Below are 72,089 nucleotides of genomic sequence, written 5' to 3'. Positions count from 1 at the left end.
TATAATATTATTCATAAAACTCTGTACTATGCTGTATTATGCCCAGGGAACATCATTACACATAAACATCAGAAATAAAGTTCCATAGTGTAATGGCTTTACTGAAAACTGGGTTAGGGACGATACTTTGTATAGTCTGTGAAGCCGGAAAGAATGTTGTAACCCTTCAGTCTTGTCCGGGACCTCAAAGGGAGTAAAACGGGCAAATGGATGGCAATCTACTGTTACATGTCAAAGCTGATTTAGGAAGGAACATGGAAAACTAGGCTCACTTTTTCCGCCTGAATACATTCAAGGATTTCCATTTTATATCTGACTGAAGTGTAAGGAATTTGACCTTTTCTTTAAGCTTTTGATAACAAATCATATCAATGTTTATATTCTACAGGAAGGTGATGATGCATGACTCTTAAAAGATTGACAAGTTGAACGCAATCCAAACAACACAAAAAAGAAAGATCCCCTCTAGATGTCCATAGCATGTGTTTCAAGAAAGGAATCTTCTCCATAGAAAGTCAAGTTCACCTCAGAGAAGCCAGGAAGTCTGTTAGAGGTATGTTTGGAAGCAGAAGACAGTCATTCCTGAGAGGAACATGCTGTTCACACTGAGAACAAGAAGTAGCTGTTCACAGTGCTGGCTTCAACTTTCAGTAAGTCCCATAGATGGGACAATTTACAGAACTGTCATGCACATAAGGAGAGATAAGAAAGGAGGGCAACCCCTCTCCGTCTAGGTCAAACAACTTGTGTCTTTTATCAAAGGCAATGGCATCTGCTTGTAATGTTTTTTGCGTTTTTCTAATACAACCCTCAGTAACCCTCTTAAGCCACCTAACTAAAGTTCTTCCATGGCCCATAAAAAGGTCTTACAGAGATGAGGCTTTCTTCCATGCACCTCTCACATGGTATATTGTCTTCCTTCTTTCCAGTCAACCTTCCCTCACATCCCTGGGTCTGTTTCAGTTTAGGAACATGGTTAAAAATAACACCTGTACATGCAGGTCATATTGTTTTCACAAAAAACCCTCTAACAAACCCCTGTGTGAAGTGCTACACACTATCAGTACTGAAAATAAACTTCATTGCATGGAAGCAGCAGTCGCTGGTTCCATAAACCTGTCTCATACTGTGGGGAATCAACATGGTGCCCTCTCAAACCAGGCTTGTCCAAGTCCCGCATATCCAAGCCAGGCATGTCCAAGTCACACTTTCCCGTGTTTATACAAAAAGGGAAACTAGATTGCTGAAACTGCAGCAAGACATTGTCAAACAATGAAAATTGTAATGGGCCTATAGTGTGTAAAACTATTTTGATTTCTTTGGTGCTTTTCACTCAAAGTTGTCATTCAGGCCTTGAAGTTATTTTTCTTGTAACTGTCCCAGATGGGAGAAACAGTACATTAGACTCTAGTGTTGATTGCCATTTGGAGTTTTTTCCACACTCTTTACGAGAGATCAGCAGTGAATATGTGTTACTGGTTCTCCCACCACCCAGGGCACACAGACAGTCTGTGTCTGAATCCGGTGCCACACATTTTGAGGATCCACCTCAAATAAACTGTGATGGATTTGTAGTGACCCTTGCTGTGAAAACCACTGTGTTCCCTGTAATTTATGACTCATCTCCATTTGACACTGACCTTAGGAGGAGAGGTTAATGCATCTGTGTGTGGGAGGTAGAAGTAGATTTCTGTGGATGGCTTGCAGTCACTGTGGTCCTCATGACATGACCAGAACACCAGATGCTGGCTACCGTTACGCAAGGAAACTATTTTAGGATCCTGGAACTTTGCTTGATCCCTAATCATGGCCTGACAGGAACTCCCAGAGGGACTTGTTCTATCCCAAAACTTCAGGCTCTTTTCAAGGTGCCCAGTTATTCCTGTTCACAGGAAGTGACTGGGTCAATGCAAGGACAGCAAAAACAAACACATCCTTTCAGGAATCTCAATACACTTGTAAACAACTCTTGATTTTGTAGAAATACTATGGAATACACGTCTTAAACTGTATATAAACTGTAGTAGAAATCCTTTCTCATTTATGTGCTCTATTCAATTCCACACACCTGTCAGACATTTATTGTAGAGATGTTAGGTACAGGTAAAGATTTGTTTTCACCGGCGGACAGGGCAATGGAGTAGGTAATTCAATGATATCAAGGTACAGACTGGGTAACCTCTTCAATTGAACGACAAAACAACAAGACTTTGCATGGAACACGGGGTATATATACATTGACACTCAACTAAACACAGGTGCAGGTAATTACTTGAACTAGTGCACAGTGCCTGTGATGCAGTCGGTGATTAAGATGTCAGTAAACACAACAGATTCCTTGAACTATAGATAGTTCATAGGATATACTTGATAAAATCCTCGTAACAATTTGCACTAGCACTTTTCGAGTACATTTTACGGCTGTAATAAAATAATATTAAAGTCTTTGGGTTGGGAATGCAAGTAATAAGTCCAGTTTAGTAAATTCAGGAAAACCAGGCTTTGTGAATGCATCCAAACAGTGGTTTAACAAGTACCTCATCAAAAAGCCAATACATGTCCTGATGAATGTGTTTATAAAAATACAGTCTCATGACAATGAAACGTCGATTTTTCTTATCATGTCTGTGTGTTACTGACATTTCGGGTTTCAAACTGTAAATTATTAACTTTGTTGTAGAGTAATATATGTTAACTCAACTGTCATAAGTTATAACAAGATTTTACAGCACTTTCATTTTAAAGCCAGACTGGATTAATCCCATCCAGTTCTAGGAAAAGATTTTGAAACACCTCAAAAGTGTAGGGCAGTGTTGGGGTTATGCCAGGTTGAGGGTATAAATCAGCCCCATAAACAGTGTGCAAGCTTTAGCAGAACTCTCACATCCTGGCAACATCTCTTTTCCTTCAAGAAGGAGGGATGTGTTGAGTGGCATCACTGCGGCTGTCCCCCTTCACAAGAAAAACAACGACAAATATAGCTGCAAGCAGCGATGCGGGTTCCTCCGCAAAATGGCATAATAATATAAACATGTACACTGCAGAAGATCGAGACTTTTCCTCTATATTTCCCCCTATTTTCCACAAGTCTGCGTTTTTGGACATGCAGCACTGCATGCTGGGTACCCAAGGGATCTGACGCTGATTATCTAGCAGTGCTCCGACTGCGTGATATGAAAATGTGTTTCTTGTCAGCTTAGGGACAAAGGTTAAGAAACGGTTGACATTTCAAGGTTAAATTGCATGAAATTGTGCATGGTATTTCAGAATGATGTCTGCCAGTTTAACTAAACAAGTAATCAAAATTATGACAGGCCATACGACTGTGCCTGGATTCGGACCTGTGACCTTATGCTTTGCAATACAACGGTTCAACCCATTGAGCTACCCGCAAGGCTGAGAAATTCTGGTCAGTTTCTGTCCCAAAAAAAAAGCTGTATATCCTGTAGCATGGCTTGTTCAATTCGGCCAAAGCTTAAACAGCTGTAATTCAATGATCTTTTGACATATCAAGGTAAAATTGCCCATGGTACTTCAGAACGATGTCATCCTGTTTAACTAAACATATATTCAAATTTAAGACAGACGCAGTGTGGCTAGATTCGAACCTACGACCTTATAGTTTGCAGGTCACCGTTCCAGCTCATTGAGCTATTCTCAGTGTTGAGTATTAGCATGTTCAGTTACTGTACAAAAAAAAGCTGTTTCTCCAATGGTGAGCATTGTCAGATTTGGTCCAAGTTCAAACAGCTGTAATTCAGTCATATTTTGACATATCAAGGTGAAATTGTGTACGGTACGTCAGAGTGATGTCACCTTAAAGCCTATTAGGTTTGAAAAACCATCATTCAAAATTACATTTGATTTAGTGACACAAACATATTGAGTTAATGTGGACATTTACATAAATACACCCCTTTCAGCCATTTTGTACTTGATTCAATTGCCTCAAGTAACATTTTTAAATACGTTAGGGTACGTTAATACGTTACGTAACGAAAATTCCTGACGGAGGAACCCTAATTATGTTAAGAATATTTTACATTGTTCCCTTAATTGGCCTTCATCTTTTAATTAAGGGTTAACTGGCACTTTACATGACAACACAAATTGCAAACCATGCCATGAAAAAACATAAAATAAATCATGTTTTACTTAGCAGTCTTCAAAAAGTTCCTCTTCTTTCTCCGCAAGGTATGCGGATAACAACTTCACGTTTCATCTCAATGCTTTGGTGCTGTGAATAGATTCATGTTGTGTTAGTCTGAATCACAGGGTGTAGGTTTTTCGAGTTAGAACACAAGCAGAGATTTGAGCTCACGGAGTAAGAGCCATGTGTGGATGGATGGAGCATACAGGGGCATTCAATCTATAGAGTGTGAGGATTTGTGCTGTATATGTGTACGCATTGGGCAAAGTGCGTGTGTGTGTGAGTCTCCCATGCAAAAAAAGTGAACAAGCACACCTGACTCAGTTTGTCCAGGAATGGCCTCAGCTTGGACCCCATGACACCTCCCTTGGCCTTCATCAGGGAAATACGTTTTTGTGTGGTGATGCAGTTTGTACATGAATCTCTGCTCCAAGGAAATTGTAGTTATTCTCCTGAATTCCTGTTTGATCTGAATGGACAAAAGATTCACAAGTACAACATCAGGAAGCAGGGTAGTGACCGGCCATGACCGGTGTGTAGATGTTCCAATCTATAATGCTTTCAAAGCTCTTAACGTTTTGATGTCCTAAACTCGCAATTTTTGCATGACCATCTCATAATATAAGAGGCCTACTGTTTCTCACTGATGACATCCATCTAACGGACATCTTAGGCCGCAAGGTGAACCACGAAAAGTATTTTAGAAATTGATTCCCGCTCCCCAGTCTGGCATCTACACAATCTCTAGCTTATAAAAAAGAACGAGTTGTGCTAAGCTACCAAAAAAATTCCAGTTGATTGTCGATGCGTCTATGTTTTATGCAGAACTAGTTTCTTCAGAGCGTAATAGGATTTTGGTGGCACGGTTTGACGCGTGATCGTTCTACACCGATAAGGTAGCTGCTTTTCGTCAACATGGATGGATATGGTTGGCAAATAGAGGATGGGACCTTGCACGTCACATGGATGACCAGAAATTCGGCCCCTGACAGTGTTTTGCATGCGATACACTGCGGCTGCAAAAGTGCGTGTGAGACAGGCTGATGTTCCTGTTTTTTGCTAGTCTGTGTTGCACAGACTTACAGTACTGTGCAAAAGTTTTAGGCAGGTGTGAACAAAGGCTGTAAAGTAAGAATGCTTTCAAAAATAGACAGGTTAATATATTATATTCATCAATTAAATAAATGCAAAGTGAGTAAACAGAAGAAAAATCTAAATCAAATCCATGTTTGGTGTGACCACCCTGTGTTTTCAAAACAGCATCAATTCTTCTAGGTACACTTGCACAAAGTTAGGGATTTTGTGGGCATATAGTCGGGTGTATGATTAAACAATTATACCAAACAGGTGCATTAACTGAAAAAGAAACAGCTGTGTATGAGGAATAAAAGTGGGTGAGGAACAGCCAAACTCAGCTAACAAGGTGCGTTTGCTGAAGACCGTTTACTGTCAAAAGTCATACACCATGGCAAGACTGAGCACAGCAACAAGACACAAGGTAGTTATACTGCATCAGCAAGGTCTCTCCTAGCAGACAGGGGTTTGCAGATGTGCTGTCCAAGCTCTTTTGAAGATGCACAAAGAAACAAGCAACGTTGAGGACTGTAGACGCAGTGGTCGACCAAGGAAATTTACGCAGATGAAAGACACATCATGCTTACTTCCCTTTGCAATCGGAAGATGTCCAGCAGTGCCATCAGCTCAGAATTGGGAGAAAACCGTGGGACCCTGGTACACCCATCTACTGTCGGGAGAAGCTTGGTCAGAAGTGGCCTGGAAGACTTGCAGCCAAAAAGCCATACCCCGACATGGAAACAAGACAAAGCAACTGAACTGTGCATGAAAACACATGAACTGGGGTGCAGAAAAATGGCAGCAGGTGCTCTGGACTGATGAGTCCAAATTTGAAATATTTGGCTGTAGCAGAAGGCAGTTTGTTCGCCGAAGGGCTGGAGAGCGGTACACGAATGAGTGTCTGCAGGCAACAGTGAAGCAGGTTCCTTCTACAAGTTTGTGGCTGCATTTCTGCAAATGAAGTTGGGGATTTGGTCAGAATTAATGGTATCCTCAATGCTGAGAAGTACAGGCAGATACTTATCATTTTTGGAGAGGTTTTCACTTTTGCAGCCGCAGTGTATCACATGCAAAACACTGTCAGGGGCCAAATTTCTGGTCATCCAGGTGATGTGAAAGGTCCCATCCTCTTTTTGCCAACCATATCCATCCATGTTGACAAAAAGGAGCTACCTAATTAGTGTAGAATGATCATGTGTCAAACTGTGCCACCAAAATCCTATTACGCTCTGAAGAAACTAGTTCTGCATAAAACATAGACGCATCGACAATTGACTGGATTTTTTTCTCCAGTCAAAACAGTTTTTTTGGTAGCTTAGCACGGCTCATTCTTTTTTATGAGCTAAAGCTTGTGTAGATGCCAGACTGTGGAGCAGGATGAAACGATAACAGGGTTCATCTTATGGCCTATCTTCCCTCCACCTCAACTTGTATTGGCTCGTCCTAACAGTAAGGTCACCCTGTAAATGAACACACCATTTGTGATATTAAAACAATGATCTAAAAAAAAAACATTTAACATTAACAACAGCAATATTGTTTCATACATACAGATTTCTGCTTGCCTGCTAATGTTACAGCCAATCACTCCTCCGACCTAGCCCTTTACAACTCACTGATAACTGTTGATAGAAACATGTTAAATTACTGGTCTCCTTATCAAGTGGTCTTAAAAACTAACCAATGTTCAACAAAAAAAGAGAGAATAGCAGAAAACTATGGTGGCCCTGAAGTGCAAATCACAACAGCAAATAGGAAAACAGACGGACTGTCTGTCTTTTAACAGGAAGGAGAGGTAAAAAACACGAAAAGCGCCTATTTTGAAAACATGAGTAGCAGAGCCATATAAAAAGAGAGTGCTTTGGTCTCGACACGTGATCACGTGGTTCAAGTAGCTCGCTGTAGTTCCAAAAAACCCACTGCTGTCAACCTGTTTGAATGGCTTTGCTAGCTACCGTACTACTAGCTACTGTAGCCTAATGAGAACTATTGTTCAACTGAACATTTAACTTTTCACTGTAAATGGGACTTGTTAAACACTTTTTTTATTCTTCAGTCCACTAACAATTCACCACGTTAACAAAATGTATATTTGTAGCACTTGAATGCAAGTTGAATCTAATCTAGATAGCAATCACACCAGCAAATAATCAATTTACATTTACATTAAGTAGACGCTCTTATCCAGAGCGACTTACAGAAAGTACAGGGACATTCGACCCCGAGGCAAGTAGGGTGAAGTACCTTTCCCAAGGACACAACATCTTTTTGCACAGCTGGGAATCAAACCGGTAACCTTCTGAATAGCCCGATTCCCTAACCACTCAGCCATCAGCCATCTGACTCCCTAATTTAAGACACAAAAGGAGTTAGGACAAATACATTTAAGGTAAATAAAACAGAATATACAAGGAAACCAATTGCATTTAATCAAACATTTTATTATACAATATGTCCAGTGAGAGGGTCAAGTTTGTTTTTAATGAGTGGACCTGAAATTCCTGCCGAGTGTTGAGAGCTACCTGGACGATATGGGACCCCTTAATCTGCAATTCATTGTTGCAAGCTCTAATCAGATGTACTAACTAGGCTAAGAGAAGATTTACTTTGTATGCCAACGAACACCAATAACTAGAACTAACTTAACAAACGTGACTTCAAGTGCTTATACTCACCCTGATGTTGTGATTGGTTGACAACATATCAACTATCACATTGTATGTATGCCCTGCATCAAAATAATTCTTTAAAAAAGTGAAAGTATCTTCGGGGGACTCATGTTTTCAAAATAAGCGCTCTCCGTGTTTTTCACCTCTCCTTCCTGTTAAAAGACAGAAAGTCAGTCTGTTCAATCAGGAGGGTCTGTCCTCTGCTAGATAAACCCTACCTTTTCCGGTAGAAGTTAATGCTGTTGTGTTTTATGATTTGTTGAAGTGTTTTCCTATTTGCTGTTGTTCTCCTATTTGCAGTTTTGTTTTCCTATTTGCCATTGTGCTTTAAGAGTTTTTGAAGTGTTTTCCTATTTGGTGTCGTGTTTTCCTATTTGCCGTTTTGTTTTCCTATTTGCCGTTGCGTTTTAGGATTTACGGTTGCGTTCTTCTATTTGCTGTTGTGATTTGCACTTCAGGGCCACCATAGAAAACAAGGAAAATATTAATCCACCAGTCATTTTTACATTTTAACGATGGAGGCATCTGTTGTATACCCAAAAATAACCAAATATATAAATAAATATGTAAATATTGGGCTAGTTTTGAGCACTCTTTGGGCTGGAAATGTTGGACTACGTTTACTTTCCAGCATTTACAGGTCTGGCCAGCATGTTGTAAATTCATTTAAGTTACATTTACATAACTCAACCACTGAAGTAGGCATCTTGAATATTAAATTAGAGATACATCGTTGGCTAAATTAAAGGTAACCTGATAGGATTACTTTTTCCAGAATGTTGACAGCACATGTGAGAGGTTTGCTGGGTCATGTGCAGCTAACATTAGCTAGCTAGCTACAATTCCTCTTTTATGCTTCTGAATAATGTCCCTCTATACTTGTGTGCCCATACTTTTATACAAGTAAAATATATAGCAGAGCTCTCCTGCATAGTTACGTGTGGAAGCGATTTTCTTTTAATAATTTGGCAATGTTAGCATTTACAGTTAGCTCTCCAGGTAACAGAAATGTCTAGCCTAATTTAGCTAACTAACCTTACTGAGTTAGTTATTAAAACAAACGTTACCTAAGGTAATTGTGAATAGTAACAGCAAACAATAAGATAACTATCAAAATGACCCATATATTATCACACATTTTAAAAAGAAAGGTAAATATAGCTGCAAGGAGCAATGAGGCCAATCATGAAATAGCTGTGTCATCACTTGAACCCGTGCAGTTGCTCTAGAGAAAATGCACTCGGCTACACAGCCGGCAGTTCTCGAATCGATCTCACGGTACTTTGATGGCGACGTCACAGTAACGTATACTCTGCGCCGTCTCAAGTCGGACAAAAAGTCTAACCAGAATTCACTGTTTCAAGTCAGCCGCCTGCAGCCGGCTGCCGCGCCGCATGAGGACATAAGTACTCGTTCATTCAACTTTTGACCTGTAATCCATGTTGAACATGCAAAAACTACAATCTAATCTCATATTTCTCAACGACAATAAGGCGAAAGAGACAAATTTAGCCGTTTAGCTCCATAGACTCCCATTCATTTTGCACTCGACCGCGTTCACTCCCAGTGGAACTCTGGTGGAACTGCAACAAAATTCGGTACAAAGGGGCTTAATAGGGAGTGGCAAAGCTCTCCTTAAACAGGCTCTGGTAGACATCTCAGAGACTTGCTGAGATATGAGCCAAATTCCTGTTTGGTTGCTTTGTTGCCAATTTTGATTGGCTGTAAAGGACAAACGGTTTTAAAAAATCCAAATTGAAGGAGTAGCGAACAAACTTTTTCTGAAAACAGTCTTTGACCAAAGTAAAACTGTGCTTATCTTCTCAAGTCCATGGGCGCAAGCGCGGATGAAAGAGCTAGTTTTAGATTAAAATGTACTCAGTATATATTGGTGTATTTAGTAGTGACTCTCAAACAGTGGTCACCAAACTACGGCCCGCGGGACGAATACCGCCCACGCATTTGGACCGGCCCTCTGAACAATGCCAGATATTTTTTATATATATATATATTTTTTAAACACAAAGAAAAACAGTTCACACTGATTAATATGCATAAGTAAGTAAATGTTTTGATTTGAATAGCAATTAATATTTAAAAAGGTCATTACGATAGATGCTCTTTTAATAGGCGGATGTACGGTGCATAACACAATTATAAACTAATCTAGCATAATAAATACATTTAAAATCATAATAAAATCTCCACAATAATACTGGTAGACACTCCGGCCCATGTAATTTTCTGTTACAGACTGACCTGGCACCACATTAAAGAAAAATATATCTGGCCCTTGCAGAAAAAAGTTAAGGAACCCCTGCTCTAAAACATTTAAATAGTATTCATAAATATATGATCAAACTTACTCTTACCACACAGTTAGTTTATTACATGAATTAAATGCGTACATTAAAATCTGTTCTTAAAACATTCTAGTTCACACTGAACCTTAATATTATAATGTACAATTTATGACAGTTGAGTTAATATATTTTACTCTACAACAAAGTTCATTTTATCAGTGTAGATCAAATTGCCAATGCTGGGGTAGCCTACATCCATGCAAATGATTATGTAGCCTTCATTTGTCTGCTGTTTCCTACGTCATAAATTCCTACGTCATAAATCGTCATAAGTCGTTCTGTTCGCTAGCCAGCCCCTTTAAAAACGGTTGATTATTGGTTGTAAAAGCAAATTTGCTTCTAAATAAAAAACTGAATTTCCCAATTTTCTTTCTACACTTAGTTTCATGTCATTGCGAATGCCTTTGTTAATCGCATTAGTTCAATTGCAGTAGACGGCACTTCATTGGATTATAAAAAGGACACCAACAAAATATTTACTTTGCAGTGTTATTTTTTTACTTTACTTGCCGGTTCTTGAGAAATCTGACCAGACTCGCTGCAGACCAGAAGATCAATCAGAGTGAAGGGGCTGAGAAGAGAGCAAGCCAAACTGGCGGCTAATTGTTTTTTCATTATTTCATGCCGAAATGCTTATCCAAAAAATGTCAATCGCAGCACTGCCCTGCTCATGGGGAGGACACATGACGAATATTAACTTTTCAGAGTGCCCGGTTCTTGAGCTGATCGTGGGAAACTAAACCCATTCTAATTTGTACATACACACACAGATTTCTGTCATTATGAGAGAGATACACCAGGGAAGCAGACCACAGCCACCTGGTTTCTCCATCAGGGGACTTGGGCATGAGACCAGGGTAAATTATTTAGGTTTTAGGCTTCTTTGGGTCTAGTATTGTGCTTATTGGACCTTGTTTTTAACTACTACAGGTTAGGAAAGGATTACATTTCTTAGTGCATTATTAATTTTACACTTTTGACAGAGCCTCTATGAACCATCATGACATTTGATCCCCTAAAGACAATTGACCATAAACGCAGTTCCCTGGATAAGACACTGGCTGCTATTATTGCGTAACACCCACTGTTTTTTACAATCTTTTGAATGTCCACACACATGAAATGTACTTGGTTTTAGACTATCATTATTTGCATGATTCCATTGAAGCTGCTTTGTAAAAAGCCCTACAGTTTAAAGGATCGTATTACAGCATCCACATCTGCTGAAATCATCAGAAACAACCGAGTAAAATAGCACATGATCAAATCTAAATCAAGCAAAAAACAAAAAAAAATGATAACAATGTTTACCTTTTAAATGGCATTAGTTATGCTGACCATTTAATTGTTTGGCTCTGTTGATGGACTCTGCAATGGCAGCTGGGTTGACCTTAGTTGGGTTCTGTTTCAAGACTTAAAACTCACTTGAGTCCTCAAATACTCCAATTTAACTTTTGTCAGTTTCAAAGATAATTTGATGTGTAACATCCTTAAACAACGCAAAACCAAGCTTCAGAAATGTCATCCTTCTTTGAGGGTTGTTTTAGAATTTAGTCCCTCGCTCCAGGGAACAATGGCAGGACATTTCTTATTTTATTAATACCATTTCCAAGATCAGACACACTATCACAAGAAACAGTGTGCTGTAACTACATATACAGTACATAGAATCCTGACAGATTTAAACCCACAACCTTTGGCCAGCCGTGGCCAGCAGGTATAAGAGCAGGAGAACAGAGAGAGACAGTCATTCTGAAAAAATGCCAACAGCAATAAGACTCAGACGTGCATTTGGTTAGTCACACTGGGCGCTCTGTCTACCCACCCTCTCCCCCAGTTCAGCGCTCCACAGAAATATTTCACAGCCCACAGAAATGTGCGTAGGTAGACTTCCTACCTCACCCCCTGAATTATGCCATGGGATACATAATCTGTCATTTTTACCCTGGTTCTGAATGAAACATTCCAGAGGATTTGACCAGTGGACCTGTCATTTATAGAAGGAGAGGATGGACACAAGAGTAGAGTACAATCACTGGGACCTGCAACCATTTACCTTTTCAGTGGATACAATTTGAAATTCAGATGATGATTTGAACCAGCAACTTTTATTCAGCGTACAGCTTTGGCAAACATAACAATAACTGTCTTTAGCATTCACAGTTTTCATAATTTCCATTCCATCTTAAACAAATCACCTGTCAAACACATTCTCCTCTTTGGCAAATATAAAAAGTTGAAAAAAATAAAAAGTTTTAAACACACAGGCAGCTTGCTGGGCACCAATCGAGAGGAACACTCAACCAGACCCAGTCAGCAAACACAAGACTTGTGAAGTCTGACATTTTTCAACTTCCAGTGAGAGAGGCCGTGAATCAAGTCTTTGGCAGAAAACCGGGTGGAATTACAGGTCATTTATAAGAATCCATCTGTTGCTGCCTTAGTTCTGCTAGTCCTGCATGGAGAGCAGATGGAGTTAGACAACTATGCTTTTGTTGAGACTGCAAGGAGTGAAATATTTCATTGATTAATACCTGAGAGATAAAGAATGGAGGGAATGTTGAAAACAGAAGAGATGGAATAGATATTAAACTTGAAATGAACTGAAAGCAGTGGTGCCAAAAATCTGTTGCTTTTACCAAGCCAGCATGGAACAAAATAACTACAGGAGTGCAACAAAGTCACCAACCTCACCACAACAACTGAAAAATTGATCCGGTCTTTGTTAACATTTGAACACAACCCAGGTATAACATGAATACATGGGTTTGTTGGGTAATAATGGTACTTTAGCAACTCAGTGGTCATGATGCAATCCTAAATCATCGCCTATGAGTCCAGTACATTCCACAGCCCAGTAGATTCCAAACATCCCACATCGTTGCTACACAACCCAATGAGTCTCTTCTCAGACACAGAGGCGTCAATTAGAACATGGCCTGGAAACCCTGGAAGACCCAGCCATGATGTAACAGTGCTGTTCTCTCAGCCATGGAATCAGACACCGCTGTTTCATTTTGTCTGGACAAATACATACACACACACACACACATACATTAACCAAGAACCAAAGAGACACGTGAAGAGTGTATCAAACACTATGTGTGTATTTGTGTCATAGAACTTCACACTTTTTAACTTTTATTTCTATGACAATTCACCTTGGTCACTCTTATGCCCAGAAGGCACATTTAATGGGTTGACCTCAGCAATAACACATATTGTACTGAATATTCAGTGTCACTCGCATGTAACATGATCAATCCTCATTGTAGGCTACAGCAAGACGGATCAAGGTAATAATACACCATAATGAAAAGCAATATTTGCATGAAGTCCTTGAATCAAGAAACTCTTTAATCAAAAAATAATGTAAAATGCCAGGCAGAAGTCTATAGCCTAGTTAGCTAGATCTACAATTTACCAGGACTAGGTTTAAATCTAGGAGCAAAACGAAGCTAAGCTATAGCTAGGTATGCCTAGGGAGTCAGGTGGCTGAGCGGTTAGGGAATCGGGCTAGTAATCTGAAGGTTGCCGGTTTGATTCCTGGCTGTGCAAAAATGACGTTGTGTCCTTGGGCAAGGCACTTCACCCTACTTGCCTCGGGGGAATGTCCCTGTACTTACTGTAAATCGCTCTGGATAAGAGCGTCTGCTAAAAATGACTAAATGTGACATCAAATGTGGCCTTTATGGTAGCAAAATGGTGTTCACTTATGTAGCTACTGAACCAGACTATTTTACTTACTGTAATATAATCTTAAACCTAAACCACTGAACGATACAGCAACATATCACACATCACACAAGCTTGAGTTCAATACATTATTTAATGTGAAATTACGTAAGCCTGTGTACATGCAAGCAGTGGCGTTTTTATATGTAAAAAATTGGTGGGGCACAAACCATTTCGAAATATAGGATACATACCATTAAAGCTACGAAACTCCCTCTTGCTACTGATGTGTTTATTTAACACATCAACAAACAGCGAGGCTCGATCCACAAAACACTTTTAACAACAGAGCGGCTTGCTTCTAGCAGGTGTTGCCTACACATAGGCCTACTGGAGAGACCTTTTTGTGTAATTGCTCTCCTTCTCTCACACACACATGTAAAATTACCACTGTCAGATTTACAAACCTAAATTAGGAATGCAACCAAGCTCAGAACCATTTGCCTACAGGGCCGTACCCGAACAGCAATGAGCTCGACACCACTGGCGGCCCCAACAAAGCGGAAAGACTGTAACGAGTGTTTCACTTAACACAATAGAATGAAACACACTGACACATGAGCTATATTTAGCTTAGAGGTAAAAAAAAAAAAAAAAGGATATTTTTTATATATTTTTTTCGGTATTACCTCTGTTTTATTTTTCTTAATTTTTCTTCTTTAAAAAAAAATCATACACAACCCTGAACGGTCAATAATTCAATGACAAGAAACAAAGACATAGAAATATTCTAACCTTATTTGATTAAAACGGTATACATATAGGCTAGCGTTTTATGTTGTAATAAGCCTCGCCCTTTCATGCACGGCAAATTCACTGCTTAGCTAGAGCTAATTGATTAGCTCAGTATATTTTCAGCAGTCTGGGCTCGCTGACTCAAACATCTAGCCTGACGTTGCCATACTCATAATTCTAGTCAGAATATGAGTCTGAAAACTCTCCGTTGGGCTGTGACTACGGGGCGTGTTTCAACCGAACTCGTAGAACAAATGCCTGTACGCTCAAATGGATAGACCTACAACCAATCAGAGCAACGTAATATGTTGTTTGTTGAAAACAAATTCAACCCAAGGGCTCTTTCGTGACGTTGTTGATTACGTTACTGTTGATCATCTGTCCATCATGTATGAAGCCCGCCCTGGCAATTTTATTGGTCCGTCCAGATCCTGGTTTTATGTAGTTGTTCCCAATACGAAACCCTCCAGACCCAACTTCCCGACCAATTTTTTTTTGTGGGTGCGGAGAAGTTGGGCTGGCAGCCAGGCTATCAAACATCCCCTCAACTTGAATTATTTAACAAAAGCAAAGAAGAAAAGTGTCTGACACTGATCCGAACTTAGACTACTGGGTATCCTAACGATGGGCTCCGTGTTTCAGCACCGTGGACATGCAGGTCACCGGGCACAGGGTTAGAGCTAGCTCTACAGATGCTGGACTAAAGAAAGAGGTCCCTTTTGGTAGACTGAATAAGCTGGCATACAGTCATGGCCAAAATTGTTGGCACCCCAGAAATGTTTCCAGAAAATCAAGTATTTCTCACAGAAAAGTATTGCAGTAACACATGTTTTGCTATCCACATGTTTATTCCCTTTGTGTGTATTGGAACAAAACAAAAAAAGGAGAAAAAAATTGGACATAATGTCACACAAAACTCAAAAAATTGGCTGGTCAAAATTCTTGGCACCCTTTCAAAATTGTGGATAAATAAGATTGTTTCAAGCATGTGATGCTCCTTCAAACTCACCTGGGGCAAGTAACAGGTGTGGGCAATATAAAAATCACACAAATATCAACAATCTCAAGGTTACAAGTCCATCTCCAGAGATCTAGATGTGCCTTTGTCCACAGTGCGCAACATTATCAAGAAGTTTGCAATCCACGGCACTGTAGCTAATCTCCCTGGGCGTGGACGGAAGAGAAAAATTGATGAAAGGTTGCAATGCAGGATAGTCCGGATGGTGGATAAGCAGCCCCAAACAAGTTCCAAAGAAATTCAAGCTGTCCTGCAGGCTCAGGGTGCATCAGTGTCAGTGCGAACTATCCGTCGACATTTAAATGAAATGAAATGCTATGGCAGGAGACCCAGGAGGACCCCACTGCTGACACAGAGACATAAAAAAGCAAGACCACAGTTTGCCAAAATGTACTTGAGTAAGCCAAAATCCTTCTGGGAAAACGTCTTGTGGACAGTTGAGACCAAGATAGAGCTTTTTGGTAAAGCACATCATTCTACTGTTTACCGAAAAAAGAATGAGGCCTACAAAGAAAAGAACACAGTGCCTACAGTGAAATATGGTGGAGGTTCAATTATGTTTGGGGTTGTTTTGCTGCCTCTGGCACTGGGTGCCTTGAATGTGTGCAAGGCATCATGAAATCTGAGGATTACCAAAGGATTTTGGGTCGCACTGTACAACCCAGTGTCAGAAAGCTGGGTTTGCGTCTGAGATCTTGGGTCTTCCAGCAGGACAATGACCCCAAACATACATCAAAAAACACCCCAAAATTTATAGCAACAAAGCGCTGGAGAGTTCTAAAGTGGCCAGCAATGAGTCCAGATCTAAATCCCATTGAACACCTGTGGAGAGATCTTAAAATTGCTGTTGGGAAAAGGCACCCTTCCAATAAGAGAGACCTGGAGCAGTTTGCAAAGGAAGAGTGGTCCAAAATTCAAAAAAAAAAATTGTTGTTGTTCCAATACACACAAAGGGAATAAACATGTGTATAGCAAAACGTGTTACTGCAATACTTTTCTGTGCGAAATACTTGATTTTCCGAAAACATTTCTGGGGTGCCAACAATTTCGGCCATGACTGTATGTACATTTCATTTCTTTTCCTGCTCAAACTAACATTTTAAACTTCAGATCGCTGAAACCGGTCACGGGGGTGGTAAACGTCGCCATGGTAACCGCGAGTTCGACCTATCCGAGATATCAGTGTTGTTTTGCTTAGGATTGTGGGTAGTGTAGTATTTCAACAGAAGATAGCAAAAAAGTACTACTCGCTCTTCTTCTTGCCGACTAATGTTGGCGCCAGACAGACAGCCAATCAGATATGAAATACAAGATGACGCTATGGTGGGGCTACTGGCTCTCTGCCCCACTTGGCATCAAATTTTTGTGATCTACATTGATGGATTAGAATTCTGAGCATGCGTATGAATACTTTCCCACGTCCAATGTACATTGTATTGTAAGAGAGGGGCTAGCCCCACCGGAGCCCCACCTTCACGATTAGCCTATGCTAACTCGAATCGGCAGAACGCAGTCTGAAGCAGCAAGGCAGGGACCAATGACCATGAAATAAAATCATAACACAAACAAATGAAACGAAACAATTTAGGAAGATGCTATATTCATAGATAATAAAAGATTCAAAGTAAACGAACATTTTAAATAAAAGAGATATACAAAATAACAATTTTGTTGCAGTTCCTGACCAGTTGCCACTGCATGCAAGTCTTAAATAACTATTTACAGAGCCTGTTTAAGGAGAGCCTTGCCACTCCCTATTAAGCCCCATTGTACCGAATTTGGTTGCAGTTCCACCAGAGTTCCACTGGGGGTGATCACGCGCGAGTGCATGTTGAATGGGAGTCTATGGAGCTAAACGGCTAAATTAGTCTCTTTTGCCTGATTGTCATTGAGAAATCTCAGATTTGATTGTAGTTTTTGCATGTTCAACATGGATTATAGGTCGAAAGTTGAATGAACGAGTACTTATGTCCTTTTGATTTCTTACAGGGTGAGTCGTTGTTGCCTTTAACACGCTAGCATTCTGCTAATGAATGCTGATTGGTTAGTGAAGGACTGATACGACCACAGCTCTTGCTTGATGGCATCCGAAGCGGAATCAAAATGTCAGAGCATTAGCAACATTAGCAACAACATTAGCAAGCCAAAACTCTTTCTAGCATGTGTATTGACAGGGAGAGCCTAACCTGTCAGCTGTGTTGTCGATGCCCTGAGAGAAAAAAGTAAGTGACCAGAGCTTGCCGTAAAGCAGTAGCTCTGGTCATACGATGTGTATGACGTCAATTACATTTTCAAAAGCTTTTTAGAACAGAAAGGCGACTTTAAAAAAATCTAACAGCCAGCAGTGTGCATTTTTTTTGCCTTCCCTTTCGAATTCAGAATTCACATTACTAGACAAAAAATTATATCCTGAGAAAAGTGGATTTTGAGGGGTATAGTTCCATAGACCTCCATCCATTCTGCACTCGCTCGTTAGCGCCCTCACATGGAACTTCAACCAGTTCAGAACCCGGAAGTTTCCCGAGAGTGGCAGTTCTCTCTATATTAGACATTCTCTGCTGTTTAGCTGGTCGGCTCCATGACGCCGGGTAAATTGGGCTCGTGAGACTGCTCACCAAAAGAACGAATGGGAACCCACCTTTATAGCAGATTATGACGTTTTCGTAGGTACCTAGCGAAAAGTATCCTCAACTTTCCTGAACTTTTAGCTAAATGCTGAGGGCTCGCGACTAAAAGACTAAATTAAGTAACGCGTTACTTGTTTGAACAATGAACCAGGGTTTTTCCTGCATAGAGAAAATTTTGGCGCGCGCCACAGCCATTTTCCCTAGCGCCAATGAGAAATCCCGAGCGCACGCGTGCAATGCATGTCAGCGAATATGTTCTCAATAGTATGTTTCAAGTAGGCTACAGCCGAACCCTCGTTCTGTTTTAATCAATAGTAATCGAGTTGAAAAATATGTCTTCTTGTCTGATCAATACGCAACTGTGAGGTGCGCGAATGGATAGAGTGGCCACTACCGCTGCGAGGGCCAGCCCGACGCGCACGAATACAACTGTACATATGCAAATGTCATTTTCACTCAAAATGCTGAAAAAGGTTTGATTTACGATTTCCAACGCAGTCTACATTGGCATTCTTAACCTGGAATGATAATATATAGTTCAGTGTTTCCTCCGTGGCTAAATATATGCCGCCAAGGCAGGGCCGGAGTAACCATTAGGGCAACTGTGTCCCTGGGCACTTGCAGTCCTAACTTTCCTTAATGTGAGTACCTTATTGCAACTCGTTCGATCAAAATGGTATGTTAAATCACGTCAAAACCAGTGTTTGTGTAGTCTAGTAGCCAGTACCGCTGCTACCATAACGCGCACGACGCACTGTGCGTAGGGCACCAACCTCTGAGGGGGCACCAAAAAATAGCCAACTGAAAAATCATCATAATAATAGGCCTACTTATAATACCGATATTATTTTAGTATAGAACTATTAGACACGTATATTACAAAACAGGCAGAACAAGAGATTTATTTAAACGCTCACAAAAAGATACGATGGTGCCCCCCACCGCCCCAAACAAAACAAAATAAATAGGCTACACAGTCAACGTCCCAAGCTCGCTGTGGGTGCCATTCCCTCAGTGGGCTGACGAACTTTGACAGTAGGCTAGGTCAACTTTTCTAAAATCGGCTTAAAACGATAACAGAAGTCAGGGGAAGAAAAAAAGAAAGACAGAGACTGCGAGATGGTGCCAGTGCATCACTTTCAGGTAAGTCCATGTTTCATCATTGTAAAATACGGGAAATGTGCTGCTAATTTAATGGTTAGCCTATGCATACACGTGTAACTTACTGACGTTATTGCTAATGTTAGCACACTAAAATATGTTTTAACTTAGGGGCAAGCTAAATTGAGATTTTACTGTGTAAACATTATCAGTGCTTGAAGTGGAGAAAAAAAGGTGCCGGTACTCTCTTGCATTGGCAAATCATTATGGAATTTTAGATTTCTACAGTGAAAAACAAAACTTGGTGGTACAACATTTATTGTTAGCCTGTTTATTAACAACATAAATGCATAGCCCCGGAACACATTTTTATCAGGGGGGTGGCTTAAGGTGCGGGGCGGCAGGGACGGACTGGGAGTAAAAAAAGGCCCTGGACTTTTATCCCGACGAGTCCACCAGAACCAGCCCCCGTATAGCTATATAGCTATAGGCATATGCCACCACAGCTGCCTGCTAATGCATGCATAATCTGTGTTTGATGTGATGCTAGTTTGGGAATTCGATACTTAAAGGCCAACTTTTTTGGCCTTTATTTGAGCGCAAAATAGTTTTTTGAGCCTTGTGTAAAACAAAAATGGCTGTTTTTTAATTGGTAAAACCTTGTCTAGTGAAAGTCATGTATTTTTTCTCTTTATTTTTCAGCCCAACCCTTACGTTCCTTATCCTCGTTTTCCATCGTTATTCTTCTCCCGGTGCTCCCGATGGCCAGTCCGATACCGCGGGGCTATTCCGCAGGGGTGGATTTTAAAGTCATATCATTTTAAATTCTCGTGCTGTCAGGAGACAGCAAATTCTCGTGCAGCACCCTCCTAGTTCCCGCAGCCATACATAGGGCCTGAAGTTATTTATTTTAACAAGTTTGAAGCTCATGATAGCCCGATGTTTCTGGTTGGACTTGGACCTCTGTCAGTGACGTACGGTGATGTCAGGAAGAGGGTAGGCACTGAGTTATGAAAGCCAGATTACCTAATTTATTGTTCAGGCTAATAGGCTACGTCAAAACAGTACGCACAAGCGCGGCACACATGCACGGTTGATATCAAGAAATGTCCAATCAGGATGACATATCTTACTCTCATGACATGACATATGCACATATGCTCTCGCACACGCACACGCGCATGCACACACACCAATATCCAGCATCAGAATGCAACCATCTTTATCCTTAATTATTGCACAGCGGCCAATTATGTTTGTCAGTCAGCAACAGTGAGAACACACACTGCTCAATTGAAGATGAAAGCAAATGGCTTGCAGTCGGCATTAATTCAACCAATTCAAAATTAAACCCCAAATAGTTTCTGACTCACCAATCGGTAGATTATTTGTAGATAAAATCTATCCACTGCTACATTTGTCATCGTAACGTCTAATTGGAATAACACACATATTGCATATATAAATCACAAGAATAATCAGTAAAGATACAAATACAAGTTTATTAAATACAATTATTTAATAAACATTTTTACGTTTGAATTTTGGCAGGGTAGGCAGTGCCAACCAAGCCCCCACCCCTCGCCTCTCGGCTTGAGGCAACAGCCCCGGTGGATGTAGGTGGTATTGCATTTCCGATTTTCTACCCGACTCGTCCGGTCGTTTTTATTCTATTAAATCCAGTCAACATATCTAAAACTATCTTCCCCAATAATTTTTGTTCGATTCTCGAACCTGGCTCATACAACTAGCTTTTTCATAGAATAATTTTTCCTGATTTTTGCTAAATTTGAAACCAATCCGAAATGGGTAAACTAGCAGCCCATTTATTTTCTTACGTCAAGAAAAGTTGCCTGGAAACGTGTTCGCGGATACGAACAGGGGACGAGCACAAAAGGGAACATCAGCAAATCGCTGATTTACCTGAGCTGAATGAGAACAAGGAGAAAGGGCTTGATAATCTACATTTGCTTGCCTTTATTGTAGCACGTTTTACAAATGGTTGCACACATACATGACGGTTGTTTGTAGAGTTTATGTCTGTTATTTTAAAGCAGATTTAACCATTTCGTAATGAACACTATTATGCTCACGGCATGACAAATGTAATTATAGCATTATATAATTAGTTGTAATATCGTGGCATGTTACGGCGTCATTAATGATTGTTGACATGTTATTCTGGAGCAAAGACGAATATGAATAAATCATGTCTGATAGCCACAACATGGTCGTTATATTGTTATAACGTTATGTCAACACTAACAATGGCATTATCAAAAAGCTAGTAATAGTAAACAACACTCATCATCATTATAATAGTAACATAGGTTGCTATAGGCTTAATTTAGCTTGCTTTGCAAAGCTCGAACAACGACGGAGCCAGATATATAAGTTTACAGTTGATTTATCCGACACAATACAGCAATCAAACTATAAAGATGGCGCGGTCCGTTAGGAGCTCTCGCTTGCCTCACTGCGCCACTGAGCACTTTTCATAGAAATGAATGTGGACGCCATCTTGGAAGACAGAAGTAGCTGTCTCTAGTTATATTAACTCTATGCAAGCAACACAATCAAACGGGGGGAGGGGGGGGGGCCTTGAGCCTTGTTGCCCAGGGCACAGAAAATTGTTAATCCGGCACTGCGCCACGGTATCAGAAATCAGCCTGTACAAAATGTTAGGCCGTCTATCAGCAGGGATTGTAGAGTGCATGTCGGAGAATTGTACGGACAGATAGCGTGTGTGCGTCCTTGAGAACTGTAAGTCGTATAACTTATGTTGTCAGTTCATTTAAGCCAGTTATTGTAGTTCTTGCAAATTGAAATCAAGTTAACTGGTGATTTTCACTTTTTGTATTCTTCCCCTGCTAGTTAAATTGCACATGTCTGTTGATTCGATAGCAATTGCTGCCCTTGCAAAACACCTGGAAATAAATACATTGATTCGAAAAAATACGAAAAAAAAGAATATATATATATACATATGTTTTTTTTTTTGAGCACCGAAGACCCATTTTGACCCAGGAAAAACCCTGTGAACTAGTAACGGATTGGTTCTATTAAATGTAACGCGTTAAGTTACTCATTACCAAACAAAGGTAGTCTGACTACTGTAACGCTTTACACCCAACACTGCTACTAGAGCAGTATAGTATGCGTAACAAGCAGCCTATAGGCTATTGGGTCAGGGCCAGCCCGAGCCTTTATGGGGCCTTAAGCAGAATTGATTTAGGGGCCCCCCTGTGACGCAAATATTATTGATTATTTTTAATCCTTGATTATTCGCACACTATTAATCTAATGCACTAATTAGCAATGTTATTAGTTGTGTTGCTTACATGATAACATTGATTTATTTCGCCCTTATAAAGTTTTTAATTTTAACAGTAGCAAACCCAGATTGGTCATATGATGATTTGAACTTTAAGTATTCAAAGTCTTACAGTACTAAGTGATGTACCTAATGTGGTGTACTGAAAAGTAGCTAAATAAACCAGACAATGCATCTTTTGTGCACAAGCTAACCACTTTAAAAGCTTATGGTTTAAACTAGCAATGTGCAAAAGTGCAAAACATTCAACTCCAAATAACTTAAAGATATAGTATTTTCTTATTTCTTACAAGACTGATATTAAATTAAATACCTACAATATATACTGATCTGGGATTGTTGAATCCGGACCTGCTGTGTCATCAACTGTAGCACTGGCACTTCTGGGCAGGAGGCGTTGGTTGTTAGCCTGGTCCTAACCAGACCCTTGTACATTTCATTTGTACAGAGGGTCTGGGATCGCTCCATTGACAAACGTTAACTTCCTTGAAGGTGGGTCCTCTGTTGAAGTTTAAAACTATTGGACCTGCCCAGAGCCACTCTGATTTGCCATAACCAATAATCGCAAGCGTTCGCCTTAACCAACTCCTTCACCACTACTGTAACGAAGCAAGCTGCCGTAGCTGGAAAATCAAACTTTTCCAGAACCCCGTGGGGAGGAGGGCCAGGGTTTATATTTATAAACCTGTTAAATACGCTAATGTTAATACACACACTGGCGTTTTTGACATAGCTACGCTATCTAGCTCTCTAGCTCCTAAATTTACATCTGATTGTACAGTAGCCAAAGCTAGCTCCGTTACGTAACGTTTCCTACACTGTAGTTTGTTTAACATTTCATAAAATTAACGAACAAGTTATCAACTCAACCAGTGAGCATGTGGGGCTACTAAACTTAGGCTACCAGCTACGTGTAGGGCGCTCCAAACTTATTGTCAGATGCACAGAACAACACAGGGTCAGACCGAGCATAGGTTACACATATGATAAGCTAACATAAAAGGTCTTTCTCCTCACACAGCATGGGAAAGAGCCGGTGCTCAATGATGAACGATCATATTAGTGGACCACCAAACACCCAGATTATGCAGGTCTTTGATCAGATCAATTCTGTCTTTTGGCATTGTCTGCAGTTACGACATGTACCTAGCTAGCTACGAGTACATCACCACTCTGTGTTGTTCAACTTGTGAGTGTTAACTATATTTACATCTTTACATCGGACAAAAACACATATTCTGCATCATATGGGACAACTGCGGTCCTGTGGGTACATAATAACGTATTGGTTCGAAAGCATACGCCATAGGATGAACAGGGATGGGTATGATGGGTCGACTTCAATTTTTAATGCAGTTTGACAGGTTGAAATTGAGAGCAACCATTCTCGTGATGTCAGATGTGTACGTCATTTAAACATGGCGGCGCCCAGTTCTTTTTGAGTACATAATTTACACACAAGAAATGTCGATTATTTATAGAATATGGCATAGAGTTGTATGTTATATATTTTTTTAATTCATTAAATGTATATACTATTATAATATCACTGTGTCTAATCGCAGTTCAGTTCCACTTTAACCTACGGATATTCGGCAGCTTTGCCAAAACCACAGAATAGTTTTGCTCTCATCTTTCTCCGCCGCCATTACTGAACTACTCAAACTAGTGCACAACATTAACGTCATCGTTCTCAGCCACTCCCTCTGTTCGCTGATTGGACCTACAAAAAATGTGTTTCTGGAAACCGACTTCAGAGCCGAGCTCCCAGACCTAGTACAGAAGCAAAATCCAAATTGAGCTGAAGTACGTAGGAGGGCAGAGCCAGGCTAGTTGGTTGTGGCCCAGCTCCAAAATATTTCAACAGTGCTCCTAGGGATGATTCATATGAATAGCCTACATCTGTACACTTGGAAGCACAACTCTTAATCTATAATTAGCTAATTGAGGCATTATGATATTGAAATATTATAACAATGACCCCAAAAGGGTAGGATCTATGCAAGCTACTCTAGGCTAGCTTTGTTAGCGAGCTTAATTGTGAACTAGCCACTTTACTTTAGCTCACAACGTAGCCTAGTTAGCAAACCTACCTTATAGCAAAGTTTATTGCAATCGACATTTATTATGAAATGTATTTAGCAAGAATGCATTCACCTAGGTAAATCCACCTAGGTGAATGCATACTAGCAAAAGAAATGCCCATTTTGACGGGGGGATCTAGCTATTGTTATATTTTACTAGCTAGCTAGTCTAAGTGTTACACTAAAATGATAGCGAATTAATCATGCCAACATACCTTGATCTTGCAGTTTTTTCTCTTCCTCTGTTTTCTTTTCTCTGCACCAGAGAAATATGTCTTTTTTTGTGACATTGCTTTTTGCCGTGTCAGATTGCAATTGCCGACTGATCTTTTCTGTTCTTGAACAATAGACACGTTGTTGCTGACAAAGACAGGCCCCCAAGATAATTTATTAAAACAGTAATACTAGGCTATTATCTTCCTTGCCAGCAGGTAAACATAATATTGAGTTTATTGCAAATTTGTATGATTACCATTAACATAATTTAACTTTAAAATTAAGCTGTAACTTAAAGTGCTCTTGGGGGGCCCCCTGGTGGTCATGGGGCCCCAAGCAGCCGCTTAGTTCGCTTATGCCTTGGGCCGGCCCTGTATTAGGTTATTGAGTAGTTGGATGTCCGATTACTGAAAATATATTTGCCAAACAAAAACTGCAAAGGGCAGGCAACCTGTTTGCAGCTTGTGTGTTTGATCAGTGCTCTTTCAGGATCTCACAGAGAAATGAGACTCCTGTCGTTGTTGCCAGAATTCCAACGCTCCGGGTGATCACTCCGACATTCCTTTCTCTCGCTCGTCACTGTGTCTTGAGACAGGAGGGTTATAAAGACCGGCGCTTGCTCTGCCACAGCAAACTACAAGGATTACAGAGTTCCCAACACCGCGGGAAGAGAACGCTTAGTTCCTATAAAAGTAAATCTGTAAAAAATAACTGAGGATGTCAAAACTAGCACAGAGAGCTCTTTTTCTTTTCTATGTTTCAACACAGGTAATTTTTTTGAGAAATTCTGTTACTTAGGGTGATAGATGAAATTCGTTTGTGTTTGTATATTAATTTGATTTGTGTAGTTTGACATGTTCTACTGTTTTATTTTTATGATTTCGTTAAAATACATTGTGGGGTATGAAACATGGTATCAACATTTCATAAAATTAGATAATTAGTTAATTAATTAGATAGCGAAGGGCTAACTTAAATAAAAGTAATCTGAGAAAAAAAGGAGGAGACAAAAAAGAAAAGTGTATATATTTGAAGTTCCTGTCATCCCTAGGTGTGCACCGAGGTGTGGGCGCAGGTTTGTTCTTCGCAATGCCACTGTCCTCAGGAGCCTCCTCCATGTGCCCCCGGTGTCCAGCTGATCTTGGATGACTGCGCCTGCTGTCTGGTGTGCGCCAAGCAAAGGGGGGAAATCTGCTCCGACATGAGCCCCTGCGACACCCGCCAGGGGCTGCAGTGTGACTATACAGCTGACGTTCACAAGAGGACAGGCATGTGCATCGGTGAGTTGACAGGGGTAGGCTTTTTTTTAAACAACACAGAACAAAGTTACTGCTACTGTTGCTACAAAGTAGTCTGTAAGGAGTGTAAGTGCCTTCTTTACAGATTAACCTGATTAAGTTTCAAAACTGCATCTGCATTAAGATAACGACACTTCTACAGATGCTATGTTCCTGTATACATGTACTGACCCAATATTCTCACCCACCTTCTCCAACAGCTAATGAGGGGGATGTGTGCTTGCTGGATGGGTCAGTCTACCAGAACGGGGAGACCTTTTTCCCCAGCTGCAAGTACCAGTGCATGTGTCGCGACGGCCAGATTGCCTGTGTGCCGCGCTGCAACCTGGGCGTGATGCTGCCTGGCCCAGACTGCCCCATGCCCCGGAGGGTGCAGGTGCCAGGGGAGTGCTGCGAGAAGTGGGTGTGTGAGCCCCAGGCGGAGGCTAGCGCGCTCGGAGGATTTGCCATGGCCGGTGAGGACTCTATCACACACACATGCACACACTGAGATGCAAAGGGATACACTCGACAATTCAGTGAAACTTAAACGCACACACACACAACACTTGTTCACTTTCTGTGACGTTACTGACACTCAAATGTGATCCACAGTGTCAACAGACAGATAGCTGACCTGAGAGGTTGGGAGATATGGAGAGGTCTTTAAAACACTTTTTGTAAACATAATGCTTCTACATAGTAAGAGGAACACCTTACTTTATGGAAAGGTTGCCCCCACGTTTGCTAAATCAATTGAAAGTAAAGCTTCAAACTTCACACCACAAATATCAACATTGCAACATCTGACCACACCTTGATATTCCGTAAACTTTGCCTCGTAACTTTATTGACATCCTCTTATCTTTATGGACATCTCTATTGAATTCTCACAATTTCCGTTGCCCACCCTTATAGCTTACAGACAGGAGGAGACGGTGAGCTTCGATACCTGGGACCCCAGCCTCAACTGCATTGAGCAGACAACCGAATGGGGCGCCTGCTCCCGTACCTGCGGCATGGGCGTGTCCACCAGGGTGACCAATAAGAACAGGCGCTGTGAGATGGTCAAGCAGAGCCGTCTGTGCATCACCCGCCCCTGTGATGAGCAGCCACAGCAGCAAGAGCCCAAGGTAGCACACATAGAGGCACACACACACACATCTATATACAAACACACACATCTACATACAAACACACACATACACACACATATACACACCTGCACTTTCCATGGTAGCACAGAAGGCAGCCCCTCACTGCCTGCCTGCACTGACAATTCCATCCTATTTGTTTTCTCCCAGAGAGGAAGCAGGTGCCAGCGACTGATTAAGACTACTCTGGCCACCCACTTCACTTACAAGAACTGCACAAGCGTCAAGGCCTACAAGCCACGCTACTGCGGCTCCTGTACCGATGGGCGCTGCTGCACCCCCCACAGCACCCGGACGGCATTGGTGGACTTTCAGTGCCACCAAGGCAAGACCGTGAGAAGGCCCATGATGGTGATCAACAGCTGTGCCTGCCACCACCACTGCCCCCGAGACAACGCTGTCTACCGGTACCAGCAACCGGTAGACCCGGACCTGGTCTACAGCGGCATGAGGTTATAAGAGACACACTTGGCAGATGCCCTCTGCTGGATGGTTTAGGGTGTTGGGTTTTAGAGTGTTGTTCACACTTGAGTAGTTGGCTGGGGTAAAAGTCAAGGCACTTGGGGTTAGTCTTTCGAAGTAAACAATGGCACTATTGCCTTCTGACGCTGCTGGCAGGGCAGTTGGGGTCCTGCTTGCAAAAAACCCTCTGGGTTTGTTTTGAGGTCAGTGTTAAACTGTGTCTGCTTTAGGGCAAAAGTATATTGGTTGAATCACAAAAGATTGCTCACAGGGGATTTATAAGAGGTGAGGATTTTAGAGGATGTGAGGAATCAAGACAGCTCCTCCTGAGTCACATATTTGACAGAGTAGTGACCCAGGTGAGGAGTTTCTTCCAGAGTCGAGGTGTGACGACCCACAGGGGCAACCCCTGCCAGAGGTCACGCTCACATTGGTGCGGCAACTTTCACATCTGCCTTTCTCAACCCCCCCAATACATGGTACCCCTACCCCCATGCACACAAACCAGACCCTAGAGAGTCAAAGACTGCAATATTTTTCCTGAAAAAGAAAAAAATACAAAGCTCCTTTTTGTGCCTCTGTGGTCCCTTTTTCAAAGGCTTGTAAGTATTTGTCTCTACTAGACAGACAAAAGGTATGTAAATACTTGCTGTATAGTTTGTATTATAAGCGTGTGGGAAATACACTATCTGTAATACTTTGTAACCATATGTAAATATGTAATGTATATATAGATATATATAGTCTTTGATCAATATTATTGTATTATGCAGCTTTTCATGTAATCAAGAACAATATTGTGCTTTACTCTGTTGGAATTAAATATGTATTTTTTCTATAAAATGGGTCTTTATGGTTCTGTTGATAGAGCTGATAAAATGGGGTTAAAAGATAATACAGAGAATATAAAATAATAAGAATGAATCGGTAAGAATAAAGTAACAATAATTTCTTGATACATTTCAAAACATTCAATGAAATTATATCATGAGTAATGACATTGTATAATTTCAGTTGTTCTTCCTTGAATAACTTCTCTGTTGGTAGACCAAAGCTAAATCAAAGAATGGAGCCACATAGTACAAAACAGTTTATTGTATTGAAATACCAGGTTTCTATAAGGCATAAATAAGTTGATCCCACAGGTACATGTTTAAGAACATTATAGAATCATACAAACGTGGTACACAGAACAGAATTCAAATATATTTTCTCAATGCTCAGAACCAACATTCATTCAAATAAAACAGGCTAACACATTCCAAATTCCAAACACACACACAAACACACAAACAATCATTTAAACCAAATCATCTTAACCAAAATATTACAATTTATGCTTGTTAAACATACTCAAAGGAGAATGTGCTATGTAGGAACGAGAAATTATGCCTTTAAGGAAAGATAATACATATTAAACACATATGTTTATCCTCATAACCTTTCAATAGCCCTATCCCTTGCAGGGGAGGGGAGTGGCGGTGGTCAAGACAGCTAACAGACTTGATCCTTCAAGTTAATAGAAAACCAATGAGAACAAGCTCTTTTGTCTACAAGCGAACACACTGGGTGTGAGTTATGGCGTGATAATTGTAGAGGTTTGAACACCTTACAAGGCACAGCTAAGGTGCAGGAGGTTATTTGCATAAAATGGAAGCGAGGTGCTTCCAATTCATACACAGCTTATTTCGACACACTTTGGGTCAACGAGAGAGTGTGTGGGGATGGGGGGGAGGAAGAGGTAGGAGAATGGGGGGGGGGGGTGCTTGGAGGCCGCAGTAAGAGGTCAGGGGGCTGGCAGGTTAGGGTTCAGGGATGGGGAGGCTGTAGCAGTGGTTCTCCAGATCAGATCTCACTCTCGTACGTGTGCATGTAGGTTTTCAGGGAGAGAATCTCCGGGTAGCTGCGGCTGGTCCTGCGGTAGAAATCCAGCCCCGTCAAAATCTCCACGTCTCGGACCCGAGCCGTATGCATCTTCATCAGGTCCTCCACCCACCGACTCTCATCCTCAGAACTCTGCGTGTGTGTGGGGGGGGGAGGGGGGAAGGGAGGAATAGAACATATCAGTCATCATGTGGTTGTCCACACCCTCTGTAACCATCTGATATCAAATGTTTAAGGCCCCACCTTGTTCCTGGAGACCTACCATCATGCAGGTTTCTATTCCAACCACACTACAGCAGACCTGATTCTAATAACGTCTACAACACCTACACAGGAACACCTACAGGAAAGTAGATCTCCAGGAGCTGGGATGGCATACCCTGTCTTAGGGACCATTCTTTCCTAATACGTATTGATAGTCAAACTTAAATGCACAGGTACATATATACTTCAGACTGTATATATGCTATATAGTATATACAGTATTTGTCCATCAAGTCCCAGGAATTGGTAACTCCTTATTCTACACTAAATATTTTACTTAGTGGTTACTGTAGACAAAAACAAGGATCATGATCCACATCAGCAATCATTTGAGCCAAGTACATATTAGTGGGGCTGGGTATCACTCAGTGGTAGAGGATTTGACTGCAGATCAAGAGTTCACAAGTTCAAATCCCTCAATGTACGTCGCTTTGGATAAAAGAGCCTGCATGACAAACACATTATTATTAGTAGTAGGTAATGGGGTGTTACATATTTAAGTATTTAATGCTAGAGATGTAGTTTCTTAAATGTCACCCTACATCACGTTAATCCATCCTCTTGGGTGTTTAAGTGTTTCTTACTCCTTATGTATGTGGTTTGTATATATACAAAACATGCTTCTATTTATTGAGCCAGTAACCACAGTAAACAATGAACTGTCACAAGGAAAATCATTAACTATGTATGTAATCCAACAATCTAGCTCTTGGCCATAGAAATCATCACAGGACTGAAACAGAACAAAGCAAGGCTGAGTCAGACAGGGGCCTTAAGACCTTCGTTGGCTTTGGCTTTAGCTCAGCTGACTAACACATTCACAACATTTGTGGTAGACTGAGGTCTTTGTCTGGGATGCTGGGGGCTCACGTTGCAGCTCTCGTCGTTGTTGGGCCGGTGAGGCAGGATGAAAGCGAAGCCACTGAAAGGCCCCGAGCAGGAGTCCACAGCCTGGGAGTAGTCCAGACAGCTGGTCACCACGGCAAAGTAATGGGTCGGGATGGGAACCGAGCCACTTACATACCTGCAAGCACAGGACAGTTCAACCCACACACTACTGTATCTGTTATTGTAGTATATCATAATAATGTTTGATACTACTCATTACTAGTGTTTTATACTACTTATACTACAGTACTGTGCAATATGGTATGATGATACACACAGAGCCACTCACATACCTGCAGGTACAGAGTAGAACTCAACCTCTGTGTTGAGCCCTGTGTTTCTGATCCCTCTCTATTTTAATGTCCATGAAGCAATACCAGTGAAGACAGACACAACCATGGAGTCAAACAGCCACACAATGTCACACTCTCATCACACACACTTCTTAACATATACACACACAACCTCGTTTAACATATACATACAATCCGTATGGCGCTTTTATCCAAAGCGCCATACGGATTGTATGTATATGTTAAATGACTTAATGTAAATGTACATTACTATGGTTTATTATGAATTTCTTTGAGTGACTGTGACAAATTACAGCCAGTAGATGGCACTGCAGACTCACTATATTATTCAATCCAACAGCAGTAAGTAGTTCCTTCTCCAAATCAAGCTTTTCTTTGTATAATCTTTTTTACAAGCAAAATCAACACAGTACACACTGATTATTTCCTTACTGTTTCATCTTTTCTGCAGAGTCTCTCAGGCCATCATAGTCGTAATCAAAGATTGGCCCTATAACCACGTTGACTCCATTCCTCTCACTGGCGTATTTCTTCACCAGAGTCTTCTGGAAGTAGCCCCATATCCCTGAGTGAAGTCATTCAGTATGAAAAAACTAATTGTTTCCTCCAATGTTCCAATAAAGGACAGTGTTTGTGTGTGTGTCTGTGTCTGTGTCTGTTTGTGTGTGCGTCTGTGTGTGGGGCTCTGGGTGGTGTTTGTGTGTGACATTTTTGTGTGTTTCTGTGTGTGTGTGTGTGTGTGTGTATGGGGGGGCGTATATGTGTGTGTGTGTGTGTATCTGTTTGTGCAGGAATGAGGGTGGTTTAATGGGCCCATAAGTAACCCTGAAGGACAGGAGTGGTGTGAAGACCTCTCATCTACGGTGCTTACATACTGGACCTCAGTGTAACGAAGGTACACACTGAGGTCATACCACCGACCAAATCCTAACTGCTGTCCCACACGCACACACACGCACATACACATGCACAAAGGCAATTTACCAACCATTACTACTTAGTTGAGTAATCACATCCCTTGCCCTAAAGTCTTATGACAGTTTTAGTAGGTTCTCACGCCAGAGTCAATTTAGATTTACCTTCATAGGACCCTGTGTTCACTTCACATGGTAGAGTATGTACACTAAGCACCAAGTGTTGTACTTGAGGTTGGATGCACTTACTCTTAAAAGCTGGGTACATGGGTACTGTGTTTGTGATAAGAACACCATCGTATTTTCCATCTTGCGTACTGGACAATTCTGTTGAGACAGTAAAAAGAGGGTAAGTCAGACTCAGAACTTTCAACACTCCAAATCAAGTGGTGTGCTGTGTTCAAGTGGTTAAACCCATGAAGGAGAATAAAACACTTGCACTGAGTGCATGATATGACTAAAACAGGGGTCACCATGAGTGAGGATAGTTGGCAGGGTGGTTAAAAGTTGTAGGTAGGGGAGTGTTGGAGCCAAAATTATGTTTATTATGATTTCAATGTTAACCTTTTGCCTTTATGAGATTGTTATAAATTGTGCAGGTAAATCTGTCTTTAGTGTGGCATGTCGTCACAGCACTTTGTCAATCAGTTGAGCAAGGCGGTAATTGTATCAGATGGGGTATAAAACAGCTGGCTGTCATTCAGTTAGTGGCCTTTGGTTTGGTAGTCATATGGTTTTTCAAGATCCTACCGCTCAGAACAGATACATGAGTCAAAGTTGTTTTTTGTTACGTCTTTATTTTTGCTCTGCTGTCGTTTATTGTGGAAACGTATCTAACTGTGAAGACTGAACAAAAATAAAAGCAACAAGGAAAAGGAAAACTGTGGAGTGAATCTGAATCCTGTTAACCTTTTAGTAGTAGTCAACCTAGGCGCATACCAAAGGACAAAATGGAACAAGGCGTAGGAGGAAAGTTGCTCCCCCACAAAGAGGTTTGTGGGGTAGTTTTAGTGTAAAAGTTGTTGTTAGGGGTATTTGTCTAAGGGTAGTGGGGGGGGGGGGGGGGTATTTGGTTAAGGGTAGTGTGGGGGGGTACTTGATGTTTTTTTTTTTTCATCAGTTTAGCTGTTAGGGGTATGTGCTAGAGTTCATTGACAGGGGTAGTTAATAGGGGTATGTGGTATAGTTTGTTTATAGGGTGTTTGGTAGGACTTACGTGGCGGATAGAGGAATCCATAGGAGATTTGTTTGTCAGCTCTGTATCTGGAGCAAGACTGGCTGTAGGCTGGAGGGATACGCCCATCTGGTCTGACGCAGTTGGTCAGAGCCTCTGGGAGAGGAGTCACCTCTACCTGCAACACAAATGTATCCCTCATTTTTTCTGTGACCTCTCAAAAACCTTAAACTCGAACTTGATAGAGGGATTTTTAAAGGGGCAATTGACTGCAAAATCGATTTTACCTTGTCATAGTTGAATAACGACACTTCGGTGGGTAAACTGAACATACCGTGAATATCAAAGTCCATTGACACCTCTTTCCTATTCAAATCTCAAAAAGAAAAATTTTGGCTGTAAAACGCTAGCTTTTCAACGTAGGACCGGTGATCGCCCTCTTGGCTCTGGTCTGTATCTTTGTCACGCCCCAGAATTTACATCCAGACTTGCCCGAGGTAGCGTCTATCTCCGATACTAGTTTAGCTGCGCGCTGCTCTGTGTAGGCTACTTATAAGGAATTACAAAGAAGAACGTTTTGAATTATAACAAGGATATTGAAAATGGACCACGGTCGTAAATGCTGTGTTCCAGGCTGTACAGGGAAGGCTACTCACAGTCTTCCCAAGGAGCCAAACATTCAACAGGCATGGCTGCTGTTGTCTATGAGAAGATCCCAGTTAAGTTCGACACTAAATCATTCATTTGCTCTGAACATTTCACCCAAGACAGTTTTGACAACCTTGGACAATTTCAAGCAGGATTTGCTAGGAAGCTGAACCTGGTAAGAGGTGCTGTTCCGACCGTATGCTCATTGCAACCGCAAGCTATAAGGACAGTATGATGTTGTGCTAACAGTTATTAGCAATGCTAACTTTTCCTGTATATAGCATACCAGGTAGAATGCTAAATACGTTTCTACACACATCAAATGACTCTAGCTAGACTAGCTGTAGTCGGCATTAGAAGGGAAGCTTCCGAAAAATAGCCAGAAAACGAACAGCAGTCTGGCTTATTGCTAACGCCTGTCTAGATAATCTATTTGAAAGAACTGTAGAAAGGCAGGATCTAGATACAGGATACGTTAACATTGCTAGTAACTGTTACTAGTAACACCTAGAGTCTAGACTGTAGGCATGTAAACAAGTTTAGCTTGCTAACGCAAGAGCATAGGTAGAATGTGTGATAATTTAGCCTAGTTTATTGGCAATGGGGCTAACGTTGATTCATGTTCCCGACTGTGTTTCATTTAAATAAATAACCTGTGTAATGAAAATCTACAATTCACGATGCATGTTTGTCCAGATCTTTGTCATGTTATTTTTCAGCAAGATATCTAGAGCTAGCCTATCTAGCTAACTGAAGCCGAGTAGAATCACGATATGGTTTGGTTGCTAAGCTGTAGCCTAACGTTCTACCCACCTAAGGCAGTCCAGTTTGCTTCAACAACAGAAGTGGAAACAAGTAATGTTATCATTTCAAATTATATATAGTCAATCTGTTGAAAACAGTGTTGTGTAGACACAATAGATTTATTTGCGCGTCTTTATTTCTAGTCTCCAACTTCGGTGTTTCAGCGAGTGCTGCTGTTGGCCGTGTTGCGTTTTTGCTCCCAGCTTCACTCGTTGATAACCAACCAATCAGCGCGCAGCTTATCTAAATATTAATGAGCATACCGTAAAAGGAGAAAAGCTAGTGTTTTTTCCCGGGAACATTTCAGAGGATCTGTCAGAGAGCATAGAACAGCACCCGGGCCATTTTCAACCCAACCAATGTTACATACCCTATTCGGGGGCCTTAAGGAAGAGTGTGAAATACCCCAAAACCCCAGTCAATTGCCCCTTTAATGCTTGTGCGGCCCACTCTGTTGTTGCTGTACCCCTGTATTTGTACTATATTTATAATATTTATATAATGACACTGATTATCTGACCAGGGGTGTCGTTAGACCCTTTTTTACTGGGGCACGTGCCCCAATATAAATCTGATGTGCCCCATTAAAATCTACAGTTTGAGTTTTATCAATTTACTGTATTAGACAGTGCATTAATTTAGATTGATAATCAAGGGAAAATACGTGGTATCCCATTCAACGCTTGAAAAATAAAAGCAGTTTAACCGAAAACACAAACCGATGCACGCAGAATTTCATGTTAGCGCGCTCTTCTGAGCTTTCCAAAAAGCCACTGCAGCACGCACTCAAAAGTCCAGGTGTCGTACTCGTCACACAAGTCAGAATTGAGGTAAGCTTCGAAAATATTACAAAACTCAAGAAAGTTTCTAAATGATAGGTATCTTATTTTGACAAAAACATAAAAACAACACTACATGAAGCTAAAAAAAAAATGTTGTTTTTTTTGCGCTCAATTGAATGCGAAAAAAATGTGTGTGCTCGCATTAACTATTGATGTTTCTGCTAAAGCTGATATCAAACTTGCGTCCCTGAACTGTTGTATTGTGGGTTCAGCAAGGGGAGTTTCTATAGCCGAGGAGTGCATTGTGCGCAGCACGCTTGGAAGAAAAAGGGATATGAATAGGGGCCTGTGCCCCAGTAGAGTTTTATGTCTAACAACACCCCTGTATCTGACAATAAAATAATGGCAATGAAAATGGAATAAATGGACCACCTACCATTTTGGGAACCGTGTAGGAGGTCCAGAGGGGCATGGACAGAGGCTCACTGTAGCCACTGATATAATCACTGTGGTGTAGGATGCTGTATTTAGTACGAAACAGAACCGCTGGCCGGCCATACGGCAGGTTTTTGCTGTCTGAAAAGGAGGGTGATGACCAAACCAGGGTTGTAACAAGACAAGGTGAACCATGCAAAACAGCTCACAGCTAACTGTATATATGTGTTTCTAGTCCCATTGCTCATGATGGTCTATGAACCAGACACATTAAATTAATTAAATACATATTTAAATAAGCAGATTAAATGTAAGAGTCTCAGATATGACATCTATGAGCTGCTCAGGATTTTGTTAACTCCTCAAGCTCTGTGTTTCTTAAGACTATGTCATATTTCAGAGTCCACCTCTAGCAAACTGGCAACAGTGTCACTTACAGTTAATAAGTGTACTGGGCTACACTTTATTTTGTGGGTCCTGATGGCCTATAGAAGCTAAACTATCTTAAACTTAATATACAATAAACTAACTATCCACTGGACTGAACTGTAACCTCAACCAGCTGTTGCACCTGGATCGAGTTGCAGTGGATAAGTTTGCTTGTAGTTTATTGTCATTGACGGCTCAAGATCATCCATAGTGCCCCTCAAAACAAAGTGTAACCAGTTCCAGTTATTAAATGGCTCTGGACTAAGAACTGACCATCAATAGCTTGCCTCAGACGTTGACTGAGCTCCTCCACTTTGTTCTGTAACAGACAGAGCCACAGTGACTCCAGGTTATAGCCTCTTACAAGGGTCACTTTCAAAGCTCTCTGCCCCCTATTTTTTGAACGCAACTGCAAAAGATTGAAGGTGAAAATCTCTTGCCAGAGATCTAAATGATAATGCCCTGCAAAAGCAATGTTACTGGACAGTTCAGTTACGACAGGAATCAACACACATTGCAGATGGGTGAGACAGCATGCAATAAAAGGAGAGACAACACTAACAAGTTTACATTTGAACAAAGCATAATGGTAACACACACACACTCGTTCTAAATAATGATTTAGTAGAACACGCAATGTATTTTTTACACTGTAAAAACATCTGTAAAAGAGACCAACATTTTGGATTGTACTCTTTAAGCAAGCATCAAATTATTATAACATCAAGCAATCTTAGACTAGGATTCAATAAACCCCTGGTATAAAATTATCTGATATTATGGAGGTATGATACAGATTGTAAAATATGGATAAACAATCAAGAACAATCTATACGTTCACCAGACCAATGAAAAAAAAGTAGATACCTCTCTGATACAAATGAAGTCTTAATGTCTGACCTTGTCATCACAGCTGCAGCCTAGGTCATCACCTCCAGTGGTGACAAGTATGGAGGGGGTGGGCTTGGAGACCTCCTCTGGCATGATAGGTTTGTGAGACGGGTTTCTTAAGAGGTGGTTCAGACTGCCGTAGGTCCCATTGTTAGGGGCTGGCTTTAACCCCAGAAGATCTGGAAACCAGTAGAATGACTCATTTTGATGGAACTACGTACGTATCTCTTGAATCCATGCGCCTACGGCCTTGTGGGTTCATTCCCACACCCTCTGTCCATAGCTTTGGTTAGAAGTGTCTGCTGAATGAATGTGTAAATGTCAATGTAGTTGAAACTGTCGCCTTACCACACATGACATTGTACAGTTCAATGTTTTCAAAAGCTGGAACTTTCGTCTTGAATTTGAATGTTGGTCCATATCCTAAGAAAATGGTCTGAAATGGATAATTCAACAATTATGGCTGCAACATAGTTGATAAATGGAGGCCTCTATACATTAGTTAATTGATGATGTACAGAATACCTGCATGCTGTTTATCTTGTTGTCATATCCATGATCCCCTGAAAAACCACATTTCCCAGGGTGCCTTTTTGCCTCAGGGGATTTCCTGTTTTAGGGCAAATTAACATGTGGACAATGAGCAATGTGAATATCGAAGCAATTTATGGTTCCCTGTCCACATAGTGCCCCCAAATGTCCCTGCCTGGTGATTAGTATAACCCTGTCTTTCTTAGTATCTTCAAAGTGTAGCCAGGGACGAAGGTACTCGGAAGTTCAGAATGAGAAAAGTATATATTGTAAAACCACTTTTTTGGAGGACTACAACCTGACACTGTCTGACATGCATACATTTCTTCTTAGTTTTAGTTGTTTATTTTACATAAGTGTTGTGGTTTTTGTAGACCCACTGACAAATCAGGGTTTACTGCACCTGCACCATTCCAATCAACGGTGCTCACAGATATGATCAAGTGCTGAGTTCAGCATCGGCATGCAGACTAACGATATCTAGCATGACGTTGATGACGTTGATGAGGTTAATTAAAAGCATGAGTTGAACATGAGGCCCTGAGTCAGCCCAACCCCACACACTGTAGCCATTATACAGTAGTGGCAAGCAGACCATGGTGTTCACACTGTAGCTCTCCGTGGCCTTGCCCACTAAACTCACCTCAGCACCGTAATTGACAAACAGACACTTTTTATTAAGTGTGTATCAAACACTGGTCTCAGTGATGTCGACCCGGGAGGAGAACCCACAGGCACGTAGACTCTGCAAATCCCAAACTGATGGAGCGAACATCGGACAAATACTTCATTTCATTTGCAGCGGTGGTTACAGCATGTGATTCAAACGGACGGGATTACTCTCAACCAGAGGGTTAGGGGTTTCTTCTCACCATTCTAGTGCCTGCAATTAGCCTTTGACTACTGTATCTCAGCATCAGACATGGATATCATAGAAACAATTTATTTCATTCTAGCTCTGTGGGTTTCCATTCGTTGGCCAACTTAAACAGGCTGACATGGCTGGAATGTGGCTTGATTTGTTTCCCCCACAACCTACCTCCAGGGCCCTCTGGCCTCAACCTCCCAATTCCCAAACATCACCTCTTTCAATCCTACTCTCATCTTCTAGCTTGCTTTTTATGGCAGACAGAAGACAGTTATGACCTCATAGAGTATGGTTTTACTGTGTAAGTGAAAAGTTTCCAGTCAGCTTTCGGGCCCAGTTCACTGATGAGACACATGGGCACGGTTAACGTAAGGGAGTCACTGCTCTGCTTCTCCAGCTACTTGAAAGACTGGCTGCCACCCAGCCTCAGAAATCTGATGACTGGGCGTTTTCAAGTGTTGATGTTTAAGAGGTGGTTTGAAGCCCCACTCTTGTACTTATCCCTTGGGCAACCAAACTGAGATGTTGAAGTAACTTTAGGAACATGCCATTTTGGTCCATTGGTATACAGCACAATACGGTCAGAGGATGTGACGTACCTCGCGACATGCCACTTCCTGTCCACCAGCAAATGGATGTCCTCTATCCGCCGGTTGTTGGCATAGTGCAGCCGTTTGGGGAGGTGTTGCTTCAGGTATGGCTTGAAGTGTTGGTCTGGCTTCTTACACTAAATATAACAGGGGAAAGATTAACACAAACTGTGGACAACATCGATTCTATAACATCTCGTATTTTCATTCGCAGAGAAGTCAGAGTAAATATCTGTAGTATTTTAATGCCACATACACTTTCTTGATGCTTGAGCAGTTTGAATGTAAATAAAAAGTACACAGGGATGCTATACTCACTGTAAGATTTGCAACAACAGATTTTGAATCATCTGAAAAAAAAATTAAGAACTTCAAACAACACCCCAAGTTTACGAGTAAGAAATCACCATAAATTTGATTTGATTGTATATAGCAGGACACTGAGCCAGGATGAACAGGTCAGTCATTTTGTACAAATCAGCTTTTTGTTGAAGTACATTTTGCAGCTCAGTACATTTTCTGTACAGACAAATTATGATTCATATATTCATAGCCAAGGTCAGTGAGGGAAAGATGCCACTGAACAAAATGTACTTTTGTTCTCAACAGAATACACGAAATTCGTTTTTGACAATGTTTTGGTCTTGCCTCAAATGTCTGAAAACTTCAAGGGACTTGGTCTTTTTCCCTTCTCTGTCTCTCTACAGTGCTTTTTGTAATATGTAGCAGACTTCTCACATGTTATAGGTATCATTTTCAACTAATGCACTACAGACTGTTTGCTTAGCATAATGCTACACTTGAAATCAACTTTTCATGATCTCAGCCCTTCTGGAAAGCTCACTTTCAGAAAAAGGGTGCAGAATGGGAGTTCAGCTCAAATCTTTCTCCATTGTCCCTGTGGAATGTTCAACTCACATTTGGGGTTGTTAGGGTATCTGGAGCGGATTCTGCCCAAGGAACCAGGGATCAGGATGATGTCATCAACGTTGGACATGTAGGAACTAAGGAACTCTGTTCTGTCACAGCTAGCCTCCTCCATCCCTGAGGGAACACCAGGAACCATCAGCCCACTACAGCACTGTTTATGAGGGCAATCTATGAAGTACTGTGTGTGTCAGGATGTGTGTGTTTGCGTGTGTAGGTACAGTATGTCTGGACTTAACTTTCCATACAGCACAGGCATGTGTGTGTGTGTGTATGTGTGTGTATGTGTGAAGGAGGCCTGTACCGTGGTCTCCCACCAAGATGATATTAACACAGCGGTGGAGCCTCATCTGCTTCAGTCCATTCATCAGCTGACCCACAATCTTATCAATCTCCTTCAGGGGGTTGTTTAGCTGCACCACAAACCACACATCAGATATCAGATCCACCGTTCACGTTTCACAGGCCTGCAGGTCATGCCTCGGCCAGGTCATGTGTGTGCCTGCATGCATATGTGTGCATTTGTGTATGGGGTGTAATCAGTATCAGCGTAGCTACACACAGTGCTGTCACCGTGTACCAGATACGGGTGAATTACGCATGGGCTACACTAGCGAGTTTTAGAAAGCATGGAATGAATACTACACCTTACAGTTTTATAGAAAATATGGTGTGTGTATAAACAGGGGTAATTTGTGCATAGTACATTTGATAACGCGTGCGCATAGGCAGGTGACGTGTGCAATAAAAACAGGAATCTAATGCGTCATAGCTCATAGCTCATGCGTCTAGGCGGGCAGGTGTTCGCAGGCATTTCTGTGCTGCGCAATGGTGTCAGTATGAAAAGCACACGTCACCTGCCTGTGCGCTCGCCTTATAAAATGTAATATGCACAAATTACACTTGTTTATACGCACACCACATTTTCTATCAAACTGTAAGGTATAGTATTCATTCTGCGCTTTCTAAAACTCGCCAGAGTAGCCCACTCGTAATTCACCCATATCAGGTACATGGTGAATGCCCTGCGTGCAGATACGCTGACACTCATTACACCCCATAGTATTACACCTCATGTTTGTGTGTATATGTGCGAGAGCGAGCGTGTGTGTGTGTCTGCATCTCTCACACACACCCATCTCACCTCGGGGCTCATGGGCCCCAGCTTGTGTCCAACTGTGTCTGTCTGTTCGGAGTGCATGGCGTACACATAAGGCCTGAAACAATACATACGCTGTCAGCTGAGACCGGCCACACAGCACGGATGGGATAGTCTGTCACTGGGATGTGACTGTTACAGCCTACATACATAGACACAGAGCATGACACTGAACACCCATTTGGAAAATTGTCTGTATCACTAAATGGTGTCAAGAGGGAAATTGGTTCAATAGCAAGTCAACCGCAACCACATGTTTAGATGAACCACAGAAAATAGAACTTTTCTGTGGGGGAGCAGAAAGTCTGTGTGTATGTGTAGAGGAGGGGGCACCGCTACAAAAAAAAGTAGAAAAGAAGATAAGCAAAATGGACATTAAAACATGTGGAACTTGGTCATAGTGAAAACAGCTGACCTCTCTCCATCTGGAAGGTGGAGCCACTGCAGCATAGTTAGCACTCTCCTCTCTGACGGGATCACACTGGAACACACACAAACACACACATCTTTAGGTAGTGCAATGCAAATAAAGCATCTCACTGGCTCATACTTCTACATGCTATCATGTGCAGACTGTTTATCAATCCGACCATTATGCACTTTGCTTGATTCCTTTGCTTAAAATCTTCAATATAAATTAACTATACTATGTTGGGCTTTAAAACCTCTGCCAGGCCTCTGACGTCAAGAGTGTGGAGATATAACACAATTAAGGTCTCCCCTGCTATCCCACACCCCTCCTTGAAGCATTTAAACCTCAAAGCCTTCCCCTCATGCTCCTACTGTAGTCGAGTGATTGGGCCACCAACAGCCTCCAACCCAACAGGCCCAGCTGCCAACCATCCAGCCTAAGATTGCTGCTCCAACTGGAGATTGAGGCATGGGGGAGCAGGGGATGGAGCTCAAACCTATGACCCTTTAAGGGAGGCTGTCTTCCATGTCTCTCTTCCTCTCACCTCCTTGTTTCAGTCTCTTTCCATCTCTCTCCCTTTACCTCTCTCTCTCCTTTCCCTTATTGCCCCCCCCACTCTTCTTGGCTATAATTCTTCCCCATCTTTATTCCCCCTTTTCCGTCTCTCTCTTGCTTTCTCTGCCAGTGGTTAGGACCTCCCTGCTAGTCATGAGCAGGAACAGTCAGCAGTCACAGTCCCTATACCCACCTCCCCGCTGCCCCAAATCCCCGGCACAGTGATAATAAAACATTGCAGATACACTCCCTGCATGTGAATTTAGCGCAGATACACTCCCTCCCTGTACAGTTAATCCTCATTCTGCCTGTGTTGGAGCCACCACAGGAAGTGCACCTTGAAATGCACTTTGGCCCCAAGCGGCTTGTCGGACCGGGGTTCACAGGCACGCGGGGCTTTATGTAAACAGGCCCATTTGCAGAAATTGCAATGAAAACAGTTAGAGTCAAATGCCTCCAAAGAGATTTCTTTCTCAAAGACCTCTGTGTATTTAACTGTGGGAGCCTTTATGTTTTATAGGTTCTGGTTGATACAGACGGCTGTACTAAGACTGGGCAAGCTGCAGCTTTGAGCTGAGTGCAGAAGTTCCACACATGACCAGGCATGCCTGAGTTCAACCTCAACCTAAAATGCACCACAGTTCCAATATTGTACATGATAATGCGTGGCCTTTTGGCTTTGGTTTTTGGCTGAAGGAAAGTGGAGGAGTATTTGGAATTTTGGATATTGAGGAACTGAGGGATTTTGGTGACAAAGAAGAGAGGAAAGTAGCCTATGTCAGATATTATTTGGACATGGTTAAAGGGACATATAAGAGAAAGAGAGAGAGAGAGAGAGAGAGAGAGAGAGAGAGAGAGAGAGAGAGAGAGAGAGAGAGAGAGAGAGAGAGAGTAGGAGAAAAAGAGTAAGAGATAGAGAAAAAAAACTTACACTGGCCAGAAGAAGGTCCCAGCCTTCACGTTTTGTTTCATGGCTGTGATCCAGATCTAGTACAAACCAGACAACATCTTAGTCTTTTACTGCTCTAATATCACAATAGGAGAGTCAAATTGTCAGATTTCTACAGTAATAAAGAGGTGCTGCAGAACCCTTTCAGAGGTCTTTCATGAAGGTGAGAGAATGAGGATGTGACAGTACTGGTAGGGCACAGGTGTGAATAAAAACACAGAAGTACGGTTGCTAAGGCTCTTGCGTTGTCTCACACCAGTCCAGACAGCACAAACCAACATGTACACACACAGCTTCAAACACACACATCACTTACAGGCTGGCCACCCCACCAGCGATGATTCAGCTTCTCACGACCTCGCAGGTAGAAGTTGGCATCAAACACAGGGTCATGCATGGAGTTGCCAACTATACCGTGAGACTCTGGGTAAAGACCCTGAAAAAGAATTGACTGAGGTTACAAAGAGCTCCACAGGTAATGGTTGTATGTGGTTGAAGCACAAAGCTGTGTTTGACACATTTAGTTCAATTTAACCAATTCAAAGTAACAGACTACATACAGTTGCAAGAGAGTAGAGGTTGGGGAATGTTTTGGAGGGGTACATTGGTCTCATGTAAGGGGCATGTGTACCGCACGTTCCTGAAGATTAATACAGACAACAACAAAAAACAACATTAATAATTTGCATGACAGAAATCTGTTTAGACATAAAAGAATCCACAATGGACAGGAAATGAGTGTACTATCTAGGGTCAGTGACTTACTGAGCTTCTCGATGTTGGGGATCACTGTACTTCCTCTCTTCATGTACGAGGCTCTGAACCCATCGACAGACAGCAGGATGAGAGGGGGCCGCACAAACCTGACAGGAACAGGAACAGGACAGGAATCTGACCATGAACAACAAGAACATACCTGACCATGAATTACAGGAACACACCTGACCATGAACAACAAGAACTACAGGAACACACTTCATCATAAACTACAGGAACACACCTAACCATGAACACACCTGACCATGATCTACGGGAACACACCTGACCATGGACACACCTTACTATAACCTAAACACACCTGACCATGAACACACCTGACCATAAACTACTGCAACGCATCTGACCATGAACTGTGGGTAAAAACCTGACAATGAACAACAGGAACACACAAAGAACGGTCGCATTCAGCTAACACACACCATCACCTGAGCTGCCTATGAAGTGAACTCACAACTTTACAACTGTAGGCACTATGCTCATGCCCTTCCTGTTAGGGCAGATCCTGTTGGTAATATAAATGCTTCCTCTTATTATTTGTTATATTATTGTGTAAAACATATAGAGTGCTTTGTAAAAGCATTTATGTATATTGATTAAGCATACTGTTTTTGCCCATTTGTTTGGCATGTAGAGTATGGGTTATTTGAGTACAATGTGTAGCTCCTCCTCTTAACCTGCATAGATGCATATAGGCAGGATGTTGTCCTAGGCAGCAGGAAATCCTTGCTTAAGGTGGTGACAAGACCGTTGTTTTTACTACACATGCAAACACACACAAACCTTCAGCTTTTGAATTCCCTTTGAATTTCATGGATTTTAATTTGGGATGGATTACTGTAGGGTTTTGGTCTCATCTGACTTAGGAAAATAAATCACCTTTGTTGTTGCACTCTACCTGGATCTCTGTGGAATCTGTTCTCCCTGGAATGTTATGTGGTGCGTCTGAAACAACATCCACCCCAGAAAGGGCAGTATCTTAAAGTCTGGTAAAGATGCCACTCCTCCGACACACTTACCCAGCTGGACATTCATGGGTCTTGATCTCTTCACACGCATCCTGCAACCATGATGTGTCCCCTTCAAGAGAGAGGGGGGAAGAGCAGGTTGAGAAAGAGAGAGAGAAACAAGGTAGGGAGAGAAAGATAGGGAGAGACATGAAACAACTCACTCTTGGCGATCACATGCTAAGGTCCTATATTTAATCAAATGCTCGATATTTCCAATATAGGTTGTGAGACACATGGTACGTGTAAAATTGAGTTTTGGAACTCAACAAGGTCCCCTGAATGTCGACATCTCCTACCTTTGCAGATGGTCCGGTAGTTGGTGCAGCAGTCTCCCTTGGCCAGGCAGTCTTCAGAGCAGTGGCACGCATGCTGATCTCTACGAGCCTCTCCACAGCGCTCCTTACTACACTCAAAACCTCCCTCTGGACACAACAAACACACAACCCCATCTATAAACTGTGACACTGCGACTTTTAGCTCAAAATTAGAGGTGTCAGCCTTTCCCGCCACCAATTTAAAATAACCATGGTGATGAAGGTGACAAGGGTTATGGTCTTCATGTATTTTGATAAAACTCTGCAGTAATATACCATAAATACTCAAAGGACATAAAACCTCCCATGAAAACATGAGAGCTGGTTTCCTGGACACAGAATGCATGAAGATGAAAGCCTCACAGAGATCCTGATTTTGCACTATACTGTCACCCATCAGCAAGATTAAGATACGACATAATTGATTAACACATTTTTGTTTACTTTTGAGAGAGCTTCATGACTATTAATATGTTGCTTTAAAAAAAACATATATTGGATTGTGGCAAGTGAAATTTAAACAATGTTAATGTTTTATTCCATTTGTGGAGAAATGTTTGAGAAAAATTTAATGTGACCCCAAGCACAATGTGTTTGCATGTGTTGTGTACGAGGTTAGTGTGTATAATGTTTATGCAAGCGTGTGGTGTGTGTGATACATTTGTGCACATGCAAATGTGTAAGAGTGTGTGTGCATGTTTCTGTTTGTGTGTATTGTGTGTACCTGTTCTCAGACACAGCTCATCAAAGTCATAGCAGCAGCTGTTGTAGGTCTTACACAGGTTGTCACAGCGACAGTAAGGGGGCTCTGCCTCGTCCAGCTCAAAGCATCTGTTCTTACAGGACCCTGATGTGCTTACCCAGGGGAAGTCTGAACGAGCTACAGCACAGGGAGCAAGAGAGAGAAAAAGAGAGAAAGAGAGAGAGAGAAAGAGAGAGAGAGAAGCAAAGCAAATTTACTGTTGCTTTTTGAGGTTAAGGCTTATAGGCTGCTGTGTCCTACCATCCAAGACCTGTGCAACTTTAAATGGATACAAACATGCACATGCCAGTGATGTCCTGTCCTTCTTTGATAACACAATATACAGAGAAGGACAATTAGCTGATATTGTTATATACTGTTTTATTGCATCTTAACCAGACTGCTGGCTGGCAGAGCACTTCCTGGTCTGGAAGGCTGGAGGCTGGTGAGTGGATCTCTCAGGACTTGAGCAGTGTTACAGCCATAACAAGATGTTCCTTGTGCTTCTAGACTGAAAAAACGACATCCAAGCAGGAAAACCATAGCCATGCCAAGAGAAGCGCGTGGAAGAATTTAATGTAAACTACAAATTCACTCTGCTTGCATAGTTTGAATGAAAGCAAGTCCTTCTTGTCCACTCTTGACAGAGAAAATTTAAATTAAGTGTTATACATAATGAAGATGAGGATAATCTTTGATGGAAAGATTCCATCTTTTGTTTGGTAGGGTCCTTAGGGCCTTATCTTGTGCAAACGCTTCAGTTTTAAATATGTTGTGTCAAAGAATCTGGGGCTAGAAAAGCTGAAATACTTTCTTAATATTGACTCAAGGGTAAAGCTAAGTAAACTCTTAGCCAAATATGCATCAACAGACCTATCACAAGCTGGACAGGGCAACAGTGATCCGTTGTATCGTTTAAACAAGGTTCACGTATTTATTTTGCATGCGCTGGCTGGCACTTCAGATAGAAAATAATCTGCAAATAAACCAAGAAAAAAAGGTTTCGCATAATTCCATGTTATTCCTTTTAAAAGCAATCGCCTTCCAGTTGGTGCTCAGCGGAGTCGGGTGATTGATTGCTTTGCCCATGGTGAGTCAGTTCAAGTCTGCTGCACCAATCAAAGCTATTTTTTTTATGTCTGGCATGTTGTACAAGGCAAAAGGAAAGCAGCTTTAGGCATTGACCGTACATTGTCAGCCAAAATACATAAATTGAGTCCAAAATATACTTCTGCCAAAATGGGATTTTTAGGAGTAAAAAAATAAGTAAATAGCTTGTTTTGACTACAGAAGCATGCATGTTTACTAAAGTTGCCTACTTATTGAGTAAGAGACCAAATTGAGCAGCATATACCCAACTAAATTCATATTATATATTTACACGCAATTCAATTCAAATGTGCGCACCACAAACAGTACACACGCAGTAGTCAGGTTAGCCTACTCACTCTCTGAACGCGACGCAGCTTCCCCTGAGCGTTTGAATCGGTTATGGACATAGCCCAAGCAGGTATTGGAACCACAGAGGATGGAGATAATACAGAGAACCTGAGCAGAAACATTTATCAACAAGTCACAAATGTGTTAGAGATTAATTTAGGCGTAAATTACCATTGAAAGCCATCTGATAGATTCTGACTGTTAGAGATAGATGGCAGGATAACGCATTGTAATTGAAACACGAAGTCCTGTTTTATATTCCCTCTCAACAACGATACTCTTACCTGTTTGAACGAAATGTAAAAATAAATTCCCATAATTAGCGTAAAAGTTGGTCTCTGCTAGCGTCCTGACTGCGCCTATGACCAAGCGCGGAGTGGCAAAGTTGAGTATGTTCACTTTACCACCTGCGCAGCTTGTCACGGGGTTCTCAAATTCTAATTCTGGTGTGGTGCCAGCAAAACAGGCTGTGGCTGTGGCACTGTATGGTCCCCACATAGTGTAATACTGCTGTCACAGTCTACAATACCATGTTTTATTCATAATTGATATTTGGCAACAATACATTTCATTCATTGGCAATCGCTACCAACGTGCAAACTGACTCCTGTGTAGTAAAGCTGTGGGATACTGATGGTAATTACTTTCTTTGTAGGAATCAAGAATGGACATTGGATGTTAGAGATGAAAGGGACAACCGACTGCCAAGAATTGCATGATGTCAATGACCCTTAAAAACCCTTAACAATGACCCTTTGCAAATCACTTCTGCGATGACATCTTGTTTCGCTAATGATTACCAGCATGTGATAATTTGACCGGGTCGACCAGCCACATTTTTGTTTGTTTGTTTCAGAAAACACTTTTGCATGAGATTTTAAAAAACAATGTGGGAAAGGCTGCATTGTATTGTTTAAATTGTCGCATCATACATTGGATCAGTTGTTCGATTCCAATACCTTCCAAATCACAAACATGGATGCGCGCTATACCGCAACAATTTTCATAGAAATATGATCCACTGAATGCAGTCCGGACCTTGTTTTTTGCACAACGGACTGTCAAACTATAGTAAGGAATAACGTGGGACCACTGTCAAATGATAAGCTTCTGAATCGAGTCCCATAAATTAACCTAACATCACATTGCACACTAAGGATTGGTACGATTGTGACAATGTGAAAAGAGTAGCAAAGAGGCGAACTCTTTCAGATATGAGGTCTAACAGCACACCACTCTAAGTCGTTAAGGGCAGTGGCTTGGGGGCGCTGAGTTTTAGGTTTCTTTAAAAGCACTATGATTGGGTCAAACAAGGATACAGCCCAACAGTCCTGGAACTGAACAGGACCATGCTAATTTCCTGTTCAAGTTCTGCCTGGAAGTCTGGGTACACCACCTACCACAGCTGATCCTAAGTTGAACCCAAACACGAGTAATTCCAAATTCCACATGAGTCTCTATTGCTTTATTTTAACATACATTGTGAATGTATGACAACAGTTACAATGGCAACGTGGTTATAGAACAGTTGAGTTGAAGTAACAGAAGAATGACTAGGCAATAAAACCAATTATGTTAAAACATGTCTGGTAATATGAATATTATAAAAAACAGATGCGATTTATGGAAAATACTTTGAATGGCTCAAGTTTCAGGTCTACAGTATTGTCATGTCATAAAGCATAATATTCAGAAATACATGTTCAGTTTGGTTGAGATTCTGATAATCCTACAATTAGAAAAGTTTCTAGAAAACCTAGAACCTAATGTTTTTCCCAACATCTATCATTTACAACTACAATTCCGGTGGAAATTCCCTTCTTCACTGTAATTGTAGGCTTAAGGTAACCCTGCAATTAAATTAGCAGAGTGTTATAAAAAGTAATGACAAGTGGCAGTATAAAAACCAGAAAAGACAACAACCGGGTAGCATACACACATACCCCCAACCAGGTCTGAGTCCCTAACACACACACACACACACACACACACACACGCACACACGCACACGCACACGCACACACACACACACACACACACACACACACACACACACACACACACACACACACACACACACACACACACACACACACACACACACACACACACACACACACACACGTCTCGCTTGTCCCTGTGCAGCCATGTAAAAAAATGTTGTTATTGAGCCAGCCTAACCAAGGAGAATGTGAGTGTGTCTAGCCATGAAGGTTCCTGTACTGAAGGACAGGGAAGCAGACAAGCAAGCAAGTCCTCCAGCTTTATTAGTCTCTGTGTGTGTGTGAGCCGGTGCGTGTGTCGGGAATACCATTTGGGGTTTACCACCATGACAAAACAGAATGTGGCTTTTTAAATCTTCCGTCATTTTTCAGGAACACACCTATAAGCTAACGAAGAACCTAGTTGAAAAATACACAAACGTTTGGTGTAGACGCACCTCTGTCTCAACGGGAGACAGGTGTGCACACGTTTGCGGCCTCGCCTGCAGACGGGGGCTCAGTCGGACATGGAGGGTGAGCGCATGGAGCGCCCACTGGCTGGGCTGTTGCTGTAGGTATGGGGGTCCCTCCCATCGCGCTCTCTGTCTTTTTCCCTGCTGTCGTGCTTGTGCTTGTGCTTATGTTTGTGCTTGTGCTTCTTCTTCTTCTTCTTATGCTCGTGGTGGTGGTGGTGGTGGTGGGTGTGGTCACCGGCGTGCTTGGCGGAGGATAGAGGCAACGAGGGGGCAGCCTCCTTTGCAAAGGTGGGCAGGGGCGTGGCGGGCATGGACAGCAGGGCCTGCTCCATCGACGGGGGCTCCTTACCTGGGGGTGGGGAGGAGAAGGAGGAGGAGAAGGGACGAGGGGTCAGGTTTAGAAGGAGGCATGTGTGTTGTTTTAGTGTGTGATTGTTCATGCAGTTGTGGAGTGCAGGTCCAGTATGTTGAGGTGGTGTTGTGTGTGTTATTTATAGATGTGTGTGTGGTTCGGACCTGGCGTGGAGGGTCTCTCCAGCATGTTGAGGTGGTGGTGGATGAAGGCCTGACTGTCATGAACAGACTCCATGTCTATGTCTTCCTCCTCCATGGTGTTGAACTGCAACAACACACACACACACACACACACATCAATCAACAGGTAAATCAAGTTCAGTCAAGAGTGTGGGTATGTGTATGCATGAGTGTTGGCATATGTATTCTGTAAGAGATGCATCCATCCCCTGTTGGAAACAGAAAATAAAATAAATACAATAAATAAATAAACACATATATTGGTGCAGCTTACTCTGATCTTGTGTCGTCCCCGGCTGACCTCCTCCTCCGGGTGCAGCACCTGGCCCGGCTCAGGGGGCGAGCCCAGAGGGGTGTCCGCCTTGCGCTTCAGGCCCAAGGGAGGCAGAGCCACACCGCTGCCCCCGCCTCCAGCAGAGGATACCTCCACCCCCATGTGATCCTCATCCAACTGGAGGGATTAACAGAGATAAATAAACAGACAGAGAGAGTGGAAAGACAGATAGTCAGAGACAGACAGAGACATACAGACAGATATACAGTCAGACAAAGTAAATGAGTCAGTATGTTTGGGTGTGAGGTTTGCCATTAACCAAAGCAGCTCTTTCAGAACCCTATCAGACCGGTATACTCACGCTGCTGGTGAAGGCCAGGGGCGGGCCAAGGAGCCCCGCACTGCCAGGCACCTCCGGTGGGGCTGCGCCCCCCTGCTCAGGCTTTATGGTTGGGTTGAGGACGGCCTTCTTCTCCTTGAGGTTCAGCACCAGGCCCAGTTCGGGCAGGGGCAGGCAGGAGGGCCGCGTCAGGCCAAATAGGGTGTGGTACAGGTTCACCGCATCGCAGCGCAGGCGCCAGTCATGAGAAGTACCTGGATGAGAAGAGGGGGTGGAGGTGTGTGTGTGGAAGGGAGAGAGTGAGAGAGAGGAAAGGAATACATTCAATGTCACATCAGCTTGATTATTGATCGGAGACAAAAAGTACACTTCTGCGAGCTCATCACCCAGGATTTGTTTAATTAAATTTTTTAAATCTTTATTTTAGACACATAGGTCCACATCAATCCATTTTAACTCAATCAATTGGCAACGGCACTTAACTGAAACATCAAACACCTAACTGGAAACTGGCAGGCTCACAACTGCCAGCCGAAACATGTATTTGTATGTGTGTGGTGAGAGAGGGGTGGGGGGCAGGAGTGGCGAACAGGATAATAAAACAAACACTGCATTATGGCCTGAGCCAGGGTATTAGCGGTTGTCAGCCTTGGCTGAGGCATGTTTGGCTTGGCCACCAGAGAGAGGCTCAGACCCCAGCCTGCTAACAGACCTCCGAGGAGTCAGGTCTGCCTCTGGAACCCCACAATACAATAGAGGGGTGCGTTTGCACCCCCCCAGCCCTGTTATCCTAACCACATGGGGCGATGCCGGGCAAAAGAGCGGCTCCGCTCAACAATGCTGGAATTGGTCCAGTAACACAGTTGTTCTGCCCGCCTGTGAACAATCCTGTTTACTGATCTTGCGTGTCTCGGGGGATAATGCGATCCCTGGTTGGCATTGGCAGAGGAGATGAAAACACAAACCTCACACATAAAGCAACACACACATCTAAATGGACAAACCCTGGGGGTGGCAGGCAGACTCAGAGACAGTTGACATTTCCAGTAAAGTTGTACATGTGCGTGTGTGTGTAGGTATGAGCTGGACCATCTGAATCTCATCTCTCTGTGGCTCCTACATGTGGGGCACAGATGGGGATGTGCTGCTGTGGGCCAAGCTTGACACAAAAAACATATTTTATTGGCATCTCCCATACTCTTTCAGAACAATACAGACAAGGAGTGGAGACGTTTTGAAACAGGAGTATCTACATGCTGCAACCAACAGGAAAATCCAAGTAGCCTTTCTGGGCTAATATTCAGGGCATATTCCAACAAGGAAATGCTTTCTGTAGCCAATTGAGAATGGTCATTTAGAACTGAATAAAACTTGGGGGTTCTTACCACCCCCCCCCCCCCACCCCCACCAAAAAAGGTTTTCTTATAAAAGAAAGTAAGCTAATCTAAACTGACCGGAGTTCATGAGCTTCCACAACTGGTCGACCAGGGCCTCGTTGCAGAGGGTGGAGTCAGTTGCCTTGGTGAAGGGAGGGTTCTTACCCAGCATGCTCAGGATCTTGTGTCTGAGCGTAAACACGCAAGAACAAAAAGAAGCAGAAAGAAGAGCAAGTGAATATCTGAGAAATGACTAGTGAGGAGATTACATTTTACATTTGGATTCATTCTTCTAGTTACTTAAAGTCTCTCTCATCTGTTGTATAACAAAAAGGCAATTGACATGTTCTCCAAATACTGTGCATTATATTGTCAGAATTGAGAACAATTGCATCAAAATTCCCTGTGTTGTGTGTGGGCAGAGGTGGCTGACCTGACGTAGTGAGAGGGGTCAATTTGGACCATGTTCAGGAGCCACTGTAACTCCTCTGAGCTCCGTTCAACTGCAAATAAACACACCGTCATAAACACACACACACACATTCCCTCACGCATCACTCTAAAAACACACAGGTATCACGTTGTAAAACACACACATCACGGCATTAAAAACACACACATGACAAAACTCACGTTAAGAACACACACACACATCCCAAAACATACACGCTGAGACTGGCCTTGCACACAAAGGACTCATTGAGAGAGAGAGCTGCTGGAATGAACCTAACATTTGATTAATGAGGTTTATATTAGCCAGCTGGCTAGCTAGCTAGCTAGCTGGGTTGCAGAAGCTAGATTGCAGCATTGGCACTTTGGTTGGGATAGACTCTGTGCTAGCCAGCCCCCACCCAAGCCCCCAACCACAGCTGTCAGTCAGACACTGGCACATCTTTAACGGAGAAAAAGGTGTCTTTCAGTGAGCCATGTGTGGTGGAGAGGATTATGGAATGTTGAGTGTGCAGTGTGGGGACTGCACTGAATTACCGATCTAACTCAACATACATGCTAGCCTGACTTCACAGTCTTTTTCAGATAACCATATAGACCAATTATCACCCAACGTCACACAACTGTCAAGCAGGCTCAAGTGCGCATGTCGGTTGCAAAAGACGAACTTCTCCCGGGTCTATTACACTTGGGAGTGTCGATCAGGTCATCATATATCTCTGGCCACTGGATTGCAGGGCTTGATATAAACTTTTTGAGGCTCTTGGCCTTTGGACAAATATATTTACGTTTCACTTGTCTATGCACAAAAGTAACTTGACCCCAATACCCTTAAATAGCCTGACCAAGTGATTGGGCAAAACTAGCCTGGCTAACGGAGGTCGCTTTAATCTCAGGCAAAGGACGAATATAACAGGCTCGGTTAAATAAATCCGAGATGCTGGCTATCTTCATCAGGCTCGTATCTACATTAGGCAGTCCTCCCTGACGTTTCTGGTGTAGTATGGATAAATCCGAGATGCTGACTATCTTCATCAGGCTCGTATCTACATTAGGCAGTCCTCCCTGATGTTTCTGGTATAGTATGGAGTGAAATACAACATTGTGCACACTGCCAGTGAGCGAGTCTGACTGAGGCTAACGTCAAAAGAGTGTAACAGGGATGCAGTCTCACTCAGATTGCCAGTTTAAACAAATCAGAAAAATTATCTGACCAGCTGGCTAAAAGCAGAATTCCCATATCTCTTGAAAGCTGCCCTGCTCGACTTTTTAGATGTACAATTGACTGTAAAACTGTAAAATTGTGAACTTTGTGACATGACGTGAAGACATGGTTGCCGCTCGACTATGCGGTCTGTATCGGGCGACATTCTCACTCAAATTTCAAGACTTTCGTGACCCGAATCAATCACAAGGCTGTCCTCCTCGACCTTTTTGGTGTTTTTAAATCTAACTATTTGTATTATCCATGTGGTCCTTTTCCCATTTAAAATGCTATCCATTCCCGGTTTTCTGCAGCCACATCGCGCGCGCATCCCGAATGTTTATAAACAAATAATTGGTCTATTATATAAAATGTTTGTGCTTGGCCTTCTGTTGCTCTTACAGACATTAGGTTGGGTGTGTGTGTGTGTGATTTTGGTGTGGGCGTGTGTGATTCCGGTGCGGAGGTGTGAACCTCTAGTGTAGTCCACCACGGCTGCTAAGGCAGCCACGCGCACATCCACGAAGTGTCCGTATTCTGCGTAGGATTTGAACAAAGTTGGGTCGCTGGGGATGTGACCATTCTTCTGGAGCATCCGGATGGCTCTGAGACAGCTGTGGAAAAAATGAGAGAGAGATAGAGAGACAGAGATAAAGACAGAGACAGAGCGAGACAAAGAGAGGCAGACACAGACAGAAAGACAGAGTCAGACAGAGAGAGCAAGATAAATAAAGACAGAGAGAGCGAGAGAAAGACAGATGTACAGAGTGAGATACAGTGATAAAAAAGAAAAACATAATCATACGTGATACAACATTTTTTCAAAATAGCCCCTTTGTGTGCCTCATTCAGAGAAGGGTCTGGCCCGTTACCTGACGGTGATGGTGTTGCGGTAGCTGGGCAGCAGCTTCTCCATGTTCAGGAAGCGTGTGATCTCCTCCAGGATGTTGCGCACGTCCGCGTTCAGGTTGTCCACCGTGCGAACCTCGTTGCTGATGCTGATGGCTGGGGTCAGGGAGTTGGTCAGAGCGTCGATCAACTCAGCGCGGTAGAAGTTATCAGAGAACTAGAGAGGCGAGAGGGCCACACTGGGGTCAAAGGTCATTGGGACAGTACCACTCTATATCCTCTGCTGAGTAGAACTCAGGATGGTGTTCATTAAGACAAGACTAGTAGAGTATAGCTCTAACCTTGACCAATTAAATGATTACTTGCATTTAGTAGTCACATTATTTTGATAGGCCTATAAGGCCTATAACTATATATTTAGACACTAGAATGTGTTAGAAAAGCTAGAAACCTATTGATATGATTTGCTAATTTAACCGTATAGGAGGCAGAAAACTCTCCTGACGATCCCCCTCCCTTAGAAATAAGTCATGTTAGAATTGTTTTGAAACTTGAGGCTTTCTGAAGGACTGATCGGGCCCTCTGGAAGACCCCTGCTGTGTCCTTCCTAGTTCTGATGAGTCCCACTGTGTGTGTTTTATAACAGAACTTCCTGATTCTGTCTGGTAGAGGCAGTCCTGGCACCTCTCTCCCATTCCACGCTGTGGTGGCTCAGGTTTCATGTTAAGGGAGAATGGGCACAGATGTGGGGCTTATAAAACAGGGGAAGTGAACAACCCAGGCTCACCTTGTTCTTCCTGTTGTCGTTGTACTTGATGAGGTCCAGAATGAAGTTCAGCACGTCTTTGGGACACAGGTTCTGGATGTCTCTCAGCAACGCCATAGCAACTGGCATGGTCTGGAACACAATGTTGTTGTTTGCTAACAGCAATGTGTACACTTTGCTGCATTCACGTACATGGCAAAAGATCTGCTGACTCAATTTATAATGAGCACCACTGTGTGTGACTACCTTCTGCAGGAAGTAGCTCTGAAAGTTCATGAAGTTGTTTGTCTTGATGATGTTGGGGCAGCTCTTGCAGCAGAACATCCTGGTGAACAGAGACTTCATGGCTGGAGGACCCGTCCACGTGCTCATCATGGAATTGGCAATCTACAGGAGGGAGGGAGAGAGTGTTTCAGGAGCATCCCAGACGCAGCTTTTCTATTTTTGACAGACACCACATCCAAGCTACAGAGCCACAGAATTCACATTCTGTGAATATCGATACAAAATCATTGAGGATGAATGTATTTTTAACGACTACAGCTACAAATCTTTTATCTATGTCGTTCATAACTGGACTTTAAGTGTAGCCTATTAACTTTTTCAGTATAGCTACAGCACAACAAAGTAGGAAAAAACAACATTTAACACGATTACCAAAATTAAACCGGAGAAAAAAAACTATTGTCAACGTAGCAAGTTCTATCAACTTGTACTTAGCATACAAAATCAAAAGGAAGTCAATGTCGGACAGAGTCGTAATGTGCCGCAGACGCGTCCGGTTTAAATACGGTGTTAGAATCACAGAATGTTCCTTGGCACTAACCACTGTTATACTGCAGAACAGTGTAGGTAGGTAACACTTTAGATACAAGTAAATGTAATACGTTTGTTTATAGATAATACCTTAGTAACGTTTTATTAACACCATCAATGTCTTTACGCATCATTTAAGGGCCTTATTACCTATTCACTAACGCTTCTCTCATTATCAATAACTCTAACCCTTACTAATCATTAAATCTAACCCATACTAATTAGTGCTGTCAAACGACTAAAATATTTAATCGCGATTAATCGCATTAATGTCATAGTTAACTCTCGATTAATCATAATTAATCGCACATTTTAATCTATTCTCAATGTCCCTTGATTTCTTTTTGTCACATTCTTTTTTTCAAATTTTAATGCTCTTATCAACATGGAAAAGTGGTTCGGATTGCTTCGTGCCAATAGTTTTTTTATTGAAAACAACATTGCAATCGCCTGGCTTTGACGAGGGGGCGGAGAATTCGCATCAACTGTGTGCTTGGCCATCAAGTGGTATTTCAGACTGGACGTGCTGCAATGATAGCTCAGTTTACAACGACAAAACACACAGATCACTGGTCTTGTCAATGGAACCATTTGGCAACTTTTTTAAGGTAAACTCTCCATTCAGAATCTTATTGGCATTCATTTCGGCATCTCGCACTCGCCATCCACTCAAAACGTAACGTTAGTCTACTACAAGAGAATGTCTACTATCCGTAAACGGGCTCTGCTACTACTCTTTAGCCGGCTCGCAAGCCAAACAAGTGTTTGTTTCTCTTTAGCCGGCTGTGTTTGTGGCGCGCCTGTTGTTTTGTTTCCGGTCTAGCTAGATCCGGTGTGGTGTTGTAGTTTTTCTAAAGTCTATAGTTTCTAAGTTTCTAAAGTAATTGTTGCAACAGTATGTGAAAAAAACTACAAAGTCTGCAAGGCCAAAAAGAGCGTTAATCGCGCGATAAGAAAATTGACGCCGTTAATTTGGGTTTGCGTTAACGCCGTTAATAACGCGTTAAACTGACAGCACTAATACTAATATTAACACTTATAGTCTTAACACATTAATGTTTATAAGTATCTTAAAATTAATATTAATTAATGTATATACAATTATTACCTATTAACTAACGCTTATTACAAGCACCTGGATCTATATTGTTCCACACTTAACTTTGGATGAACATGTCGGCTAAAACGAATACACAATAAATGCTTTTACAAATACTGTCCCCTTTTGGTGCTATGGATTCATGTAACCCAGAACAATTAGTATTAACAGAACAGTCCCAGAAGCACGAAAGATACAAGCTTGATCTAGGCTGGGGACAGATGCTCATCCGAGTCAGAGGAGATTTGTATGTAACTGAGGCTTAAGGATTGATGAACTCTTGACTGGGCAGTTCAAAACAGCAGTACAGTCAGTACAGAACAGCATCAGTTCAGAAAAGCATCGGTACATAACAGCCGCAGTCCATGACTTAGCAGCATCTTTGGTCGGTTGGTTACTGAGGGGCAGAGCATCAAGAAGGGTGCCCAGCAGAGATGCTGGCTGGGCAGCATGTCCTAAGAAAGGCTGGGCTACGGGACCTCCATGTTATCATCACAGACAGGAGAAGCTGGGGGGTCGCCACAGCAGGAAATGAATAAGGATTTTTTTTTGCGCTTGTGTGTTTGTGTGTTGGAGAGAAAGTGAGCGACTAAGTATAGGAGGTATGTAGATATATAGTTAAAGGGGTTCTTCAGGATGTTATCATTTGGTAGGATAAACACAAGGTGTGTGTGTTTTGGAGAAAGGTGGGGTGGGGGGTGTTTGAGAGTAGTGTGCTGCCTGGATTTGCCCCTGAGTATTTCCTGTGCCTTTGTCTCTTTCAACAAAATCACTGAGTTGTGGACCAGCCAAGTGTTCGACGGTTAACCAGCAACCATAATACATAGTGACGCAGCTCAGCTCCCAGAACTACATGACAAACCATAGTTTGTCCTTCTCACCATCTCCATTCAGTTAGTGCTGTCAAGAGAACCCAGACTCAGGAGGAATTCAATGGAAGAAATGAATACAAATGTAATGAAACCCACAAACTGTGGCTGATGCCATTTGGGTGGGCGGCCACATTGTCCTTCTTTCCAAAATGAAGGCTAAAGCTGTCCAGACAATTCTGGGCCCGGCCAGTTTAACTTTTAGTAACAATCCAGAGAGAGGGTCTTCGATATAGAAGCAAGTAAAGCATATTTTATTCAATTTTAATCTTTAGTGGTTTCTATAGTGGATTTTCTTTCCATGTTGGCCTTGTCTAAACACAGAGAGAGAGAGAGAAACACAGAGAAAGAAATAACAAACAAAAAAAATCCCATCTCACCTTTGCAAGGCAGAAGCAGGCCTGCATGCGGACTTTGTAGAAGCACTGCTCGTGCTCCAGGATGTCTGTGAGGGCAAGGCGTGAGGCTGGCGTAGGGAACTTCTCCAGCGCTGAAATGGCCTCCTCCTGCGCCACCACGTCCCGCTCGTAACGCAGCTGGTACTGCCACATGAAGTCGGCCTGCTCAAACTCCACCTTGCGCAGGATGGACATGTCAGGGTCGATCCTGATCCACAGCAGTGGCGAGTCGGCACTGGGGGGAGATGGAGGAGACATAACTTTAACGTCGCTTGGAACAGAGGCTCCCACAAGTGCATGCCAAGTTGGACTACTGTTGGGCAAATGTTATTCATGGCCATGAGCATGTTTTCAGCAATGACCAGGCTAAATATAAATGTTGTTTCTCAACGTAGGTGGACAACACACTTGTTTGCACAGTCCTCAGATCTGTGGATAGTTGGCCCAATGCCCAACACACACTCTGTGACAGGCTCACCTGCATCTTTGAGTTCGTAATGATATAGGTCTGGTTGTGGCGTCCATGTTAGAACACTCCTAATGGGCCTCCAGATGTCTCCAGAGTCACTACAGCCAGAGAGGCTAAAACACACCGGGGGAAATCTGATCTGGTTGTAGAATCTGACTGCCATGTCATGTGTTCTGACTACTGTGATACATGGAGAGCACACTCTCCCAGGCACGTTCTAGCTCATTCCAAAGGTAGTTCATGGCTCTTAGCTAGGATTAGTACCATGCTGTCCTGGTGCCGGTCTAGATCTAATAAGGGGTACGATTGTGTGCCTGTGGCTTGACTGCTGGGTGACAGAGGAGGTAAGAGGAAGGACAGATGGACTGTTGGGGTCTGCCCAGGCTAGGCTTTAATACCAATCATGTTAAATTTGAGAACAGCTAGAAAGTGGGAGGAAGGAGAGTGAGAGAGGGAAAAAGAGTGGAGAGTGAGGGAGAGAAAGAGAGAAATTGTGTAAAATCTTACTCCATGGCTGAGAGGTCCATGTCGACCTCCTCGCCGTTCATCAAAGGAATCTTTTTCTTCTTGTTTCTGGAACAAACCGTGCACACACAGACACTGTCAACATGAGACTTGAATGCCAAAACAACAAACTTGAGATAACAGTAGCAGATGGAGTAAAAGACACACAAGCAGAAGGTAAGCCAGCCCAAACCCACACCCCGCAGTTCAGGGACTTACCGTCTGCTTTTGGAGTGACAGGGGATGTCATGTTTGAGGCTGTTCTCTTCGATCTGGAGAGTGTGGTTGAACGATCCATCCAGCTCCTGCACCGTCACCTTGATGGGACCCTGGGGAGAGCAGATCAATCACCAATTAACCCAGGGGAATACTGTGCATCCGGAAAGTATTCACAGCATTTTTCCACATGTTGTTATGTTACTGCCATATTCCAAAATGGATCAAATTCATTTTTTCCAAACAATTCTACACACAATAATAATGATAATGTGAACGTAACGTTTGCAGACATTTTTGCAAATCTAGAAAATAAAAGGAATCACAAAGTTGAGCTCAGGTGCATCCTGTTTCCACTGGTCACCCTTGAGATGTTTCTACAACTTGATTGGAGTCCACCTGTGGTAAATTCAGTTGATTTGACATGATTTGGAAAGGCACACGTCTGTCTATATAAGTTGACAGTTGATGTTAGAGCACAAACCAAGCCATGAAGTCCAATAAATTGTCTGTAGACCTCCGAGACAGGATTGTTTTAAGGGAAAAGATCCAGGGAAGGATAGAGAAACATGTCTGCCGTATTGAAGGTCCCAATGAGCACAGTGGCCTCCATCATCCTCAAAGAAGTTTGGAAACACCAGGACTCCTCCAAGAGTTGGCTGGGGCAAAGGTTCATCTTCCGAAAAGACAAAATCCCTAAGCACACAGCCAAGATAACAAGGGAGTGGCTTTGCGACCACTCTGTGAATGTCCTTGATTGGCCCAGCCAAAGACAAGACTTCAGTAGAGAGATCTGAAAATGGCTGAGCACCAACGCTGCCCATCCAACCTGATGGAGCTTGAGAGGTCCTGCAAAGAAGAATGGGGGAAACTGGCCAAAAATAGGTGTGCCAAGCTTGTAGAATCATACTCATAGAGACTTGAGGCTGTAATTGCTGCCACAGGAGCTTCAACAAAGTATTGAGCAAAGGCTGTGAATACCTATGTACTTTTGTGTATTTTTTTTTTTGAATCCATTTTGGAATAAGGCTGAAACATAAAATGTGTAAAAAGGAAAGCGCTGTGAATATTTTCTGGATGCACTTGCGTGCTTATCAGTTCATTGGGTTAAATGTCATCTCAAACCACCTCTGCTGCGGAAGGCCGCTCACCACATATTTCTGTGTTCCTGAGGAGGTGTAGTCCTGACGGATCTCCAGTTCCAGAACATTCCTTTTCCTGTTGAAAGCAAAACTGCCAAAGAACTTCACCACTGCACTCTGGTCTCTGGGTGGCAGGGGTTAAGGGCAAGACCAAGTTCATTACATTTTTATAAACAACCACCTTACAAATTACACTTTTTTGTGAGGGTTCCTGTGAGTTTTGGTGTACATTTGTGCAATAATTACATTTGTGTACAACAGTGCTACAGTTCCTGAAAGGTAGATACATTACGAGTGTGGCTAAACTAAATACACGGATGAGTGTTTGGCAGTGCAATTCCAGGTTGAAGGATACACCCACTGCTTAATGAGGGGGCCTATGTCTTTGCCGGAGACGTTGGAGATGGACTTGAGGAAGCCGTGGGTGGAGACCAGCATCTGGCTCCACATGTGAGACTGGTACTTCTGGGAGGATGCTGTGCTGGCCAGACTCAAGAGCTTGTTAAACACCTGAGAGAACAGAGAAAGTGCGATAAAACAGTGAGATGAGATTAGATAGTTTGGTGATGTGAGATTAGATGGTGTGTTGAGATGAGATTAAATGGTGTGGTGAGATTAGATGATGTAGTGAGGTGGAATTAGATAGTTCGGTGAAATGAGATTAGATTGTGTATTGAGGTGAGATTAGATGGTTTGGTGATGTGAGATTAGATGGTGTGGTGAGATGAGATGAGATGGTGTGGTTGTATTAGATGGTGTGGTGAGGTTAGATGGAATTAGATGGTTTGGTGAAATGAGATTAGATGGTGTGTTAAAGTGAGATTAGATGGTGTGGTGGTATTGGATGGTGTGGAGAGGTGTGATGAAGAGAGGGGAGGAGAGGCAAGAGTTGAGAAAACAAAGAGTTATATATGATACAATGTGCGACATAACCAATATTATATGCCCCTCTACAAAGTTACTTACAATAAACTTGCAAAGGATCAACATCTAAAACAGATCATTTCTAAACCAAATGAGGACAGCCGAAGGCTGCCACTAAAGCAGGATGAGGCTTCACAGACCTGTAGCATGAACTCCATGCTGATCCTGTTCTCTATGAGTCTCATGACCAGGTGGGCTTTGCACTGGAACATCTTGTAGTATTCCCATGACAGAGTGTGTGGGTGCTTGATGGAGAAGTGGAGGTGTGGAGTAGGGCTGCACACACACACACACACACACACACACACACACACGAGTACAACAAAACAAAAAACAAGATGTTGGACCACTGAGTTAGAATTAGACATCATACATTGAAATGGTCAAAATCACTCCATTCTATTTCTATCATGTTTGGGCCAATGCTCTCTTCAAGAACTTGTTTTAGACACTGAATTGAAGTTGAGTGGAGTAGGTGCCAATTCTACAGGAACATGATTTATCATAACTGCCGTTTCTGCAGCACTTAATGCCAACTCCATCCTTCAACCTTCCCCTGCAAGTCAGCAACTCTCCAGAAAAGCGTTTGTCTACGGTTACAGGCCAAGTTGACGACAACCAACACACAGACATGAGTTAGTGCTGGGGTAATGTGTGAAAAGCTCTCCAAATCTCTCCCCCCAACTCCCCACAAAAATGGATTTGATTTACAACAAACATTGGAGTTTGTGCCAGAGGCTTGCTGGGTCAGGATGAATGAGACCACTCAACGCGCCTCTCCCTCACAGTGTTCTGGTTATGTGTTGGAAAGCTAGAGTCTCTTAAAAAAAAGTTTTTAATTAAACAAAAATAATAATACCCACACCGTAAGCAAGGCATGATCTTGGCATGTGAAAGAGGCCTGCGTGCAAAAAAATATGGGCGTATCCCATCCTCTCCTGAGTACTCAAGTGCTACTTGGATGTGGGAGTGTGTATATCGAACTCTGGAATTGAAGCAGCGTTTGGTGTAATGTACAGTATTAGTGTATAGCTCTTGGCCACTCAGTTTGACATGAGGGCTGGATGTAGAAGACGCTGTAATGCCCGAGTCCTACTCAATGCAACAAGAATGTACTGTAAAATACAGAACTGAACTTGTTCAATTGAGGTTGATGCACATTCGCTTGCCCCAGCTAATACAGCCTACTGAAATAATTGACAAAGCAGTCAACCAGAAATGCACTTCTATGATTCAATTCTTCTATGATGTCGTATTTTGGTATTTTCTTTAAAGGTAACTTCTGACATTGATTACACACAAACAGCCTACTTGTCAATTATCAACAGTCAAGCCTCCTGTACTGGTCTTAGCCTGACTTCACATCGTCCTCAGACACAGATGTAGAGGGTCTCACTTGTCTTTCTCCTTGCCACCACTGAAGGTTGGGTGGAGCAGGACACCTCCCATCTTCAGCTCGTACTCCACGATCTTGTCCAGTTCCTGAGAGTGAAAAAAGACATCCAGTTTTGGGGGAATTTGTTGTTCAAATAATTAGCTGGTTGATACCATGGAGGGGATTAGTTACATATGGAGTGTTCAAGAACAGGGCTGAGCAGTCCTGGATTAAATGGTTAAACCGGACCACTCAAAACCAAAAAGATGAAACGTCATTAAAAACTGAGAATCTCAACCTCTTTAATCCAGTGTCGGTACTCGTTGACTCCGAAGGTTTTCTTCAGATAAAGGCCATAGATGTATCCTGAGATCCCCTTCAAAACCCACTCGTCGGCCCTAGGAGGAAACACACACACATGCATGGACAGATAAACATACACACACACACAAAGATACACACACACACACATCAGTCTTGGATAGAGCCTGACCGATATATCGGCGGGCCGATATTTTCGGCCGATATTGAGTATTTTCCAATCTATCGGTATTTATAATCGTTAAAATGTTATTATAATATTATTGTGTTTTTGTTTAAAGAACTATACGTTACATATCTTAAGTTTGTATTTTTATACATTTTATTTATCATATTAATATATTTTGATGTAACGTGTCAAATGACGTTGTGTCCTTGGGCAAGGCACTTCACCCTACTTGCCTTGGGGAATGTCCCTGTACTTACTGTAAGTCGCTCTGGATAAGAAAGTCTGCTAAAATGACTAAATGTAAACTACAAATAACTACTGTTACGGAAATCTGTTTGTTTTGTTATGCGTTTCTGGATAAATAAATAAAAAATTATCGGCCAATATATCGGATATTTAAATCACCAAATATTTGTATCGATATCTGCCTTAAAAATCAGTTATCGGTCGGGCTCTAGTCTTGGAGAAAGATTGCAAGCAATATAAGGTCCTACGATCATGGGCAAAACATGACCCACATTTAACCCATTAAGGAGTAGCGTCCCACAAGTCGTGCTACACAGATCATGCTACCATTCTGAAATGAAAACAAGGCAATGGCAACATGGTCCCACAACACAGGGAACTTTTATTCAACTATTTTTCTTCATCCTCTACAGTGTTTTTATGCACCAGAGACATGGTCCTATTGCCTGCCTGTGCAACGACCCGTTTGCGAAGCTCGACAAGAACATCGGTAAGGTGAGGCGAGGCCAACTTCTTAACATTGAGCTGGCACCATAAAGCTGCCTCACTTACAGGCCTGAACAGAATCACACTGCGCCATTAATTGTTTGCAGACACCGGCTCTCCCCCGTATCAAAGGAAGGCCTGTTTGATTTTCCCATGGGTTACACAACCCGTAACCCGACGCAGGGCCCGTCTCATGTGGTCTGAAACGCTTCTCCAGACAGGGGGTCCATTGTTTGCAAGGGGGTTTGGGGGTGGAAGATCAAAGTCTTGGATAACTCCGGATAAACTTCAGCATTTCTCTCCAACCTCGCCCTTGCCCCCCTTCCCTACCTTCCAGTTTGAGCCCCCATCCCCTGAGGCCTCCTCTGCTTCCCCTTCAGACAGGCTGCCAGCCACACACATCCATCATGGATGTAATATTCCCAGCCTTGGCCTGGCCTGACTGCCAATGGTGATAACATACTGTCCTGCTGTACGAAATCTCTCTGACCTGAACTACTGCAGTTATTCAAGACATATGAAATACAGGAATTGAAAGGGAAGAACAGATGGAATTGTGAAGAGAGAAACAGAGAAAGAGAGAAAAAGAGAGATTAAGAATGAGGGTAAGTAAAAAAGAAAATGAGAGAGAACAAGCTTGAAAGAGAACAGGAGACAGAAACAGAGGAGAAAGAGAGACGGTGAGAGAAAGAAGAAAAGTGGTATGTAGAGAAAGACGAGGGAGAGAAAGAGAGCAGGGGAGAAAACAGAAACGGGAAGAGAAGGGAAAGAGAGAGGGGGAGAGGAGAGGAGAGAAAGAGAGGAGGGAGAGAAAGAGAGGGGGAAGAGGAGAAAGAGAGGAAAAGTGAGAGAGAAAAAGAGGGAGACCTCAACTTCAGACAGCACTCACCAGGACATGCGTGAGATGAAGCAGCCAAAGAACTGCTGGGCCAGAGCCTGAGCCAGACAGCTCCGTGTCAGGGGGGTCTGGTCGATGATCATGCCACTATGGAGCAGGTTGGTGCTGCAAAGAGGGGCAGTCATGGAGAGGAGATTTACAGAGGTGAGATTGGGGAAGATAAGGGAAGGTATTAATTCAACAAAACCAGCATGCCATGGCTCCGTGAACACACATTAGCACAGTCCCCACACACACAAACAGTACACACACACAAACACACCCACACAGCCCTACCTGAAGATACTCATGGAAGCATAGGAGGAAACCTCCACATAAGCCTCATCCACAAACACGGTCTTGAAGCAGGCATAGGGGTAGCGGCAGGTGAGGATCTCCTCATAGAACTCAAAGATCTCATGAAGGAACGACATGGAGTGTTTCAGCAACGGCAGGAGCTGGGGCAGGCAGAAGTGGGTCACCTGGACAATAAATTCAAGAAAACAAGAGGTTTTAAGATTACGTTTTAAAGTAGTGTCACTTGTAGGATGTTTGTGACTCACTGGTAATGTCCATAAAGCCTTCAAAAGTAAGTCATTGGTTCAGCACATCGCTATAAAGAACAAGTCACTGGGACGAACAGTTGGAGAATCACTTCCCCACCTAGTGGTCAATCTCCAAAAGTACACCAGTAATCAAATACAACCATCACTTTACCAACACAGAAGGCTTTCCCCCTGTAGTCAACACTGATTATTTCCTCCAATGTATTTATCATTCCACTGCAAAAGCCCACTTTCATAGCAAAGAGTTGTCAAGTCAGTAGGCTATCCTGAACTTCTCTTATGTTGGTGGATACTGCTGCTTTAATAATGTCTTGATTAATCTGTGATTTAACTGCTGTCTGCTAGTTTTTTAGGATGGATTTCACCATTGGGGATAAATAAAGGATTGGTGAATTGATTGTCTGGTTCACGGAGAGCCGCCTCACCTCATGCATGTAAGGGTCCACGAGGATCTCGAAGGGCCCCACAGCCAGGGAGATGTTGGGGGCAGCAGTGGGGATGGGCAGCACGTAGTGGAAGGTCTTCTTCCTCATGTCGTGGGTGTAGATCGTCTCCACCAGGTCGCCACATGACACAGCCACCATGGAGGCGTCCACCGTGAACTCCAGCTTCCAGGTGCACAGCTCTGAGTATGAGTCCACGCAAGGGAACCAAAACCTGGAGTGGGAACAGGGTTGGTAGGGGTGAATGGGTAGGTGGGGGGGGTTGGTCGCAGGTGGGAGGGGAAGGCCTACATTTGCATATGTTTATGGACAAACGTGAGCATGTTGCATTGTGGATGTTGGAGTCTACTAGAGCATCCCGGGTACTTTCTATGAATTTATGAACTATGACAGTACCTTTATTTTTGGCCATAAGTTGAGTTGACCGACGATATAAACTGTTATATCATCTGTTCTGGATGCTTCATTACATGAAGAAATCCTTGTAGATCTTGAGATTTTATACATTGCAACTTGTGCAGTTCATATATTTAAGGTGCTACCTTGGAATGCGGTATTAACAGAGCACAATATACCAACAACAAAAGTACTGTCAATACTCACAGCATCACCTCAGTGTTTCCGCTATGTTGATTTTGCCATGGCGGCCCGCCACAGCTAAATTTAAGCGCCACGGTATCAGAAATAGGGCTGTACAAAATTTTTGGCCATATATCAGCAGTGATTGTTAGAGTGCATGTCAGAGAATAGCACGGACACGCGCAGTTGAGATTGCGTGTGTGCATCCTTGAGAACTGTAAGTCGTATAACTTATGTTGTCAGTTCATTTAAGCCTGTTATTGTATTAGTCTGTAGTTCTTGCAAATTTAAATTAAGTTAACTGGTGATTCTCGTTGTTTGTATTGTTACCCTGCTAGCGAAATTGCACGTCTGTTGATTTGATAGCGATTGCTGCGGTTGCTCACGTTTGTAATTTAGGAGCATTATTATGCAGAATATAGTATGCAGTATATTGTTATTATTTTCTACAGAATGCTAAACCTATCAAGATTAAATGAAGCAGACAGTGTACATGCTTCAGAGTGGCCAACCTTAATCGATAGGCTAGGCCACTGACCATTTACAATAAATTGTTACGTCAATTATTAATTGGTAGCATTTATGCCATTTAGACCTGCCCCCACTGCTAAAAGAAATCCTAGAGGAAACTGAACCTACTATTAGAAACAACATTTACATTTTAGGGAAGACAGCCATTTACAAAAATATATTTATTCAATTCTATTCTATTATTCAATGTACCTTAGCTGGATTTCATAATATAACAGTTTCTTTCAAGAATCACATAATTAATGTTGGTTTCTATTAGTAGTACCTGGTGGAGTTCTGGTAGCCAAATGAGAAGACGTGTGCTCCTCTCTCAGCCATGCTGCCCTCTACGTCAGGCACTACAAAGTGCAACCCTCCCTTGGGCTGGTCAAGGGAAAACTCAATGTACACCTTGAGGACATTCATCTCTGTAAAGAAGAGTAGTCAAGACACAAGGTAAGGGGGTGGCTATAGTTAGCAGACCAAGGCCATGTTTGTCAGTCCATTTTGATGGAAAATTTCTGAAACATAATAAACACGTTTCAACCTAGTTGAGTTGCTTAAACTTATTGTGTCAACAAAACCTGCAAAAAAAGCTATCATGTTTTTTTGGCAACTAATGACCTAGTTTTGCCCTCCAGTCTCACCGTCTCCCTGCTTCCACAGCTCTGAGGGAACCTTGATGACCAGCTCCCCGTGACCTGCGTCTGGGTCCACAGCGCTCACTGCAGCAGTGTAGGCACTGGAAAAATAGTTCAAGTTCCTCCTGCAGGCAGAACAAGGGCAGATGTGTTGAGGGAGGAGAGGTATCACAGCACTGGTGCTGTCTATCTAATGAGGAGAAGTAGCTGTATGTACCTACTAGTGTTATTCCTACTTTGCAACAAAATGATTCATTTTGGCCTCAATGTTCAACATACTATGCACTTCAATGTAGCAGATGCTGCTATCCAAGGTTACTTGCAGTCAGAATCTTTGTGGGACGCACAATACAAAGTAGGCACTGCACAGCAGTGCTTTATGGAACTTTACTTACTTAGGCTAAGAAGGATTCAAACTTCTAAAGGCAAATGATGGCAAAGGAATAATGCATCATCACACAGTTCTCTGGAACTGTGTACAGGTAAAGTACCTGTCCTAAGTTAAAAAACAAACATCAGTTTGATTGAAGGTTACTCACTGCTTGGACTCATGATGGCAGACCTCCAAGGTGGGGTCATTGTAGATGAAGGGAGCCTCCAAGTCGTTGACTCTCACTCTGTAGATCCTGCATTGTTTACTGTTAAGTTTGATGCGATTCAGATTCACCACTGTAGGGAAGATGGTCAGCTCCACATAACCCTGTTACATGAACGGAATGTTGAGTAGAAATTATTTGGGACATAGGATGCCATCTGTTGACTCCATTAAGCCTAATTTATTGTGATGGGTTTGTGATGGAGGTCGGATAAGGGAATAGGCATTTACTTACGATTACAGATTTCCTCTGGAAGTTAATGTTGTTGATGCACACCACCTGATGGGTCGTGTGAACAACAAAACAGGATATCAATACTTAAACCGACCTCAGTAATCGAGTATGTGAATTGTATATTACCCATGTGTGAAAGTGGTTTCAACTGAGTCACAAAATAAGAGAAAATACTTATAATTTAAAAGGCCGTGGGCTCTCAAATCCTTTATCTTTCTTTCTGTTCATCGTTGTCTTGTTTCGTTTAAAACATGTTTCACGAGTAGTCTAGCTATAGTACATCCACTTTCTAAAACAGCTTAGCTTGCTTGCTGGCTAAACATAGGCTATAAGCATTCATATTTAACCCTTCCTTGCAATCTAATTATTGTTGGTCTATTATAGATTGACAATGAGAATATAGACACTTCGCCTCTACCAGTAGACCTGCTGTTTTAGCGATGTGCAGGTAAATATCCTACAATGAATGTCACGAGACGGCTAGCAAAAACGCTAGCTAGCGGTGTAACACGTCAGTATGCAATGTCTTCTGTCCAAGTCACATTGAAATAATTCCGTGATGCATTCAATTATGGGATAATGGTTTGGATTCAATGAGACAGTGTAGTCACACAATCCATATCAAAATATAAAACAGGATCCAGTTTTCTCGAAAGTTCAGAGCAATGAGAATCCTCTCCAAGTAAGTTCAGCCATTTTGTTTGTAACCTTTGACCTCCTTTTCGGAAGAGAAAAAAAACATTAGTTCTACAGTTAATATTTATTAAAAGGCTTGCCAGCTAAATTCATTGTATACCTGTATAATTTGTTAAACGTCTGTAGATATAAATTATTTTCTTAACAAAGGAAATGTTTTGAATCATAACCGGTAGCTAACCGTTTCACCAGTTGATGGCACCAAACTGTATCTACTTGTATATGCATGCATGCTTTGGCGCCAAAGCGTGAGATACATTTGATCTGACTCGTGCACAGTACCCGATGCAGTTGGTGGCACATACAGATTCTTGGAATTATAGTAGACCTAGCCGAATATATTGTCATCTGTTCAGGAAGCTTCATTACATGAAGACAATCCTTTTAGATCTAGAGTTCTTATACATTGCTACTTGCAGTTCATTTATTTAAGGTGCTAACTAGGAATCTGGCATTTGCAGCATCATCTAATATAAGAAACAATTATGCATACATTTTTGGTTTTACAGCCATTTAGAGTTATTCAATTGAAAATGGTTCCTCAGCTGGATTTCACAATAGAACTTTAGCCATGCTCCCTTCTACCCTCTCCAGTCAGGTGGCTGAGCGGTTAGGGAATCGGGCTAGTAATAAGAAAGTTGCTGGTTCAATTCCTGGCTGTGACAATTGATGTTGTGTCCTTGGGCAAGGCACTTCACCCTACTTGCCTCACTGTACTTATTGGACGTCACTCTGGATAAGAGCGTCTGCTAAATGAGTACATGTACTTCAGGCACCACAAAGATCAAATTGGTGGCACACACACAAACAGATTCCTGGAATTATTTTGGGGCCTTTATTTGAGTGCATAATAGTTTTTGGAGCATAAAAAAATATGTAAAATAAACAAATAAACATTGGTAAAACCTTGTCTAGTGAAGGTGATGTATTTTTGTCTCTTAATTTTTCAGCCCCACCCTTACGTTTCTTAGCATGGTTTTCCAAATTAATTATAAACATTTAAAACTGAAAGCATGCAGCCAAGGAGCTCTCCACCTTTATTACTAATTTAAAAACTATTTGATCAATCGAATATAAAAACATCATAGAATGTACAGTAAAGTAACATCTAGCTGGCGTCAGTTATTTCAAATGCATAGATAACATATTTGAGTGTGCTAAAATTAGCAATAACGTCAGCTAGTTCGAGGTGTATGCATAGGCTAACTATAAGTTAGCAGCACATTTCCCGTATTTAACAATAATTAAACATGGACTTACCTGAAAGTGATGCACGGGCATCATCTCGCAGTTTATTTCTTTTTCTGCCCCTGACTCCCGTTGTCTTTTTGAGGCCATTTTCGAAAAGTTTACCTAGCCTACTGTCAACATTCGTCAGGCCACTGAGGTAGGAAAGGGCACCCACGGCAAGCTTGGAAAGTTGAGTGTGTATTTGTTTTTTTTGTGGGGGGGGGGGGGGGACACACACCGTCGTAACATTTTTTGAGCATGTTTACATATCTCTTGTTTTGCCTGTTTTGTGATTTACATGCCTAAAAGGTGCGTAATATTTATATAGGCCTACTGAAATAATATCGGCATTATAATTATATTAACTATGATGATTTTTCAGTTGGCAATTTTTTGGTGCCCCCTCAGGCCTTGGTACCCTATGCACAGCGCGTTGTGCGCGTTATGGGAGCGGCGGCACTGATTACAAAATGCAATACTGCCGATGGTCGCCAGGGACTGGCTCCAAAAGACTACATTTGACTCACATTCAAAAATCGCCAACTTCTCTCATGAAATACAAATTAGAAAAATTATTAATTATAATAAACATATATAAATTAAAAAAATAATAGTATAACTATTATTGCATAATTGCATCAATTAATGTGATATTTGGCCATCAATAATACAAAATTAATAAGATAAAATTGTTTTTCCTTATTCTTATCACAACCATGAAAACCAAACAGT

At 42.2% G+C, this 72,089-nt stretch overlaps 3 protein-coding genes across 10 annotated transcripts; 1 reads left to right on the top strand and 2 right to left on the bottom strand.

Moving 5' to 3' along the window:
* The first annotated feature begins 25,056 nt into the window (after nt 1-25,056).
* Nucleotides 25,057-28,808, top strand: LOC146300592 (CCN family member 3-like). Its single transcript, XM_084669248.1, has 5 exons — nt 25,057-25,874; nt 26,158-26,386; nt 26,605-26,859; nt 27,302-27,516; nt 27,688-28,808. Exons 1-5 carry the CDS (start codon nt 25,824-25,826, stop codon nt 27,994-27,996), a joined length of 1,059 nt encoding a protein of 352 aa, XP_084525374.1. The 5' UTR covers nt 25,057-25,823; the 3' UTR covers nt 27,997-28,808.
* Nucleotides 28,809-29,072: 264 nt separating this feature from the next.
* On the bottom strand, nt 29,073-48,072 carry enpp2 (ectonucleotide pyrophosphatase/phosphodiesterase 2). 8 transcript variants are annotated; one of them, XM_084703926.1, is made up of 26 exons: nt 47,985-48,072; nt 47,709-47,808; nt 46,243-46,398; nt 45,501-45,626; nt 45,214-45,274; nt 44,183-44,280; nt 43,978-44,057; nt 43,734-43,853; nt 43,400-43,455; nt 41,917-41,982; nt 41,478-41,559; nt 40,647-40,755; nt 40,334-40,459; nt 39,734-39,765; nt 39,425-39,552; nt 37,952-38,036; nt 37,775-37,862; nt 37,436-37,605; nt 36,809-36,944; nt 36,108-36,247; nt 33,480-33,615; nt 32,513-32,590; nt 31,782-31,914; nt 31,329-31,386; nt 31,018-31,171; nt 29,874-30,015 (listed from the first exon to the last, which is right to left on the bottom strand). In XM_084703926.1, exons 1-26 carry the CDS (start codon nt 48,015-48,017, stop codon nt 30,008-30,010), a joined length of 2,559 nt encoding a protein of 852 aa, XP_084560052.1. In that variant the 5' UTR covers nt 48,018-48,072; the 3' UTR covers nt 29,874-30,007. The 8 variants fall into 8 exon arrangements, with proteins under 8 accessions (XP_084560047.1, XP_084560050.1, XP_084560048.1 ...); XM_084703921.1 differs by lacking the exon at nt 31,329-31,386 and having other exon boundaries at nt 29,073-30,015; XM_084703924.1 differs by lacking the exon at nt 31,329-31,386 and having other exon boundaries at nt 29,073-30,015; nt 36,809-36,854.
* A 1,872-nt stretch (nt 48,073-49,944) lies between these two features.
* On the bottom strand, nt 49,945-70,304 carry taf2 (TAF2 RNA polymerase II, TATA box binding protein (TBP)-associated factor). Its single transcript, XM_084703919.1, has 26 exons — nt 69,610-70,304; nt 69,432-69,486; nt 69,141-69,301; nt 68,608-68,726; nt 68,247-68,388; nt 66,854-67,085; nt 66,160-66,344; nt 65,875-65,988; nt 64,062-64,161; nt 63,785-63,870; nt 62,529-62,664; nt 61,820-61,974; nt 61,474-61,588; nt 60,326-60,435; nt 60,110-60,175; nt 59,116-59,368; nt 56,198-56,338; nt 55,973-56,083; nt 55,209-55,402; nt 54,811-54,950; nt 53,116-53,185; nt 52,761-52,870; nt 51,328-51,560; nt 50,967-51,143; nt 50,675-50,777; nt 49,945-50,507 (listed from the first exon to the last, which is right to left on the bottom strand). The coding sequence occupies exons 1-26, from the start codon at nt 69,657-69,659 to the stop codon at nt 50,200-50,202; spliced, it is 3,666 nt and encodes a 1,221-aa protein (XP_084560045.1). The 5' UTR covers nt 69,660-70,304; the 3' UTR covers nt 49,945-50,199.
* Between the last annotated feature and the right edge of the window lie 1,785 nt (nt 70,305-72,089).

This window comes from Hypomesus nipponensis, chromosome 2, assembly GCF_054491055.1.
Source record: "Hypomesus nipponensis isolate SF chromosome 2, ASM5449105v1, whole genome shotgun sequence".
In the NCBI taxonomy this organism is placed as follows: Eukaryota; Metazoa; Chordata; class Actinopteri; order Osmeriformes; family Osmeridae; genus Hypomesus; species Hypomesus nipponensis.
The sequence above is the reverse complement of the archived record's forward strand: the minus strand, read 5'-3'. Positions and strand labels throughout refer to the sequence as shown.

Coding starts and splice junctions, on each gene's coding strand:
- enpp2 (XM_084703921.1), bottom strand. CDS start 48,017: ATGGGAATTTATTTTTACATTTCGTTCAAACAG. Junction 45,627..46,242: donor TGAGCTGTGTCTGAGAACAG/GTACACACAATA, acceptor TGTTGTGTCCAG/AGGGAGGTTTTGAGTGTAGT. Junction 32,591..33,479: donor TGGATTCCTCTATCCGCCAC/GTAAGTCCTACC, acceptor CTGTCTCAACAG/AATTGTCCAGTACGCAAGAT.
- LOC146300592 (XM_084669248.1), top strand. CDS start 25,824: ATGTCAAAACTAGCACAGAGAGCTCTTTTTCTTTTCTATGTTTCAACA. Junction 25,875..26,157: donor TTTTCTATGTTTCAACACAG/GTAATTTTTTTG, acceptor TGTCATCCCTAG/GTGTGCACCGAGGTGTGGGC. Junction 26,860..27,301: donor CGGAGGATTTGCCATGGCCG/GTGAGGACTCTA, acceptor CCACCCTTATAG/CTTACAGACAGGAGGAGACG.
- taf2 (XM_084703919.1), bottom strand. CDS start 69,659: ATGAACAGAAAGAAAGATAAAGGATTTGAGAGCCCACGGCCTTTTAAA. Junction 69,302..69,431: donor TCCAGAGGAAATCTGTAATC/GTAAGTAAATGC, acceptor TTCATGTAACAG/GGTTATGTGGAGCTGACCAT. Junction 65,989..66,159: donor GCTTCCATGAGTATCTTCAG/GTAGGGCTGTGT, acceptor CCCTCTTTGCAG/CACCAACCTGCTCCATAGTG.